At 42.2% G+C, this 60,948-nt stretch overlaps 1 protein-coding gene across 1 annotated transcript; it reads right to left on the bottom strand.

The window, feature by feature from the left end:
- Window positions 1-555: 555 nt before the first annotated feature.
- Window positions 556-34,472, bottom strand: ptpn4a (protein tyrosine phosphatase non-receptor type 4a; the record flags this gene model as incomplete). Its single annotated transcript, XM_079230853.1, has 26 exons — window positions 556-1,459; window positions 1,564-1,699; window positions 1,795-1,943; window positions 3,398-3,526; window positions 4,067-4,213; window positions 5,235-5,296; window positions 5,928-6,018; window positions 6,413-6,579; window positions 7,771-7,927; window positions 8,560-8,616; window positions 8,783-8,866; window positions 9,378-9,537; window positions 13,172-13,336; window positions 14,180-14,314; window positions 14,419-14,487; window positions 15,486-15,658; window positions 16,593-16,656; window positions 20,460-20,548; window positions 21,304-21,391; window positions 21,977-22,097; window positions 24,753-24,805; window positions 25,088-25,132; window positions 26,438-26,516; window positions 27,018-27,060; window positions 27,428-27,535; window positions 34,335-34,472. 26 exons carry the CDS (start codon window positions 34,470-34,472, stop codon window positions 1,061-1,063), a joined length of 3,108 nt encoding a protein of 1,035 aa, XP_079086979.1. The 3' UTR covers window positions 556-1,060.
- Window positions 34,473-60,948: the final 26,476 nt, after the last annotated feature.

Here is a 60,948-nt window from a genome sequence, read left to right as displayed (position 1 = left end):
AGAAATGAACTGACCTCAGCCTTGTTTCTTAGCTAGATTGTAACTCGGTCTACCGGGGCCTCTCTTTGTGACACCGGAGAATTTGTTCCGAATAGTCGATCCGATGGTGAAAGTTGGACTCTTCCCATCGTTATGTCTTTCAGAGGGAGGTCTGACTGTTGAAAGAGAGGCGCCCAGCAAACACCGAGGATTGTAAACCGGTTACCTTCTTCACCACGCCAAAAAAAAAAACGATGGCCGCTTCAGAGCTCAAAAACACAGCACAAAGCAGGATGAAGAGTCCAACTCGCCACAGCATCGAACAAGAGGTGAGACACAAAGTGCTTTCAGCTGTCAGTCTGTGCTGTCAGAAACTTAGACGAGAAAGCTGAGAAAGATAAAAAACCAAGTACAATAAATTAAAATCAGTTCTTTTTTTTTTCTCCACGAAAAAGCAAAAGAAATAAAGAAGTAGTTAGAAGAGGAATCGCACTACTTTATACTACCTAGGATTTAATCAGGAAAGCATGAAGCTCTAGATTCATACACACAAACATACAAGTTTTTTTTTTTTGTTCAGTGGACAGGGTTTGACACAAACTAAAAACACAATAAATACTCTTTCTGAGGAACAAAAGATAAGGTATATATCTTTATCAGCTAAAAGGACACTAAAAAAAGGCAGGTCCGTCTGGCAGACTCGCTCAGAAGGGGACAGGGCGACCCTTCGGGGAAATGAAACAACTTTCCATCCACGAGCAGCCCCTCCCCTCCGTACTTATGGCACTACAGCAATTCCCCATCCACATTTTATTCTCTCGTACGTTTAACTTTTCATTCTTTCCATTCGCTTTTCATGACTTTTTTTTCTTTGCCCCTGAACATACAATATCCACTAATGGTACCTATTCAACACAGCTGGGTTTCTTTTTTTATTCTAGCTTGTCCATGACTGTCACGTATGTTCGTTTGTGTGTCTTTTTTTTCCGTTTTTGTCAGCATAAAGTGCAACAGTGCTTTTTGTTCTCTCCTCCGGCCCACCTGGCCTCTTCCTGACCACATGACGAGCAAAGGTCAAAAGTCACGGGTTAGCAGGGTCAGGGTTCACGCTGGTCTCGCTGATGGCGCTCGCAGCACTTGCGGCGCTTGCGATGCTTGCGGCGCTTGCGACGCTTGGCTCCTCCACTTCCTCCTCATATTCCTCCTCCTCCTCCCCCTCTTCTGTCACTTCCCCCACATCAAGCACCTCCACCTCTTCGTCGTCATCGTCCTCTTCATCCAGACCTCCCTCCAGCAGCTCCACCACAGACGCCTCCCCCTCGTCCAGCGCCGCCGTCTCGGCCGCTTCTCCCCCCTTCTGCTGCTCCTCCCTCTCCTCCTCCACGTTCTCTCTCAGCTGGTAGACGACGGTCATGAACGGTTTGACCAGGCCCTCCTCGAAGACCTTCAGGATGGCCTCGCACACAAATCGGTACTGGCTCTAAAGGAGCGAGAGAGCAAGCGAGAGAGAAGAGAGAGAGATTGTGGCTGATGGCTTACAGAGGATGAGAGCAGCTAGACAGACAAGGGGATGCGTCTACATACAGGTGTTTGTATCATCATGGCCCTCTGGTCTCTCATGGTCCTGACGATATCTAGCGGATACACTGGCTGACCACACTCCATTAGACACAACGCCGTCTCCATGGTGATCAGAACCCCTGTCCGACCAATCCCAGCACTGCAAATAACACAGACCAGAGAGAATCGCAGTGGAAATGAGTTGACTTTGCCATGGAACCACACACACACGGGTTAATGGGTCCCCCTCTGTACCTGCAGTGCACCACCATCGGCTGGTCCTGTCCGGCGCGTTTGGTCCGAACCAGAGACACGAAGTCCAGGAAGTCAGTGGAGTCGTCCGGCACGCCGTGGTCCGGCCACGCCAGGTACTGAATCTGGGTGAGCTCTCTCTGCTGCTCACTCTGAACACACACACACACACACACACACACACACACACACACACACACACACACACACACACACACACACACACACACACACACACACACACACACACACACACAGATAGAGAGCGATGGAGGGAAAAGAAGAAGACAAATTACTTCACACCATCTTTTCAATGTGCTGCCTTGCAGAAATGTTTCTTTATTATTGGAAACATGACCCAAGCGTTCAAAGTAATAAATGATTCTCAGATATCACTCATCCGCAGAACAGGTTATTTGATGTTTTTCACGTGGGCGACCTCCTAGCATGTTTCATTGAGCTCTGAGTCTCTGGGGAAGACCCACAGCCCCCAGTGTGTGTAGTGATGGCCTTTAAACGCGTTATGAAACGTGTGAATAACAAACGCTGGTTTTATTTCCTCTCCTCCACTGGACCGCTTGGTGATTCATGTTGTTCTTTTCCCATCTTATCAATTGCCAGATATTGAAGACAATATTTACTATTGCTTCACTGCAAAATGTAAATCTTTATGTTGCTGCAATAAATCAACGATGAATAAATATAGGTCACACTTTTGTTCCTTCAAAAAGGGAAAGAAATGTGCACTTAGTGAACAGAACAAAAAGAGTGAGATGAAGACATTCACACACAGAAGCGACAGCCGATAACTACTGACCGCCGTTTCACGTGCGACTCGGAGCCCCCGTGTTCCTCTTTTGGACTGCCTCGCTTCATCGCCATGGTAACACATCTATCTCCATAGCAACAATCACAGGCAGAGGAGAATGCTAATTGCCTCCTACAGCGATTTATCCCTCAAAAGGTCACGATGCACGGCGGGCTCCACACATAACTAATCAGGAGTAATAATAAATTACGTGGCACGGTAACATTTAAGGAAGACTTTGAGCACCAAAAGGCTGCAATGTGAAAATAAGACAAACTTACATTCTCCGTTTCTGTTTTTTTTTTTTTAACTACCGCCGTCCCACTCTCTCTGTTCCTCTCTCTCTCTCTCTATTTCGGCAGCGATGTGACTGACTTGGGCGGTTGGGTTGGCATGGTAACCAGATCCCGATACGTGGCCCGCATGCAGCAGCGGGAGACGGAAAAAGAACAGCCCACACTGGTCACCATGGCAACACACCTCCTCAGGGATCCTCAGCAGGCTCATCCTCGCCGAGACTCCCTTGTTCCTCCGATTTGGTCCTCATTGTTCTTTCCTGTTTGGCACTTCTTTCTCTTTTGTGCGTGCGTGTGTGTGTGTGTGTGTGTGCGTGCGTGTGCGTGCGTTCCTGACTTAGGTTACGTCGATGACACATTTCAGACCAGGTAATTTGGACTAAAGCTGATTTCTGGGTCAGTGGTTCGGGTCAGGGATACAGGTACTCTCCAGGAAATTAATATAAGTCCATGCGATGACCCTAAAACTGACCTAAAAGTAAACGTGTGTGTGTGTGGCTACCTGAGTGTGTGTGAGAGTCATCTCCCGGACCAGGAAGGCAGTGTTGCCTTCTTCATTGTGGCACGTTACTGTAAAGTCTCCGTAGGTGGCGCTGCTGTCTGGATTGGGCCAGTACTGGTGACACTTCACCTGTGAACACAGACACAAGTATTCTGTTTACAACTGAGCAGTTAGTATACTGAACATGTCACTGCTGTTATTCTCAGCTTTGGGGTCAGAGGTCATGCTCTGCGACAGAAGAGACTCCACTAAGAAAGCCATCTTCACTATTATATAATATATATAGTCTTACTCTGCATATCTGTTCGATACATCTGGAATCATTAAAAACCTGCAATGGTATGAATGGATCTATTTTTCACTAATTTTACTTACTTTGTGTTTTGAATGAATAATGTTCAAATTAACAAAAGACACACTTTTCACAAAAGCAGTGTGTTGTAAAAGATGAAATATTTTTGACAGAAGAATAAAGACCATAAAGATGCCATCTGCACGTGCATTTCATTATCCAACAGCTACAAATGGGGAACTTTTTATCAGGCTCGCAAAATTCAAAGCAATAACACGTGGACAGTAAAGGTTTTTCTTTTTAATGGTTTCCCCGACAACATGCAGCAGACCATGTGTGCTTTCCAGTCCTGGTCTTTGAAGAACGCCTCTACGTACCCGTCCTCTCTCGACCTGCGTAGTCAACATGACCACCATAGAAGAGCCCTGCTCCCAAGTCATTTGCCAGAAGTCGGGGCAGGTGTTGGGCAGGGGGCCCTGGCATGCTATGTAGCGGTTTATAAGACTCGAGGCTGGAATCTCCATCTGCAGAGAGAGAGAGAGACCCACAGACATGGAGATTCAGAGATATTCGGTTGCAAGGATTTCACTTTACAGTTTTTAAGCAGTGCAGAGAGCTAAATGTTCTCAGGTTGCTCAAAAAAAAGGTAGAACCAAAAATGTAATCAAGACATGCTCTTCAATACTTTAACGTGAGTCACTTACAAGGTCAGACTGTGTGACATTGTAGTGACACTAAAACTGTAATTGAATGCCATCCCATAATGCCAGAAATCAAGCAGCACATGTTTCAATAAACGGATAGATATAAAATAAGCGTGTCTTGTTCTGACTTCTAAAGAGCACTGTCGTACATTTCTCATAATATTTGTAATTTCTTGTTGACATAAAAAAAAGATTGTTCTCTGCTTAAAGGATGAATGTCCAAACAGAAATAGAAATGAAATGAGAACAACAACAGAAGGTCTGGCACTGTCAGATTGGTGCCAGATAGTATGTGTTGCATCCAATAAATGATGACATGGATGAGAAAATGTATTCGTGGACGTAAAGCGTTGATGAGACAAGTGAGAAGTGGGGGCTCACAATGATCATTAATTAAGCCATAGAGAAAAACAATCATTCAACTGAAACACACGTTTAAAAAAATCTTTCTTTGATGGTAAATGTGAGAAAAGTTTGCTTCTCCCGTATCATTACAGTTTGCTGTGCTTTTGCATCTGTGAAGGTCGTACCGTGTTCAATACAGTCATTACAGGACGTTTACGGACAAAGACCCAAGAGTGACTTCCAAAAATGCATCACCTAAAGATAAATCTGAAAGGGGCTTAAATCAATAACATCCATGAGCTGCTGATAGCTTAAATGGCTGACTTGAAAAAAAAAGCGTGGAAAACATGAACCCACAATGTTATTGGCTCGTAAAGCTCATGTGGTTAATTCATTCACCAGTACCACCAACACGTGTTTTGATGGTTAGCCAGACAGACCACCCACCACGTCTCACAGAGATATTGATGGAGAGATAAAAGAGAAACAAACTCACATTGATGTAATTTGCATTGATGTAGTCATCTGTGCTTTTCAGAATGACCCGCGTGGCATCATCTGCAGACGGGGAGAAGGACAATAAAGGGGAGTAAGACTACAGACAAACAATTGACAAACGTTGAAAGAACATATTTTCTAGGAGGGAAAAACATGGAAGAGAGAGAGAGCGAGATAGAGAGCAAGAGAGAAAGAGCGAGAGAGCGAGAGAGCAAGCGAGAGAGTGAGAGCAAAAGAGAGAGCGAGAGAGCGAGAGAGAGAGAGAGCAAGACAGAGAGCAAGAGAGAGAGAGAGCAAGAGAAAGCGAGAGAGAGCGAGCAAGAGAGAGAGCGGGAGAGAGCAAGAGAGAGCAAGAGAAAGCGAGAGAGACAGCAAGAGAGAGAGAGCAATAGAGAGCGAGAGCAAAAGAGAGCAAGAGAGAGAGCGAGAGAGAGAGCGGGAGAGAGCAAGAGAAAGCGAGAGACAGCGAGAGAGAGAGAGAGAGAGAGAGCAAGCAATAGAGAGCGAGAGCAAAAGAGAGCAAAAGAGAGCAAGAGAGAGAGCAAGAGAGAGAGAGAGAACAAGAGAAAGCGAGAGAGAGCAAGAGAGAGAGAGAGAGCAAGAGAGCGAGCGAGCATCAGGAAAGGAACAATGTCAGTTCATATTTAAACACACAAGCCAACAGAAATAGACGGCCGTGTGCATCACGTACAGGGAGAGATGTCTCTGTAGCGATTTTTGGAAACGTTCTGAGGTAATTTGGCACACAGCATGGTCATCCCGGGCCTCTTCCTGTACAGTTGCTGTAACAAAAGGAACACAAATTCATATTAAAAAGTTGTAACCCTCCAAATATTTGTTTGCAACGTTCGTACACAAACTTCTATGACCATTAAAATGTATGAAAATACTTTACAAGCACATGTGTTTGTGTGCATGAGCGACTTGCGTACAACATATTTGGGTTCATTTATGTGTGTGTGTTTGCATCTAACGTTCCTCTCCAGTAAAAGCACGACGCAGAGCTTAAACAGGAAGCTGTTAAGTGGTTATGATAAAAGACAGAATGTTACGGGAATGTGAAGGAGGAAAGAAATGTGTGACAAATGCTTGTAACCATTTTACAAGTTGTCTCTGTAAGCACGTGTATGCACAGTATCCATATATGTGAGTTTATTATTTATACTTTCTCCGTACATCAAACTGAGCGAGTATGGCTCCGCTGCTCAGGCCTTCCTTCAGAATGACCATGGAGTCCCTCAAAGCATGCTGGTCTAGCTGGGTGGGGTCCTGAGGGGACTTCTCAGGGATATACTGAAAATCTGGCTCCGAGTCCACCTTCTCCTCCACCACGTCATAGATGGCTGAACGGGACAGAGAAGACACATGTCACAGTTTATAGACGCACAGCTGTTTATCGAGGTTGAGGCCCGGAGGAGTCGATTCATAAATACATAATGAAGAAAGAAAGCATGCGAGATAAAGACTTCAAGCCGCAACCAAAACACTGAACGATAGGAATATATAGTTCATCTATCTGCAAATATCTATATGCCTACATTTAAGAAACAGCAAAAAAATTATAATGTGAATTGACAGGCATTTAATACTTTGATGCAATCTTATATCTACCCTCATGTAGGAGAGGATAGAATCCATAAAACCCTCTTTGACCCAGTTAAAATACCAAGAATTGCCATCATCTTGAAAAGCTCCCCTGCTGCTTCACTGATGCCGATTAAAGGGAAATGATTTGCCATGTTTCTGCACTGTGAATATATATATATATATATATATATATATATATATATATATATATATGACTGTGGTGTAACTTCACACATCTCTAAAAGAGTGAGATTGAGCGGTCCAGAAAAGACCAGAAGAAGAATCAAGGCTGGTGACCAGATGTAGACGTTAATCCTTGAGAGGCGGCTGCAGCTGTTATACTTTTCCTGGTTTACAAAGTGGCGATTCATGCATCACTACATTAAAATGTAGTGATGTGTAGTTGCACCACATGTTCAGATTAGCGTTTACTAAATGTTCACACCCAGTAACTGCCAGATGTACACTGCCATTGGAAAGTTTTAAGTCTCCCCCAACATAAGCTAGATAGGGTCCAGTCAGCTGGCTGGATAACGCATCCAACAGTCATAAAAACTGTGGGGATTTAAACTAAATGGAAGTTTGAATCATTTAATTATTATTCTTTCGGGGGCAAAAACACTTTCACAAGTAAATAATACATTTGGTGTCTAAATTATTATTGTTGAAAAAACATCAATTTAACTTCTGATTCAAAACTTGTGATGTAGTTGGCGGCCATAAATATCAGTTATATGCTAGTTATGTTACAGCTTGTGATGCTCCAATGACTTCCTGTTTACACTGTTGATTGCTTTGATTGGACAGCGCTAGAGATGTTTCCTAGCAACGATTAACCCGAGGTCTTTAGGAGCGACAATGTCAGTCAGAGTTCACCAAAGTTAAACTCTATGCAACGCTAAGATGCAAAAATGACACAGTAGCTCCAACCAATGGGGACAACTCACCATTTGGTCTGACCAATAGGATGAGCTCTCCAGAATGGCTCTCACAGCTGGCTTTGATGAACATGACCACCTGGTCGTGGGTGTGGTCAGAGATGTCCCGCCCGTTAATTAAGACCACCTGGTCGCCCTCGTTAAGGCGAGGCACACACAGGTCGGCCTGAAGGGGGGACAAAGAGGGCAAAGGAGGAGAAGAAGAAAAGAAGAATGGATGATGAGAATGCTGAGATAGCATCATGAGTAGTGTAGTGACTGGTTTAGTTGGATCAAATTGGACTAATAGAGGAGAAACGGTCTTAAAATATGAGAACGCTATAGTCGTGAGTGAGTGCTTTTCAACGCCAAAAAGGCAGATGACCACAGGTTGCCCCTTATTTTAAAAATGCACTGTTGTGTTCCCTGAAAAAGGAATAATTAACAGCCTCTCGTCTACGAGACCGGTCTCTGGAGAGCTGCAGCCGAGGAACGCCCCGACGCGGCTGCAATCAGACTCTATGCTCCAGTAAGCTCTCAGCGCGGTCTCTGATTGGCCAGTTGTGGAGCTCATCAACTTTGAAGACTTGGGGACAAATTTTCGATTTGCCATCAATTTTCTAAATCCACACAGTTGTTTTCTCGCCTCACACAATTTCAGAAGTTAATTAAGTGATGCAATGGCACACAAAAATTGTAAAACAATTGCATTGTGGGATACAACAAGCAAGGCAGACTGGTCTGAGGATCTTTTCACGAATCAGTTTGACATTTTTGGACTAATACCACACTGTTCCTATAGTATGCCTGTTGACTTACTGATGTTCCAGGAGCCACTCGAGACACAATGATGGGCATCTTCTGGTCAGCTCCTCCCTGGACACACAGACAGACACACACAAGTTAGCTGCGAGAAACCTTTGAGAGTTAACAGTTTAAGCCAGGTTTATGGAATTGGTCACAATAATGGTGATGAACCAAGGACCAAAACAAGAGAGAGGGACAAAGAATAGAACATTTTCCAACTACCATCAGCGCTCACCTTGACATTGAAGCCAAAGCGTCCATGTTCGTCCGGTTTCATCTTAATCAGGACCAGATTGTCATGAGGAACAACTCCATTTAGCTGCAGAATTGGACACAGATGAATAACATTCACATACTACTTTCCTCCAGACATCCACCTTATTCTACTGTTGCATTAAGAGTAAATCTGCACTCAACTGGAATGCCAGCTGCACATCTTTAAGATAAGATCGAGATTTAGAGTGGCACAAAAAAAAAAATGCTTTTGGCCACTAGGGGGCAGAAATAAAAACATCAAAACATTGCACGATTTTTTTTTTCAGAATACAGAACCTCTTAAATTGAAGGCAGCTACGGTTGTAATTCATTTTCATTGCTAATGATGTTCCTGAATGAAAAATATGCTTAGAACCTCAAAATGCAAATCAATGTAAAAAAAAAAAAAAAATCTATTCAATAAAACCGCCTGAGGACATGCGTTAAAACTTGTGCAACACATTTTGACAAAGACACATAGGAAGACTACTGGGTTGAGTATTTCAATAAAATGCTTTATGTAACTGGGCATATTAAACATGTAAAGCGTGTTAGTCTTGTTTTGACATACTGACCGTGGTCTTATCGGCGTTGACGGGGACGTCGTACATCTCATTCAGGTGGTTGTCCAGGAGGCTCTGCTGGGAGTGGGCCTGGATGATCTGGCTCAAGGTCTTCCTGCTCAGCTGCTTGGGGGGCAGAGCTGGAGGCAGGCCATCGAGTCCCTCTGGAGACCTGAGATAGGCAAAGACGGAGGGAGGGAGAGGGAGAGAGGAAAGTGTGAATGCTGAAAGATTTTAATGAAACGAAAAGGGGAAACATGTTCCAGCTGTGGTGACGATTCTCTTTTGCATCACTATTGTACATGCTCGCACTTGTATCCAGCAAAAGAGCAAAACAATACTTAATCATAACTGTCAAACCACACAACGTGCTGTTCGGCAGAATAACTGCTGATGAAACCACAACGTTGCATTTTAAATATGGTGGGAAAACAAAAAGACAAAAAACACGCCGGGACAGAAAAAGACAAAACTAATGGTCGAGCTAAAGACTATGCCGTTTGTTAACGAGGTGAGCGCTTTAGTGGAAAAAGAAAAGGAGACAATGGTAGAAAAACAGATAAAGGGGAGAGAGAGAGAGAGAAACAGATTGCAAGAGACAGAGAGGCTTAATAGCACTGTGTTAGTCACAATGCATTAACCTCAATAAAAGGGCTGCGAGAGGAAGGAAAACACCCCCCTCCATCATCCAGACAGTAAAAGGCAGTCAGTGTGTACGAAGAAACAACACACGCAGCCAGGTAAGGCTTTCAAGCAGCATCGTGGCTCACTGTGGGGGGTAAAAGCAAGTCATTTGATTCCGAGTCTGTGAATGTGAGTGTGCGCGCGCTTGCGTGTGTGTGTGTGTGTGTGTGCACTCTAGGGGGCGAGAGCGCCAGTCAAAGAGCATTGCCTTTGTTTTGGCTGCTGCTACTGGTGCCACTTTGTGTCTTAAACACACACACGGATGTATTATGGGTCAAACCCAGGTCAGGCTCTCAGGAGGAGGGCAGCGCACAGCAGGCCTGAGCCGAGACGGAGCGTCCTCCTGCCTCACTTTTCTCAACACGACACAGACGAGTGAAATGGATATGAAAGTATCTTCATTCTCACAATGACGCCGAGGCCCTGGGATAAAGATATTTAACCCTTTTTCTCCACCGGACATAACTGAGCCCTGCTTTTTAGTTTTCCTTCTGTCAAATGCTTTGAAGGTGACTGAATCTTAAATGTCTCCTTTTGCTTTGAAAGCCTCACAGAGGAAGTGTTACATTTCATAAACAAAAACAATGAAGAGATGTTCATCAACAACCTTTTCTTCCACGTCTTAAGACGACGAGACTAAAATGTAGTTTAAAAAATAAAAACTATCTCCTCCTCACTGTAATATTTGACATTTTCTCATTTGAAATAAGTTGAACTAAAATGGACAAAATAATTTGTTTTGGCAAGACTAGATTACCGACAATTTTAATAATGATAAATGATCTGATGACTAAAACAGAACATTTGACACAAGACTAAGACGAGATAAAAAAAAAAAAGCTGAAAAAATGATGAGAACATTTTGTCACACGTAAAAACTAAAAGTTGATTCAAATATTATGACATGTTGTCGACTAAACCGGACTGAAACAATTTAAGTCTAAGACTAAAGACTATGAAGACCAAAAAGGAGTAAAAAGTGATTTTAGTCTCAAGATTAGGATGAAGACCGAGTCGAGCTGTCAGAATGAACATCGGACAGAGGAATGCACCAACATGCTGTCAAGCAGTTGCATTCAAAACCAGAAAAGACACCAAAAAATACATTTAAAAACACTTTCAGAGTTGTTTTTTTTAACAAAAATGAATTGAATCTGTGAAGAAACACGTCTGATCAGCAAATACTAAGCAAGTTATCGCGACGCACTATGCAGTTGCATGCAATGTTTTGGTACAATATATGATATAACTGTCCCTTTTTGTTCCCCGACACCGTCAAGAAAATATAAATACTGCATTTTGAAAAGCGTCACAGTAATGTGCCGTGGTTTAGCCGAGCGGATACTTTTAACTCTACCCACTAAAAACAGAACATTATAGAGAGTGTCAGAGGGTTTGTTGTATTGCTGATGTGTTCAACTGACACAGCGTATAACTGTGGCCTGTGGGACAGAAACCAGATTCTAATTTAGTTTTTATTGGAGGAAAATCTTGGGAGGAACATTGGGGAATTTTGGATTATGGGCCCGAGCGAAGAGGCAGACGTGAAAACGGGATTGAAAATACACGGTTATCGTAAATGCTTCTTTAAGTTTAGGGATGCATGATTCTCCCCAAAGAAGGCCGACTAACGTATTTGGGGCAAAGCGGCGTTTATTATTTATTAGATTTAGAACTAATAGCTCCCAAAAAAACAAATTGAATCAAGGGTAGGGACCAAATCTTCAATGGGGGTTGGCCGAGGAGAAGTCAAGGCATCATGTAAACAGCTCAGTTTAATCTCACTCGTAGCATCAATAGGCGGATTGTGGTTATGTTCAATAACAACGTGCATTCACGAGGAGGAGGATCGTCACATGGCTTTGGAAAATGTTGATACTTTTGCGTGCAAATTACATTAAAAAAAAAGATATATCAAGCACATCCGTCAACAAACTGAAAAACAAAAGATGTTCAAAAGTCTGACTCATCTTAAAAGTGAAAGTTTATTATTTAACAGAACTTTTAGGAAATATGTTAAACTCACTGTGGCTATCACAAAGGACAAATCAAAGCTAATTCAATTATATGAATGGATAATGTGTGCTGTCTGAGGAAGAGCGAGCAGGTGATTATGTCATCGTTTGGCTCTGTAACAGAGGGATGAGCCAACAACTCGGGGTGTGTTTAGCTTGGTAGGCAGCGGAACTACCACTGTAATGCTACTTAACCGCTCTGATTTCCAGCTGAGAAATGTTCCAATCAACACACACACACACACACACACACACACACACACACACACACACACACACACACACACAGTGGCAATGGGAAAAGCATGTCGTATCTACAGCACATATGTGCATCTTACATTCGTGGCTCATTTCCTGCTCCGTATTGCAAAATAATCCACCAGGGCAATCAAACATAATGAGATGATATTTTAAGAATGTACACATTTTTAGGTTCATACTTTTATTTTGGGGTTTCTACTGGAACATGTGTATGTGCTTTAAAGTTAATAAAACACATAACTTTTCTCATACTGCCTGAATCTACGTGTTTTCTTTCTTTCTCTAAAATCCCTCCAAGTCACTCATAACTCACTTTGCTTTTACTCATAGGCTTTTAGGCAAACAGAAATGTGGAACTTCATACGTTCTGCAGATATTTTATAACGTGTGAGCACAATAAGGGCACGCCGAAAACAAACACACATTAATTCCTAGTTCAGCCCCGTCTAACCTCTCCGCCCTGCTCCCCGCTATAAACACATTTTACAGGCTGGTTTTCAAAGGGTTCATCTTTCAATGGGGCCAGATAAGTGACACTGGGAGAGGGTGTGAACTGTTTGGAGAAGCCACAGGCACAGACAGACATTTAAAAACCAGTCAACTCAGCAGTACAGTCAGACAGAGTGGCACTAACACTGATGAATAAAATGTAACGTCGAAATTAAAAAAGGGGGGGTGTTTTATTTATGAGGAAGTAAATTTAAATGTATTTCCCTGCCACAAAGTCAAAGTTTTTTTTGTTTGTTTTTTTTATCCCAAAGACAAACAGCTTGAAAGAAAGGGGGCAAAAGAAAAAGAACACAGGGGGAAAATGAAAACAATGGTGACAAACGAATTGAGACTTACGGTGTGGAGTCCAAGCTGATGCTGTTGGCCTGCGTGGACGACGCCGACCTGTGATTGGAGGAGGAGAAGACAGGCAGGCTGGGTGAAGCGTGGATCACATGATCGACCAGGTGGCCAACCGACGAAGGGCGTAGTCGCGTGCCCTCCTGTACAAACAGCGAGTTCCTGAGGAGCAAAACACACACAAAAGACACACAAAGACACACTGCGTTAAAGGGCTGAGAAAACAACCTTAAATCAGTTTGGGCACAGACCAAAATGTGTCCATCTCTTCGGCTATTAAACAATGAAGTAACAGAACGCTTGTTGTATTTTTCATTCCGATATTTTTGTGTGTCTTCTATGCAAGTTGCTTTTTACTGTGACAAACTAATTTCCCCTTGGGGATGAATAAAAAAAAAATATATATATATATATATATATATATATATCATACTTTTTTATTTTGATTAGACAAAGGACTTGTGAGGCTAAATGATGTCTTTGTTTGGATACTGAAACGTACTATTGGCTCAAGAATCAAAACGTTTCCAACGATACTTGATTAATAAAAACTGCAGGAATAGGCGGGAACTTGTGCAATGTTTTCTTGATATGTTTTGGGAGGAATAACAATAATCAAGTTAGAGGTCAGAGGTCATGCTTGGCTTCAGAGATTTGCTCAAGGACACAATAGAGTCAAGAAATGACTCCCTAGTCTCTTCTGCAGCTGGCAGACATGGCTGTCCACTAAACAAAGAGGTCAACTTTTCAGAGCTGGTTTCATAATAAACATGAACTACAGACTACGTTAACTACAAATGACAATATTAAAATGTTTATAGAAACATGAATACACAAATCAAGTGGTTTTAAAACTATACTTGGCTTCCCTTATAACTCAGTGAACTTAATTTGTGTAATAAAATTCTTGTAAAACAGTAATTTTAAATATTCCCCACCCAATTTAAATACTATTTACATTTCCACTGCCACAGAAGTGAAGTGAAGCCTGAAACTTGGACTCACTGATTGGGCGTCCCGGGTGGTGAGCGAGTGGGCAGGCTCTGGGTCTCCAGTCTCTCGTCTGATAGGCTGTTCCTGCTGACTGACTCCCAGTCGGTTCCGCCCACCAGCTTCCTGGCCAATGGCTTGCTGGGCGATCTGCGAAGACCGAGACATTCATTTGGATGTGTCAAAAATAAAAACAATAATAATAAAACAAGTTCCTGTAGTTCATTGAACTAACCAAGAACGCTGTCTATTACCTGGCAAATACTCGGTCCTTGACCCCTTTGTCCTTTCCATACTGCACAGACTGCACCTCCGTCCGCCCGCTGGAGGCAGAAACAACAACAACAACTGTCAGTGGACTGTCTTGGAAAATGTAACTTTAACTGGAGTGAGAAAAACTGACAATCTTCAACTCTTGGGTTTTAGCAAGGTGAAAAACAAAAACTGATATACAGAGTTGACTTTTATGAAACCTTACAGACTAGTCAATATAACACCAGCATTAGCAATTGAGCATAGTCTGCCAGTCAGTAACAAGTGCAACAGATTCAACATGGATAATTCATCATATGATACACTGTTAATAACACAAATTCTCAATTCAAAAAGGTGTATCATGCTGCAAAGTCAGTCAATAATCCAAAGAGCAAAAGCACACAGACACACCATCAAGCCAAACATCAGAGCAAAGCTTGCTGAGGTTGCATCACTGCCGCTCAATAATGCATCACAAGACCTCAAACGCTCCGTTCACCTCGCACTCATCTCATAGAAAAGGGAAATAACCAATGAAGTGAAACTAAGTTGTCATAAAAGCACATACAGTGATTTCATCTTTAACACTATTTCAGTGTAAAATTGCCCAATATTTATAGAACATCGCCAATGTGAAAGTAGTTTGATAGAGAGGTGCACATGGACGCCATTAATAATTAAGTTGTGGTTTTCTGGGGGAAGACAACATGAGAGGCACTGGCCGTCCACTGTTTCAGCCTCTGAACCCAAACGGGAAACAACTGCATCAACCTCCAAACAAACATACACTTCTGTTGACGTTTACTGAGAGTCAGACAGAGTGAAATGTAGACAAAGCATCCACAAGTCTGGTCCATGTATTTGTGTGTCTGAATAAGTGTGTCCATGTCAATCTGTCAAAGGCTGGCTGTCAGAGTAAAACTTTTCAGAAACTCACTGTCTCACTCTGTGGATATATATATATATATATATATATATATATATATATATATATATATATATATATATATATATATATATATATATATATATGCGCGTGTGTGTGTGTGTGTCATCTTGTTCTCACCAGTATCTGAACTTCGAGCCCAGGGTGAAGTAGTGAGCAAAGAAGTTCTTCTGTGGTGGGATGGGCCGATCCAGCCTGAAGAAGGTGTGGTGCTCCACACAGGCCTTCCACAAGTTTTTACAGGCCCGATAGTTCACCATGTTGAAGCCCAGCAGCGTTTCCCGGGTCTCAGTCTGTGTGCAGGGAGGGAAAGGAAACGGTGAGTGGGCCTTTGAATAAGAGTTTGGCATTCAGCATGTGATGTGACCAGAATTGAGTTGATCCGAGTCCAACCGTCAGAATAATGAGTCTTTTTGCTAAGAATTTCAACTGTATATCCATTACTTTTAGCTAACTACTACAACCATTTCCTTTACCTTTCAGTGTGTTAGGGTGTTTGCAGCTGACTCAATGTGAGAATATATTTTCCAAATCAAAGAATAACAAAGTCACGACTGTTTGTTGTCCTGGCTCCTCAATGGTGGAATGAGCTCAGGACAGCAGAAAGTCTCTACATCTTCCGCCGCAAACTAAAAACACGTATTTTTTTCGACTATACCTTGAATAAAGAAAGTAGCACCGTAGTAGCACTTTAGTAGCACTTACTGATAGCACTTTGTAGTTTAACTTTCTTAGAGAAATCTTACTCTCTTGATTCTTGTTGTTCTGAGTTTGTACGCATGGTTGAATGCACTAATTGTAAGTCGCTTTGGATAAAAGTGTCAGCTAAATGAAATGTAATGTAATAACTTCCAACTATTTAACGCTAATCTGTTGAAAATGTCTGTACAAACGAATGAATAAGGAAAGATCCACGTGTCATTCAAGGGATACAGGACACAGTGGGGGGTGAGAGTCAACGAGGTCACAGACAGCAGGGGGTTAATCTGATACTGATTACAGACGCATGCAGACAGCTCAGATAACATCTACAGTATACACACACATCTAACATTCAGTAGACACACACACACACAGCGTAAACTCCATCTCCTCAAACGTCACAATTGTGGGAGTGACGTGGTGGTTAAGAAGTGTGTGTGTGTGTGTGTGTGTGTGTGTGTGTGTGTGTGTGTGTGTGTGTGTGTGTGTGTGTGTGTGTGTGTGTGTGTGTGTGTGTGTGCCTACCGCCTCTCTTCTTAGCTGGATGAAAAACTGCTTGCACTTGAAGGATATTTTCACTATTTTCAACCTGGAAGCAGGAAAAGACAAAGTTAGTGTCCACAGGTATTGAGCCAATCAGATGTATTGGGACACGTTACACTTTTGATGAACGTCAGTCATTGTGCTTCAGACAGTCCTTAGTGCCCCCCAATACAACACAGTAACAATCCTGAACTAAATGACCACGGTATAAAATGTTAATTGATCATTTTGTAAATTAAAAAATTCAATTCAAATCACTTCAATTTCTTGAAATACATATGTATTATAATTGTGTATTAGGGTTATGTATTACTTTTCTTTTAGTGTAACGTAGATGAAAAATATTGTTTGGTCATTTCAATAACCAATTAAAAATTGAATAACAAAATCTACTAATATTGTGCAGAAGAAAAGACGTTGAGTGATTAAGTGTTTAATGTTTTACATTATGATCTTTTTAATTTCATTGGGTTTGCTGAAAGGTGCTCCTCCTGATGGCCATGACCAGCTATTGTGATAATATTCAATGGTTTCTGCACAAATATAATCATTAATACAATTTCTTTGCCTCATTGAATTGTCCTGGCCCTTGTTAGTTGAATATAATCAATTCCCACCGTGTTGAAATGCAATCGTGTGGCACAGAAGAAAGGAGCACTGTTTCTTGCCCGACTACTTGTCATATTGTCTGAGTAAGAAAAGAAACCAAATGCACTGAAAGCAAAACAAAGAACGGCTTTATATTCCTCGCAGCTTTCAGGTTGATATAAACAGTCATTTGTCACAGCACTGGGATTCTTCCTCCTCAACATCTAATTATCCCTTTCCATCATCTTAAAGTTGGGGATATTATCTGCCTGGCATTACATCATCCTTTGAAGCTTTAGTGAAAGATTAAAATCCCATACTTGTTTTATGGCTGAATAGAACGGTTGCTATTTCTGGAAGTGAACAAACAATATCCTGTACAGTTCCATCATTCTTGTCCACACTCGTCGCCATTATTAAAGACGTTTTTCTGTCATTATTTTTCAAGGTAGCGAGCTGGGTGTGCAGGAAGATGACATTGACGTTCCTTATCCCGCCTACAAAGCTCTAATTGGTCGACTGCATCTCAAACATGCAGACACAGCCGTCAATAAGCCAAACACCGTTAAACCCGTTTAAATCAAAGATCTGGAACCACATCAGGCATAGTTGGTCTCTTTTGAAACCTTTGGGTTAGAAACTGGAATATAAAACAAAGTTTCTGAGAGTCTGAACAATGTTCGGACGCACAGCATAACATATCCGTGGTATTTGAGAGGTTTAAGTAAAAACAACTTAACATTTGACCAATGCACAAGTTGAATCTTAGCCACCAGATTCTAAGCAATATGCAGGCGAGTTAAAATATTCATAGCTGGCAACGTCAATGGAAGTACTGCATTCCAAACTTTCAGGAATCAACAAATAGAATTGAAAAGCACACTTCTCCATGAATCGCCTATTCGTCAAGTAAGGCGACCCATGAGTCACATCCCAACTGTTCATTTAACCTCCGACCCCGTGGCTGGAGTGGGAGTGTATGACCGCGCTGGAGTCTCGACGGTTCAACGATGCCAATGTTTTCCCACTGATCTGCGTACTATGTAGTCATGCGTCTAAAGAGGCCGAAGCGGTATGAAATAATGCTGGAATCAGAAGACCACACGCGCGCAACCGCAGTACGATGTCTGCTGATGAGCAGCAGCGGAGTAACATAATCCCTTCCGAGAGCTCTGTTGCTGCAGTGACTCATCGCTCGCTGCTAAATATATTTTACATACTTACTCACACACTCTCGCATGGACAAACACACATACACACACGCATGCTTAGGCAGAGTGTGAGTCACCCCCCATCTAAGTGTGGCTCATCTGTCAGGCTGCTGTGAGCAGAAATAGGAAAGAGGCAAAAACGTCTCTCTCACTTGACCCTTTCCTTACTGTATCTTACGGTTCCATTTATTATACGCAAGGGGGAATGATGACACGTCGAGAGGAGAGACACCAGGAGGTGTGACGGCACGTAAGACGGTGTAGGAATAGTGAGCCTTTGTTTCAGAGAAGATGGAGGAAGAAAAAACATGAAGAGAGAGAAGAAGAACCAGTGAGCGTAGGTTTGAGAGACACTGTGGCCTATTGTGTCGCTCTCTCTTTCTCACACATGGTAGTGGACAGCTGTTGTGGACACCACTGTTGGCCTCTAAATTTAGCTCAGCTGACTGGATACAAAGACACACACGCATGCAAACTGTTTTTTTTTTCTCCACTTAGGAGGACTTTGCATTGGTTTACATTCATTCCATGGAGACAAATCCAAAACCCCAAAACAAGTATTTTTGGACCCAGATGGGACGCGAGTCACCGGATTTTAGGACTTCAGTTCCCCGCAATGTCAGTAACACAAAACCCTTCATTCCCCAAACCCTTGGTGAGCGCACACTCAAACGTCTTACTGTATGAGACGTTCACTGATGCTCACACACGCATACATACCAGCTGCTATGTGCATTTGGTCAGGGTGTGTGTGCGTGTGTTAAGCCTACACACAAGTGAATTATCTTCTGGAGTTACAGGGATTTGAGTTGTTACTATCCCACCCCCGGCACCCATTAACATTTAGCCTCCCACAATGCTGCAGCAGAGGATGGGAGATTTCCAAGAATCGATGCTTTGGAGAGAACGAGAGCTAGAGACATAGGGTGATGAGAGTAAGTGAATTAGAGAGGTAAAAGGAAATAAAAAGAGGACAACGAGAGAGCAGATTGGATGCCTGTAATATTTCCAGGAAACCTAGTTCAACACGGAGCCCCTCCCCCTAGAAATATCTGCTGGAATCATCTGCATAATTCCAGCAAAGATCAACTCGGGCTTAAACGTTTACATGCGATGACAATAATCACTGTGTGTGTGAGGTTACCAAAATATTACACAGCACATTTTCCCAGTAAAAAGGCTTCCTGGAGGCAGTTCAAGTGAAGTTGGCAGATGTTTGAGGGACAGAGAGGTTCGTGACAAGAACATCCACAGTTTGATTCCCACAGCTCAGGGGAAACCTGGCTGGGGAAATGACAGATGTGCTCTCTCTGCGTCCACAGAACGCAAGTCAGCAAACTGTTACAGAGGAGCTGCCAATAGTGACGGAAATATCAATGGAGAAAGCTTTTTGTTGTCTTCTGTTTTTCATCCACAGCTCTACTCGTTCACATCTGAGAGCTGCCAGGAGAGTTGTTTTTACAGCTACTCTGCTTGTCGGCTTCCAGCAGGTGTAACTGAAGCTGTTGAACTTCTGACCACGAGCTTCTCTCATGTCTCGCACTTACTTGCTTGTACGTTTTATGTTTCATCTCTTTTGGTAAATATGTTTCCCCTTCAACCAGAAACTTCTGGTGGAAATTGTGTGTTAAAAATCTGATCGCGCATCAACAGCTCTCCCACTGCACCGGCATCCCACAGGGTTCAGTACTTGGTTTCCCCCTCGGAGATCCATTCGGTTTCCATGGTCTCATCTTCCACGGCTGCTGCCGATGATGATGATCCACTGAATCCATCACCACAGCCACTTACTCCAAAACTGCCTCACTGAAAGTGAATCATGGAGGACAAGCCAACTTCCAATCTGGTCCTAAAGTTCTCACCGAAACCACCCACAATCATTAAAGATGTCACATTTCTGCTGTTGTGACATCATATTCACGACCGACAATGTCACTCCGCTCCCACACAATGACAACCTTGACCTCTCATTGGAGCACCATGCAGTTCCCACCTGGACACTCAATGGCACGTGTTCATTTATGTTTTCGTGTGCGTGTTTGTCACTCACCATGGGAAATAGTTGATCCGTACCCTGTTCTTGTAAATCACGACTCCGGCGGACATCACCCCGAGAAGAATCTCTGTGTTGCTCTGGTCCTGAAGAGGGGAGAGCAGGGCGTGTGAAGTGTGAGTGTGTGTTGGTAGTGAAGCAGAGCCGAGCAGAGACACAACAGGAGTACGACATAGAAAAGAGAGGCTTTCTCTCTGCTATGAAACAGACCGGCCTCTGGGTGCACCTGCCTCAAACTAAGAGGAGAGGTTAATGAGACTGAGAGAAACCCACAGAGACGGAAATCTGAATCTGTGCGGGACAAGAACAGAGTCCAGACTTTAGTCCCGATTGATTATCTAATTAAGAAATGTTATTTTATACGCTGGACATCCTGCATGTGCAACGTGATACTGAGGATGACAGAGTGCTGAAACATTTGTCTTGTGCTGCTTTATGAAAACAAAAGTGATTATGTTAAAGCTTTGATCAATAATCATAAGTTGCATATCCTGGAAAACCAGTCTGGAGACTTTTTTTTTTTCCTCATGATTGTTTCTCGCTGGTGATTCCAGGAATCGTTTACATTGTTCTTTCTTAATGAATCCATTGCTCCATTCTATGGACTTTAAGTTTATATTACGCCTGAGGTATATACAATAACACATGCTTACCTTTTACTCCTATAGAAAAAATATTATATAGAAAGTAAGCAAATGATGCAAAGCCATGCTTATCTAATTGCACTCATGTTTCTTTAATCTCACAGGCTAAAAAACTGCAACACAGAGACTCAAAGCGTGATACACGGCAACACACCTCAACAGACTGGAGTGTAAACACAGAATAACACCTTACTTACCCTTGCATAGTGCAGCTCTATCCCGTAGAGCTCCAGCGAGCGTGCTGTGTTCAGATAATTAAACTCTGACTGGGCAGGAGATAGACCACTGAGAGCGAGAGAGAAAGGGACGGGTACAAAGACAGATGGGACGGGAGGTTGTGATGATGACAGGGTAGGAAGAAACAGAGAGAGTGTGTGTGGTAAAGAGGCATATGGAGAAGGAGAGAGAGAAAGAGAAGGGCACAAAAAGGAACAAAAGAAATGGCCGATCAGAGTCACGACAGGGAAAAGGTCAGATAAACTGTGGCATGTGTTGTTTACTGCACAATATGCACTATAATACAACAAATTGCATGTTGAATTAGAAAAAAAAAATGAAAGGAAAACACTTGTTTATTGAACTGAATACAAAAGGCACCAATAAAAGAAGATTTTAAAGTGCAGATGTCTACTGCTACTCTTTTAACCAACTAAAAAAAAATCCCTGAGTGCAATAACACAGTTGTTGACATTGCGATAAGTACAAATACAAAAAGACTTTCTGTGCAGCTCTACTCTTGACAGAGTGATCTCTCCGAGGCCTGGAATCCAAAATTCATTTTTGAGTTGAACCTGTCAAACCCTGTGAGTTTTGACATGCATTTGAACGTGTGGGATCACTAATACACTGGTGTACGTCGGGCCGGCCTACCTGTGCTGCTGGTGGTGTTTGGCGACCTCTTTGTGGAAGTCTTGCGGCGGGTTGGGCATGAAGCAGAATTCCGACAGGTAGCCCGCCGTATGCTCCGTCTCACTGTAGTCCCCCAGCTCCGCTACAGAAGAAGAGATTGATTAAACGTCAACGCTGTCATCGCTCGCAGAGGAGGAACGACGCGGCTAATGAGACGACAGGGGTGATGAGGAGGTTTACACTCGACGGGCACAGGTACGCTTTCCTTCAGAAAAATCTCTGTGACAGAGTTGGAATGAATTACATTTTTTTTGTATTATGATTATATTGTATGCTGTGCGGGATAGAATTAGCCTTTGCACCAACACATGTACCATTTTCTGTGCTTGATCTGAAAGCTTACTTGTGGCAGATGTGCAAAAATATATTTTCATTGCCAATAGGGCCGATTAAAGAAAGGCACTCCGCCAATGGCCATAACCATCGTCATTGGCAAACGTCTTAACATCTGCATGCATTGGCTGATTATTAAAATAACTAAAAACAAATCTTTATTTTAAATGTCTCTCACTTTTCAATTGTTCTGCCATCTTATTTACGTCTGTTTACACAGGAAGGCAATAGAACAATCACACTCACAAATGGTGAAACAATTTTTTTATAATGAATATTCACACCATCTACAAAATTCTTACAACCCCTGACAAACCTTTTTTATTAAAAGAGCATGTACTATCATTATTATTAAATGTGCAGTTGTAGACATATGTTTGTCCTTGCAGATTTTCCACAGAGCCAACAGGCAATGCGACTCTTTTATAGAGTCATCCTAACGGAGCAGACTTCAATGTGTGAACATATACTGAGCCGATCCAACACATGATATCCTCAACACAGGCCAAAGAGATGGTAAGACTGTGTGAATACATACTAGTATCTTAAACAGGTCAAAAACTAAATGGCACTGAATGAATGCCTTGCATGAAGCAGACGCCCAGAGGCATTTATACGTGGCTCAAAATAACAAAAAGACAGCAGGATCAAAAACACAGCTGTTTTCTTTCCCTCAAAGACGAAGAAAGAAGTGATTGTTATAACAGCCAGAAAGATAAAGAGTGAAATGAATCTCAGATCTTGAAAAGCTTTCAGAGCCCTCAGAGAGAAGGAGCTCAAAGTGAATCTCCAAAGCCAGTAGCTCACTTGTGGTTACAGCTCCAAAAGCATCAATTTAAATCAAGTAGTCCCTGGACTAACCTACTAGCCGGTAGCTTAAACATATTGAGCAACGAATCGATTCGAGCTCACCCGCTTATTGATGTGCACACGGCTCCGGGGAGAAATTGATGTACAGTCAATAGCTCATGTTTTAGAATAGTTGGCCAACGTTTGGTTTTACCTTTACGCTGCCGCTATTACTTTAACAAGGTTCAACGTTCACACAAACGATGCTCAAAGACGAGCCGACAACCTGATCTCTCTTTAGATATTCATCCACTGATGTGAAATCCATACCAGCTCGAGCTCAGGCGCCCTTATAATGACGCTACTGATCAACGAGGCACAAACGAGACATTCAACTCTCCGTTTGTGATGATGGATTAACATGCATTGTGGGTAATTTAGTCCAAGTGTGTATGCGCGCATGTGCGTGTGTGACAGAAAACCTGATTGTATCCAACATCCACCACTGTCAATATGAATACATTAACAAAAGCAAAACTATGAAACTCAGCATTTAATATGAAGGTTTGGTAATGCGACATTTGTATATGAAAGGCTACATTACACGAGCTAGCACCATTAAATCAAACAAACAAAAATTTGATATTTCAAGATTCTTTTTAAACCTTTTTTCTGAGGAAAGGGTTGCTATGGTTTTCAGACAGTATTTGGTCAAAATTAAACAAGACTCTATGTCTGCTGGGTGGGATTTGTGGTGTTTTGAGAATGTGAGCTTTAATGTGGGATTTAGAATGATCTGCGCCGGCACTTGGGCCAAGCTAACTGAATTAGCAGCATAGCAGCTGCTTCAAGCCGTTTTTCCCCAAAGCAAACATTTATCTTCATAATCCGGGCTGGCACTGAGCAGAGTGACAACATGGACCCGGCAACAGAGCGTGCGTGTGTCTGCGTGGGTAAAAGCAGTAGTGTCATGATGGTGACGGCGGTCTCGGCCAAATCTCTTCTCTGACCTATATACACTGCAGCAGTGCAAGTTCCCCACAAAATATGCCAGAGGGGTGGAGAGACAGAAAGCGGAGGGGAGGGGCGAGAGAGCGAGAGAGAAGGGGGTGAGTGTGAAGAAGAAAAAAAAGTGGGGGATAAGCAGAAAGGGATGAGACAGACTAAACAGAGATAAAAGAAAGAAACAGACAGAGGGCAAAACAGGCTGCATGAAAACAATGAGCAGCAGTAAAAGAGAAAGAGCGAGTGACACAGACGGCCCAGTGTGTCATTATTCTGATGACAGAGGCCCAGTCAGCCTTTAACACAAACGCTCAATCACAACAGCACATTTCCATGCGCCACTGTACCATATTTCACCAGTAAGAAGGATTTTGTTATTACTAAACCCGACTGTAAAAGAAAACATTGCATGTTTACATCACTGCAAATACTATCCAATAACACCACACTTGAATCTTTATTGAATCATAATGGCTTCAGAGCACTAGCAATAAATGCACTGGAGCAACCACAGCCATTACATTTAACAGAGAGTGGAGCTAAAGAGAGGCCTAATGAATTGCCTTCCCACCGTTATGGAGAGTGGATGCATCATGGGAGCGCTACTTACATTGAACGGAATAGGACGCCAGCAGTGCGGCGGTGGTGTGTGGACAGGGCAACCTGGAAACCACAGCAACACAAGTAGTGGATCAACACACAAGATAATCGTGGTAATATAAAAAAAAAGAGAGATAAAAGCAGCATTTTCACAACTATGTTAGATGTGCAAGAGCTTGTGTGTGCGTATGTTTGTGTGTATTAGCTCATATTTCCTGCAGGCATGCAACTCTTGGCAGAATTTAGACCCACTAACGCACTCCATCACAACCAATGCTAATGCGAGGACAATACTTCTATAACGGCGACTCTTTACAGACATTTTAAACACAACTGAAGACTTACCTTCCAGTTACTATATCCTGCTTGATCTGAAGATAATATTGGTACCTGAGGGGGGGGAACAACACAGTGCATTAAGAAAAGAGACCCGTGCACCGTTACCTCTGTTTGACTTGTATACAATATTACATGAAGACCAGCAGCCCGCTGATCACATTATAATTGTTCCTGTTGTGTAAAATGAATGGAACCCCCTCAGCGGCCCTTTATCAGTCGCGTTTAGAGCAGCGTCGCCGTGTGCTTCGATGTCATAAACACAGCATGACAAAGCTGTCAGGAGTGTGTTTTTGTCGTGACTTGAGCCCCTCCCCGTATTCACAGTTACAAGCTGTATAAAAAGTGTCGATAAGGCAGAGAGAGCGAGGCCACGGCTGAGAGGCTGAAATAAACACCAGGCGGGGAAAAAGGCGATATGGCGCTGCGACGCCTCCTCTGCATGTTGTTTATGCAGAGCGCAGTGTTGCAGGCCTTATGTTTGCAGAAGTGTGGGTTGGAGTCCACACATCACGGGTTCTGATTTTCTTTAATGAGTCTGGATCAGCGGGAGAATGAAGCTCTGGTCCTGGAAATCTGTTTGCAATGATTAGATCCCAAAAGCTCTTTTCACAACTATTTTATATTATTACCTTGTTTACTTAAGATTCCAAGAATAGAAATACCTTTACATTTTATATCTATACAATATGTTCTTCTGGCTTGATGAGCTTTGGGACATTATGTACCCAATTTGTATCCTTATGTAGCACTTAGAGGACACTGAACCAATCTCAGTAAACCTGTTCAATTCCACTCAACAACTTGTATTTGTTCTCTTCTCTTGCTGATTGAGAGTCGACAAATAGTAAAAGTCACCGTTCTCTATTTCTGAATAAAACGACTTCACGGCATGCGTCTCATATTTTGACGAGGTCCGTCACTATATTGATGTTATCGTACACTTTATGGACGTGATCTCGTCCATTCTTTAATGGCCTTGTTATCGTTCATTGTATTTACATATGTAAACAAACGTACATACGTTAAAATGTAACCAATATTTTAGCCAACATTATGCCAGAATAGAGTCAGAATGAAAAGTATTATATTTATTGTTTTGGTTGTATCGTTATATTTGTTTATTTTTAAAGGGTGCACTTGCAATATTGTGCCATTATGTTGTCATTATATAAGTGCCATTAAAAGGGTCTAAAAATGACAATAACATTGTTTATTGCAATTACTTCTGGGACAATGCATCGTCCAACAAAAAGCAGTCATTGTGACCCAATTCACCCGCATCAGAAACTGGATGTGATATAAAGTGATATGACGGTCACTAGAATATAATGGTCTGTACAAATAAAACACCCTTACCGTGTGTATTCTTCCTGAAGTTTACTGGGGTCTGTCACAAAGAATTTGACCCTGAAGCTCAAGCTATAGGGAGAGCCTCCTGCAAGAAATGATGACGAAGAGTTAGAGGGGAAAACACAATGCAGCAGTAAGGGAATTGTACACTTTTATACTGGACTTAACCACTCAAAGCGTAAAATATTCAAGCCTGTATTTCTACAAAAACAACATACTAGCTCCATGTGTGTACAATATTATATGCTGTGGTTATTCCTCAATGAATCAATCACTCAGCACAAAAGCTGAGTTGAAACTCGGTTCAATCGTCGCTCGAGGAGGACCGCGTTTCACACGAGGGCTACTTCTTAATTCCTCTCCATGTTACAAATTCTATTACTCATTATCAAAAAACAGAGCCGAGTTGAAATGAAGTTTAATAATTGCTTACAGCGGATTGAGAATTTTAAATCACAGTGTAAGGCAGGAGCCTTTTGCTGGTGGTGGAGTGTGGATTTTTAACCTGCACGGGGGTTTTCTGTTCACTCCTGAAATTGACCTGGACTTGTTAGTTAAAGTGGCATATTGTGTGGGTTTCACCTACTTTTCAACTGTTTCCTGACGGGCTTGCTGGGATCGAGCCAGCGCTGTAAAATATTGATAGAGAGACACTTAGAGACACCTTCCACTGTATGGTTACACAGCCTAAATTATTTACCACAGGGCGCACGCACACACGCACACACACACACACACACACACACACACACACACACACACACACACACACACACACACACACACACACACACACACACGACGGAAGTACTCAAACACTGTTCACGTGGACACAGACACTTCAATACACTACACACTCTGACATGCAGTAAATGTACATTCTAGAAAGAAATTCAAAGTCATCACGGCTGTGTGTAAATAACTGAGACTGATACACAGCTAGAGTTCTCTTGTAGCCACAGACACACACACACAGATTAAAAACATCCTACTGACCGGCGAATCTAAGGAGTCATCAGCCAAGTGCAGGCCAAAGTAGTCTCTCTCAGTCAGCTCCAGGTGCTTAAAGACAGCATCCAGCAACACCTGGCCATGATCCGACTTCTTCAGAGAGGGAGAGAAAACACCGTAAGTTGAAATTCGTTACACAATGTCCAGATCAATCAAATCCTCGCCTCTTTGTTGCTCGACGGTGAAAGGTCACAGTGGAAACAGACATCTAAATAATTTAAAGGCTACAGAAATATTTCACAGATTTAAGATCCTGCCCGCTTATCTTTGTTCTCTACTGACGGCAAAAGCCATGAGCAGCTGCGACCAGGTGGGAACATCATTGCTAGAACCTAGAACCTTTTGGACCCTCGTTTTATACTAGTTTATATAGTTACAGAGTTTATATAATAAGCATAAGAAAATATTTTTAAAACAGGATGAAGGCTTATTTGACTGATTTAACCGACCTTAGACTGAATGAAAATGATTTTATTGATGCAATATGCTTTAAGTCTGTCGTCTCTTTTATATGATTTTAATGGTTTTATTTTGTTGTTATGCTGCTTTCTTGGTCAGAACCTCTTCAAAAAAAATGATTAAACATCTCAATGGGATTATTCTGGTTAAAGAAATGAATCCATGTTAAGCCTGATTTAATATCCTTCTATCCACGTGGGGAGGAACGTGAATAAGAAATTAAGTTGATGAGTGGCTTTAGGCTATTGTGGCATATTTATCTATTTGGCTACATGGTTTGCTCAGTGACTGTGTAACACCATCTGACATCAAGTTACACAGCCCGAAAAAATAAACATACAAAACATAGTTAGCATGACATTTTTACATAAAAAATGTACATACAGAGACGAGTGGACTTCTAAAAGCTACTAACATATGGATACAAATCCATATGTCAGTGGCCACATCCACCAGCTGTCTTAAAGTAACAGTAACAGTAACATTTGGTGACTTGGCATCTGATCGTAATATATAATATTACAGTCGCACTAAAACACTAGAGATCCATGAGAAGTCAACATCCTCACAGGAACACGGGAGCTGAATGTAAAAACCGTCGCACAGAAGTGAAGATTCATTGTTAAACTCTCACACATCAACTTTTTTGCTGCCTTTAGCTAACTGTGATCAATAGACACAGACGCGATGCATGGGCAGCCGTTTGATGAAAAACTGACACGAGATTAGAAAGCAGCGGATACAGAACAGTCGGACTGTTTAGGAAGTAGGAACACTTGGCGCTGAGAAAAACCAAAGCACCGCGGCGAGAGAGTTAAGACAGAACAGTGAAACCACTGTCTGTCTGTGGTCAAGCTGAAACACGGAGAAGAGGAACATTCAGGGCGAGAGACTGAAAGCTCAGGGAGGTGGTTAAATCAGTAAATCAATGACCATGTGCTTTAACACGGTTAAGTAATCTTTAAGTTCTGCTTTCAAAAGGTATAAGACAGGAAGTGCTCAGTGCTGCTTCATGCTTTCGGTTCTTCACTTAATAACTGGTAATGATAATAATAAGTCTTACACTCGAATTAATGACTATTATGTACATTATTTTTCACTTTAGAAACAGTAGATTGTTGTTGAATCAGTGGGTAAAATGTTATAGTAACGGTTGGAGCAGAGGCTTGACAACAACCGAGGCTGTAAAAAAATGTTGTTTTTAATTCCCAGACCCGCTGAGAAAAACAGGAAAGAGGGAAAAGATGGATGAAAGGCTGAAAGAGGGTGGGGAATCATTTATGAAACAGATTATTAATATCACATCGTTTCACGAGAGAGTAGGACGGGCGAGAGGATAAACTGTGGGACCACAAGTGGAGCAGAAATTCACACCTGATCCTCCCGCGAGTTTGAGGGGGGAAGAGGAGGAGAGGAAGTGTTGGTGTGCAACTCCATCAGAGCTACCATGGGAACACACACACACACACACACACACACTTTACCCTGGTGACACACTTTTACAGCCCAGCATGTGTGCGTGTGGAACGACAGAATGATAGTTGACAGTTGACATGGGAGCCCTCTAGGATCATCGGCAGTCTTTTAGTGCTCTGCGTGTGTGTGTGTGTGTGTGTGTGTGTGTGTGTGTGTGTGTGTGTGTGTGTGTGTGTGTGTGTGTGTGCTCTGCGGGTGTGTGTGTGTGTGTGTGTGCGCTCTGCGTGTGTGATCTACTTCTGTCAAAGCCTTAGTTTGACAGAAGTAGATCACACACACACACACACACACACACAGTTAGAGTGACTCAACCCTTCTTGCTCATTTTTCTACAGCTTTACTATTATTATAATATTTGAATGATTCAAATTGAGTCAAATTAGGAAAATTGTTGAGGAAGAAAAAAAATGCAAGCCTCTTATATGACGTTTCCCCATGTAAGACTACTCATAGACGTGTGTGTGTGAGATACTGCGTGTGTGTGTGTACTGCTTCTCCTTTGTATGAAGCAGCTTTTCAAGTCTAATGTGGGAGCCCTCTGTGCACTTTTTATACTGTGCTCGCAGGAAACCCATCGCCACTCTGTGTGTCTGTTTATATATACACGCGTGTGCGTGCATATGTGTGTGTGTGTGTGTGTGTCTCTCTTTTCTTTTTCTGGTATTCTTAAAGCATGCCAGCCAAATGTGCAATTGGCGCCAGTGCAGGAGCAAACAGAAATCCATTGTTAAAACTCAACGTGCACGTGCAACGTTGCATGTCCACACACACACACATAATGTATGTATATGTGGATATATATATATATACATATATATAAATGTATGTATATGTGTGTATATATGTATGTATGTATGTATGTATGTATGTATGTATGTATGTATATATATATATATATATATATATATATATATATATATATATATATATATATATATATATATATATATATATATATATATATATATATATATATATATATATACATACATACATACACAAATTAGAGCAGCAAGCTCAACACTGGATGGTTTACGGGCTATCACACTCAAAGATAGAAAGAATAACTGAACACAAACCTAAAGAGGAGCCAACAAAGAAAAGGGGGGAGGAGAGAGAGAGAGAGAGAGAGAGAGAGAGAGAGAGAGAGAGAGAGAGAGAGAGAGAGAGAGAGAGAGAGAGAGAGAGAGAGAGAGAGAGAGAGAGAGAGAGATGCGGTTGTGCCACACAAACGCTCTTTGTGTTGATCTTCATCAGTCCAGCAGCACCACTGACTGGAAGAGTGTCCGTGGGCCGGAGAGCGAAGAGCGAGACGTGGTGATTGAGCTCAATCAGAGTGGGAGAGAGATGCTCTGATAAGTCTTTCACCCTGAGGGTCTCTCTAAAGTGTTCGAGGGGAAAAGAGTCCCGAACATCAATCACAACAGAGGGACCTGAAATCCAAAGTGGTGTTTGAGGGAAAAATCACAGTGTTTGTTTTGTTTGGTTACAGCAGGATAACAAAAGCGGCAAAATGTGTCACTTTTATTTCCCCTCCTTGTTCATTTCCTTCCACTGGAAACAGCTGAATGTGCTGCTAGTACGTGTTTGTGTTGAACAATGATGGAAGATCAGGAATGCGGGAGGCTGCTTGTTCAGACAGGAAGAGAACTCCGGGAAGGAGGATCTCTCTCCATCTCTCTCTCCCTCCGGACACATAGACAAACATTTACACAGGTCATACTTTAGTAGTGTGAAGTAGTGTTTATAGTGTGAAATAAAGTGATCGGACGATATTCAGTAAAGATATGATTGCAAGGGATCGGCATTAAAGCTTTTTAAGTCATGGATCCCTGATAATGTTAACGTTGTGAACAACACATTTTGTGTTGAAATCAGCAGGAGGAGCTGGAGGCCAAACAGCTGAAATACAGAGCTTCCATTCAATTAAATGATGATGCGTTCAGGCTCTGTTCATTATTATCATGTCATCTTGCCAAATGTCATTTATGGCAAGACACTTGAATAAATACAGTTGTTTGAGGGTGTTTTTGCGACAATATAAAATAGATATAATGGGACGGACGTGATTTTAAAAAGAGACCTTAACCTCTGACCACCTAATAAGTTCATCCTCAAGCCCAGGTTTGTCCCAAATGTGGAGAAATACCAATGTGTTCCTGAGATGTCACGTTCACAAGAACGGACGTATTGATAGACATTTGTCTCATGGATTAAATCTTCTCTTCAAACTTCCTCGACAAAAACATCATCTTCTTACATTTATTTTTGGGATGTAAAAAGATGTAGAGATGTAATAACTTGAGTAGAGGACATTCAGCCTATTCCGCCCAAACTAATACCCATCTCTGGAGGTAGAAAGAGCTCTATCCCACAGCCACACCTAACAAGCACAAACACAAACAAACAATTTTCATACGAAGTCAAACACATAATTAAAATTAAATACTTTACTACACAGCCGCAGCAGAAGTCTATATTTTGGCTCACTCTGTGCTAACTATTGGAGCATTTAATATTAGGACTGCACTAAAAGAATAATGAGCTAATGAGATGACGGGTCATTGGTCAGCTGAAGGGAAAGTAACATGGAGTGGAAGAAATACGCAGCGAGCTTCTGCAGCGCTGCGCTGGAGAACGCTTCACATGAGCGTAAAGATGTAACGCTGATTGAAGGATTGTCTTCTTTTAGGTAAAGCGTCTTGAACAAAGTGTGGCCTTCAAAGTCCCCGGTTAAAGTTAGGTACTAGCAAAATGATAGTTAAATAAGAAAGAATTGTTCTGCTCTACCACGTAACCTGCATCCTTTGCCTCTTGCTGCTCTTACTTGCTCATTATAAAGAGCCACTTCATTACCACCAAGTAGCTCTTGCAGACGGCTTGAATGCTTATGTGGCGTTTAGTGGTTACTATGGTTACAGCTGCACATTATTTTATTCGGAATAAATCCTGCTTCTGACCCCGCTTTGGTATTAGTAGAGAGATGGGTCAGTAAGTGGGCTGAGCTTCTTTTTTTTAAACTATTTCTCGTCATCTATCGAGCCTTAACGCCACACTAGATGCTGCTTTCAGCCAGAGACTTCCCATCTATAAAGATCATCAGTGTAAGCCCTCATGTGCCACATACACACACACCCCCCTTCCTGCACCACGAGCGCTACGGTTCCCATGACAATAAGTAGCCGCTTCTGGATTTTCACTCTCCGCTAGAATCAAGGCCAGTCGGGCCGGAGAGAGGATCAATAGAAGTATTGTTGCGCTCAGGATGGCTCGTCTTTCCAGGAAGTTAGTGCTGCTGCAGGGTTCTGATCAATGACACTGACAGAGACCAACTCATTCATTCATTCAAGAGGCAGGGAGAGGGGAATGGGAGGGCCTGGAGCAGGAAGCCGAGAGGGAGAGAATAAATGTAAAGAAAGAAAATGGAGGAGCGGTTTTATCAAATAGACCGCGTGGGAAGGCGATCCACAATAATGTCTGAAGTGATTATCCATCGATGAGGAGAACATGATGTATGATGCAAGTTGAAGTTCGCCGAGCGTTCCTCCAAAAATGATACGTTATATACGGTTCACACACTAATTTGTGTGCCATGCCTTTTGGTGGGAACCGCAGAAAAAGCAGAAGAATGTCAGGAAGTGAGGAAAAAACCCAGATTGCAAGCTTGTAACAAAAACATACCAAATTTAACGTGTTCTCTCTTTCGTCATCCACTCTTCTCTAAAAAAGAAACAAAAAAACAACTTTGTTTGTAACCAAGTAAAAAGTGTGCATATTTGTATATTTATCTCTCATGTGTGTATATATACATATATATTTATATATACACACACACACACACACACACACACACATACACACACACACACACATGTTCACATGCACACAGACTTCAACAGCAACAGGATGTGATCCGTTAGAGGGGATGTTATTAGAGGAATTATATTTTCTGACTCACAAAGGGAACTTCCCTCCTCGTCCTGTCAGAAGTCTGATCAAACACACGATGGCAGAGAGAGACATCAAGACAGAGAGGAGCAGAATGAAGTGTTATCACACGAGGCGACAGACGGACGACTGTAACGACGTTCACGAGCCGACTCGTCATCTGGCTTTGGGCAAAACACACACAACACACATTCTGCCCGTCTCGCCCCTCAAGGTGCGACTGCGTGCGACTGAATGATTGTAAAACGAGATGGAGACCGGCCGCCTGATCTGCTACCGATAGAGACCGGCGTGAGAAAAGACATGTAAATCTTTAAGTCTCATCGCCATATTACGGAAATTATTATTTGCTTATTAAATGTCTGCAAAACAGAGAGACACACCAAGGGTTTGAGAGAGGGAGGAAAGCGGCTCAACGTTGTTCTTTTGAGGGGGTTTTGTTCGGGTTATTCTCTGATTATTTGAGGACTCATTTCGAGGTGACAGGTTCTCATCAGCCAGCTGTTCTATTGTATGATAATAACATGACGTCGTTATGAATGAAGATGAACATGAAGCTGAATTTTCTATTGACCATTCCTGTTGGCAATGTAAGTCAAACTTAAAAACGTGAAGATTCTTAACTAAGTTTTGGATTCATAAGGAGCATCTTTATTCTACGGTTTATTGATGATTGACATCAGAGATAATGATATTCCCGGGTCACATTAAATATAAACATGTGTGTCTCTTGGCTGTGTTCAGATTGCACTTGAGAGCTAAGACGTAGGCCTTTTGAAGCGACTAGTGGCTCCCGTTGCTCCCGCGCCCCCCTGGGGAGGTTTGCTTCACAGTGCGAAAGCATCTGTTCTTTTAGAAAAGCAGTATGCATCATGTGAGTTATGCCAAACCTACAGTACATGGGTAACACATAAGTTCTCACATTTTGCAGCATCTTAAATGAACAATTTCAGCCTGTTAAAATCTAAAAGCAAGGTACTGATATACCAGGGAGAGGCGGTATACTCACGCAGACTTTGAACGCCTGGACGGTGTTGTCCAGCAGCAGTATGTTGCACACAACCTGTGTGTGCTGCCTGTCTCGCTCCAGCTCCGTCGCCCGGACATTGTAGGATCTGCCAGCAGGCAAGTGGAAGCGCGCGCTCATCACGCTCCTACCAGGGTCTGCAGCAACCAAACACACAGCGGAGAGGAGCAAACCATGAGTGAGAGAAACAAAAGGGATATAAATGGAGCGGCGTTATATCGATGCTTGTAATGTACACATACTTAGTGACAACTTAGGCAAGCGAGAGTGATGAAAACGCCCTTTGGAAATGACTCAATCTGTCTAATAAAGAACACAAAAAGCCAGCATGTACAGTACAGCATAATGTATTTTTCTCCACTCCGCCTCAGAGGAGGCAGCCACGCAGCGAGGCAAGCCTGTACAAGCACGACGAGGCAGCGAAGACTGACTGCTTCATGAGAAAAGAATGTCAATGAGTAGGCAAGCAGGGGATGTGGAAACTATACAGCCGCGCAGCACTAAATCACTCATGAGCTACTATAAAATTCAATGAGAAGAAAAAGAGGAGAAAAAAGCAAAAGAGCTCAAAAAAACGTGTGCAATCCTCCTCCGTGTTTCATGATGTAAAAAATGTGACTGTGTGGGATATTCAATAGAAGGGAATATTGCACGTGGAAAGTCAGCAAAACCCACAATCAGGGTATGTGAACCTTCACGTGACACGTATGTAACTGCATTGTTATAACAACTTCCCACTTGTGACCATCTATTCAGAAGGAGTTTGATCGACACTTCACTGTCGTCATTTTCTCATCAACAGGTCTGTCTGGAGTGGCCGAGGTTGCCCCGTCTGCTCATCAGCGGGAATAAATAACAATAATTCAATCTGAAGCTGCTCCATTTACAACAAACCAAAGCCCCTTATTACTGAGGCCACGTCTGACTGCTTTCCTTGTCTCCGTGGATTGCAAACTGGTCGCATGTGGCTCACATCCAAGTTTACTCAGATAATACACCAACAAAAAGGCCTCTTTTACTCTGCAGTATATCTTTACTCTGCAGCAGAAGATTGAGCAATGATATAACTCTTTACCCCAAAATGTATGAATTTGAATAACAGCTTATGTACTTTTTTTTTGCATTATTGGTGGTGGAATATACTGTGTGCAAACATTAAATATGATGCTTTATTTTTTTTTTGACATATTTGATCTATTACTTCAAGGTATAATTCAACATTTTGGTGACAAAGCTCCAGGAAGTCACTGCGCCTGGCCAGGAAACGCATAACCCACCACAACACCCCGTTGTTTTTACACTTTGTTTCTTGGTTAAACAAAGGATTATATAAATAGTGAATTAGTGAGCTTTAGAGTCGCTGGTAGTCTGACTATGTTTCCTCTGGACAAAGTCAGACTAGCAGAGATTCGTGTTAAAAAATGTTTGGGCTAAGCTAAGCTAACAGTAGCTTTACATTTAGCGTGCAGATATATAAATATGTACATTCTCAGTCTTCTCATTCAGCTCTCAGCAAGAAAGCAAATACGCTCATTTCCCTAAACTTTATACTATTCTTTTATAATAATTCTTATAGGCTACAGTTCTATTTAGGATTAAGAATTTAATCCAGAATAATAAAATGTACTACAGCTAAAATGCTTTTACAATATTGACTAACATGCTCTGATCCGAGTGTTTCACATGCCAGCTCTTTCGGTTTTTCTGTTGTCGCAGCAGTGTTTTCAGTTTTCTTTCATTTTGTCGGGTAACATATGCCGCTGCAGTGGGATCTGTGTCCTCTGTCCGCCTCCTGCTTCTTCTTTTTTTATTCTTTGGTGATCTGTCCTGACAGGAGACATAATAACCTCACAAGGGTCACGGCCCCGTCATCAAGAGCGGCTGTATTTGTAACGGTGGCTCTGTGTGTGTGTGTGTGTGTGTGTGTGTGTGTGTGTGTGTGTGTGTGTGTGTGTGTGTGTACATAGTATATGTGGATGGTCCTCTGCATGTCTGAGCTGCCTGTCACTACACATCAGTACAAACCCCTGTGACCACTGGCAGATGGTGTGCACACTACACATACAAATGTATAGTTGAGGAGGCCACCACCAACAGCAGCAACACCTTTAACAGGGGTTTTAATAAGCGCATCATTTATTGTGTGTGTTGTGTGATTGTGTCTTAAACATGTTATGCTCACTCGGCAAAATATGAAGGGGGAATTCTCAAGAAAATCAGAAAGAGGAACAACACAATTCTGCCGCAGGCTCATATGATTTGGGGGAAACAGAGTACATCCATGATGGATATTTATGTATCTTTGAGAATATCTCTGTAAGATTAACGCTCATAATTCTTAAATATTGGGGTTGACACTCAACTGGTTTTACACATCAGGATAAGTTTCATGACTGAGGGGAATACTTCTTAGCCCGTGAAAACACTTCTATAATCTGTTCCTCTGGCTACATCCGAAAGAAAACCCCCCTAATGATGTCACGAGGTGCTTGGAGACGACGATTGTTTTACTGGAAAGCTTTCTCTCAGCATTATCGCACCTCTGCTGACATCAAGATCTCCCCCCACTCATGTCAGAGGAAATTGTGACACTGATATGGAATACAGCATTAACCTACACAGGAAAAGAGCAGAGGCGTTACGTCACGCCGCATAGATAATGAGACACGCTGTTGTTCAATGTTGTCGTTTTGGAACTACACTTTGGATCACGCCACGAGATGCATCCGTCTGTCTGATTCAGATCAGCAGGTGTCGATGCTTACCACCTCTATTGGCACCTTACTGGGCGAAACCCTGGGGGGAGGAGTTTAAAAGACGCACACATTTAGGAGGCTCTCACAAAGAGATGTTGAGCCACATGACAGGAAGTGTAGGATCCCATAGCTGACAGCTAGCAGGTGAAATCCAACCGGGCGTGATGGTGGTCGCCCTGAGATAAATGTTTTCTGACGGTCAACCGTCGTGTGTGTGTGTGTACGGGCGCAAGCAAAGGCTCATACTGACGGGAGGGAAACGGAGCAAGTGGACCAGCGAGATGAGCAGTGAAGAGCGTCGAGATCAAGCCATGCAGAAGGAAGCAGGGAAGGAAGGAAGAAAGGAAGGGAGGGAGGAGGGACGCTATCACTGGCTCACACTGTGGAACAGCTACAGGCTAAACAGATGATGAGGTCTGACACACAGACTCTCTCTCCACAGGATTCCCTGCTCTCTTCCTGTTCTAACATTTCCCTGCCATCCAGCTGAAGACAATTTAAAGACCGCGGACAACAGGACTGGATCATCTCTGTGGTACAATTGCCCCCCCAAAATAAAACCTCTGTACGTGACTTTAAATCATCTGAATGCTAAAAGAATATGTTGAAGCACAACCATAAATATTGTCAAGGTTTTCCATACATCTAAAAGCTAACACTACGTGTCGCTCAGCCCTATCGTCTGCTTTGGTGTAATGTCTGTGCTGATCCTCCACATCACGATGCCATTGAGACTCTCAGTTTGGCTGCATTTTGTTTTCAATCCATTACATTGTCCTTTGCGCCTGTCCCGCTCTACTGTATTCTTCACTATCCTATCGTATCATTGTTGTGTTCTATCACAAATGTTCTATCGTTTTCTGCTCTGCTGCGTTTCTTTTCAGTTTTGCTCTGCTGAGCTGGACAGGACAGCCACACTCCCCTGAGAGAAGCCTCCGGAACTCCGGAAGCACGCTACCATTATTGCTTCCTGTAGTCAGCAGAGCTTACAAACAGCCGCGTGTGTGTGCGTGTGTGTGTGTGTGTGTGTGTGTGTGTGTGTGTGTGTGTGTGTGTGTGTGTGTGTGTGTGTGTGTGTGCGTGCGTGTGTGTCTTGACCCCTAAAGCTTCCCTCAGTGGTGGGCTCCTCTGGCTCGCTCAGCTTATTGCAAACACAGACGGTCCTGGAGCCTTGCCGTCTGTACACAGGAACACGAACACACGAACACACACACACACACACACACACACACGCAAATATGTCTGAGTTGGATCTAACATCCAACTCAGGTTGTGTGTAGCTCCACTGAATCCGGATATGCTTGCACACACTAACACAGAAGTACACCAAAAAAAGGTTATCGAAACATTTCCGACTGAACTATTTGTTATTTTTACCAACAGAATAAAAGTCTTCCAAGGAAAATACTTCATGACAGGCAACTTATTTTCCCAGTTCATATATTGAACGACTAATGAACCCCGTACATGTCTATTTATACCCCTAATTTTCTTCCAAAAAACCCCCAAAAGACATGCTATGTTTAACATTTCTGTTCCTTTGTGTTGCTTTAAAAACAACTGAAATAAGAGGCTCAGAGTTAAGGATCCCAAAGGACTTATACATCATCGCTCCGCAGCATTTCATAAAGCGGAAACTAGGCCACAGACAAACAGGTGGTCAATTACAGATGTGTGCCAGTGTGAGTGCGCCTGTGTGCGTGTGTGTGTGTGTGTGTAGACAGCTTGGGAACGCTGTGGGTTTTTCATAATAAATGATTGAAAAAAAAGAAACTACTGGAAAGGATCATAGATCTTTCTCTCATTCTGCACATGACATTTCAAAAAAGGAACATATGAATGAAAAATGCAATTTTCCAAAAAACTAAGAGGCACAGGAAGGCCATGATCTCGTCTTAACCTGGGTGAAAAATAAGACTTCCTGTTTCACTTCTTTTGTTTTTTGCACCCACAAACCCTCTTTCTATCTCTCCTTCGTCAGACCTCTACACCCACCCTCATTGAACTACACCCAGTTTGTTGCACCCTTTCCCTCCCAATGTTTGGTGTTGCACCCTGTTTTCCTCCACCTACATTCCTCCTCCTCCCTCCTCCGACCACCCCGCATGATCCCTTTAATACTACTTATTTTATGTAGGCCAACAACAGCAGACAGAGTGCTGTTTCATGTCTGTGCTCGTGCGTGTGTGTGCTCGTGCGTGTGTGTGTGTGTGTGTGTGTGTGTGTGTGTGTGTGTGTGTGTGTGTGTGTGTGTGTGTGTGTGTGTGTGTGTGTGTGTGTGTGTGTGTGCGTGTGGCTGACAGATTCAAACAAAGCTTTTAAAATGTGTCTGTGTGGGGGAGGTGGGGTGCCAGGGAAGTTGCAGATTAAGGAATGTGGGCAGCGATTGACCTCTGACCTCCTTCAGGGATTGCCCTGTGCAGACCTGGCTGATGGTGAAGTCATACAGTGCAGCTTGTATCTGTTTGCAGAAGTCTCTGAGTGGACTTGATTTTTCTCAGAAAAAGTATTTTGTGCTGACCAGCACATGCATGAAAACAGAACAGAGCAGTACAGAACGTACTCAAACTTTGCATTGCATTCGTACCAGTCAAGCTACTTTCGAGCCAATTGTTCAAGTTTAAATGTATTTGTTCGTGGCCCCAGTTTACATTTTGACCCAATTCACAATATTCCTATTCAAACAATTAAAAAGTGAATAAATCCCCTCATATTATCTTGAATAGGTATACCAGATATTTTGAAGATATATACGATTGATGTTCCACAAACTGTGTTTCATGCATGCGTAATTGAAAACAGACAAACGTGTTGAATCTTAATAAATGAGAATGGACTCTCATCAGTAAAACAAACAGAACGTACGCTAGCCTTTCTTTGATTCAATTATATAAATTGACAACAATTATCAGAAAAAAAAATACAAATATGCATCCCTAACGGGGCTCAAAGGTGTACCGCAGATCTAAATGTTAAATACCACGGACGGAATTATGCAACCCTCCTGTGGGTCCCGACCCGGTCTTTGGGAATAACTGGATTTGAAAGTGCAGTTCAAGTTTGTGTAAATAACTGAATTACTGATTATTATGACAGTAGACTATCAAGTCACAAGTCACAATTCAAAGATAGAGTTGGAAACGTCTGCAAACCTCTGCTTGAACTTGAACACTGAATCCTTATGGAATAAGCCTCTTCAAGTGCATGAATGAAAAGCCCGAGTCAGCCGGTCCAACCGCATCGATTAGAGAAACTAGACGGTCCGATTCAGTCCTCAGCTGCTTACAGTCCCATATTTATTTCAACGTAATAAAGAAGTGACTACGGTGAAAAGAAAAGCAGTAACTTTCAGTGTTCTTTCATGAGATGAAGCTGATTAACAACAAGAAACGTTCTAGAGAGTGTTTCTTTATCCTCAAACAAGGCCTTTGACACACCGCTTTTTGATTGCTAAAAATGTATAATTTCAGTTGGATGAAAAAATAATAATGTAGAGAATGAAAACTAAGTTGGTATGCTCTATTTGTACTGTAGTGCATTTGTTCTGATAAAACAAGTCCAACACAACGTCACACACATATTTTAGTTGCAGTTGTTGTTGAATGTTGTAGTTAGTTGCTACCCTGGTATTACTGTCCAATCAATGTCATGTTTGTTATGAAAATGGATAACGAAAGAAGTCTGAATGACGTCGTTTGTATTTTTCTGGACACTAGGCGGTTTCAGACCTCAGTGAAAGATTGGAATGTATTACGTTTTTTCATTTAAAATTAACGTTTTGACGTCGCACAACTTTTCCAACCAGGCCACATTCTCTGTATCGTAATTTTATTTTAATTAAATCTTAAACTTGTGCGACAGTTGATTCATACGCTGGTGAAGGTGGTAAACTTGTTGCCAACTAGAAATGTTAGATTGTCACCTCGACTGTATAACACGGTTGATCCATTAGGTTCCCTGTGGTGTTTACAGAGGGCCAACACAAGTAAACAGTAAACATTATCCAACTGAATGACACAAGGGTCAAACCCGGTGAGTCAATCAGTAAGCCGAAAGGTTAAAGGATGTAGAGGGAGGCAAAATGGATTGCAACATGTTATTTCAGTGGAAATACCACTCATTTCCCATAAAGTTCTGGGTGTTTTTGCTCTAATATATTAGGAAAAACATCATATAAATATACACACACACACACACACACACACACACACACACACACACACACACACACACACACACATCAACTACAGGAGCGTAAAGCAGCGATTCATTATGTTATTGGTTACAGCTGTGTGTGACAAGGCAGCATGTATCTTGTGAAAAAGGTCAACGCGAAGATTGATTGCGGCCTCAGGAGAAACGCTCCAGTAGAATGACACTTTTTTTTTTTAACCCTACCAGTGCATCCTAATTTTATAAAATTCTAGGAAGTAAAAAAACGGTGCCGCGAGTCGAAAGAAAAAGAGAGAAACCTTCTCCTGACAACGGCTTTCCATTGTCCTTGTTTTCCCACCTTCTCCTCCTCCTGGATTTAACTGTCGGTACGGCCTGTGGGAGGCCATTATGCAAATTATAGTCATCAGTGGCAGGCAGAAGCCATCGACAACCACACACACTTACACGTACTTACACACATACACAACAGAGCCATTCATAAAAACGTTAACACCTGTCACAGAGATTCCCACTGAATCAAAGATACAGATAACGGAGATTTTCAGAAGCGGCTCCTTCTAGCTCATTCTGGTCCAGTAGTACTGCTTGACTCCTTTAGATGGATCGCACATGTCCTCTCACCTCCCACCACCATCATCATCGTATCCACATCTTCCTCTACTCGCCTCTCTCCTAGCCCTCATTAGTGTCGATGTTCTTTGATTCTCCACTCAAACCTGATCTCCTATAAGTGGTCTTCCACCTTTTTCTCCTTCACACCTGCTTGTTAGTTAGTTTTCACCTTTCTTCTTGTTATGTCCCCTCGAGTTATTTATACCTTTCTTTGCTCGAGTTGCGCCCCCCTCACCCTCCCTCATGACCTTGCTAACATGCATTTCCTGTAGAGGAGCCAAATTACTGCACACAGATATTTATTCTGCCCTCAAACAGCTTCGTAACATTCCTTCTTTCTATCGAGTCCCTGAGCAGATCGTCCTTGAATCAGGAAGGAAACAAAAACCCTGTGCTGGATATTCTAAGAAAGGACAAGTTATATCAAGCTTCTACAACTATTTACGTGACTCACCACTGTAGAGAGAGTGGTTGCAAACGGCTACAGGTGGAGAGATAACTCCTTTCCCCCTCTGTAAAAGCGTTCCTGCCCTCTGGCTGGAAGCACATTCCTCTGATCAATGTGACTTCCACAAAGAAACGCTAACCGCCGGCAACAGCAATTGTTCAAGCAGCCGAGGATATTTCATTAGATGGTTTACGTCGACAGCATTTACAGTTCTTACGGTTGTGGTTCTCAATCTACAAGATGACGACATTCAGCTCACATTTAAATTACGGTAAAGGCGGTGGAAGCTAAATATTTCATCAAAAGATTTTCAAATAATTCATCTAGAAGTAGATTAAGACGCTAACAAACCTGCTGCGTGCTCATGAATACACTCGGGAATGTCACATGTTCACTAGGGTGCTCGGTGACCGTCTATCACGTCAATCTTATAATATTAAAAAAAAGAAAAGAGTGCGGCTGTGGAAACCTTTGTCTCTGATTACATCAACAGCATTATGATCATAACTGCTGGAAGCGCCACAGTAACCACCGTGAACACACGCCCAGGTTTGTTTCCCCTCAGGCCATGAAAACACACAAGTTGGCTTCACTTCATGTTTTGAATTTTCATACAGCACAAATGTCACCGGGGTGGCTGGCTGGCTGGAAGTGGTGGAGAAAACCCACATTTTAAGGGTTTCACGCTCTCAGCTATCACGGCAAGTAACAACTTGCTGCTCCTCTGTAAATGTGTGAGCACAAAATCTACAAAATGTAATAAAATATAAGTTTCTTGTCACCAGCAGCAGCATCATGAGACAACCAACGTTAACGTTTACAATGATTCATTCACGGGGATCAAGTTGTGCGGTGCAACGAGAGTCAACCGACTGTCTGCAGCACAGAGCTGGTTGAATCATTGATTACATTCACAGCTCACCGTCTCCCGTTTTCTGTTTCTCACAAAGCTTTATTCTACCACACAGGTAAGAAACCTGTAACCACTCATGCAGGCAGCCAGCCGCGTGCTGCTCTTCACGTGTGAGATGACGATCTAGACCCGTTACTGGGCTTTTATACTACTTTCATTAACTTAATTAGCCCTCAACAAGAATTTGCAAGGTAACCTAAGTGTCAACTTTACCTGAATTCATGGATCAGGAAAAGACTAAATGTCAGAATGGATTATTTTAAACATAATGGGCTACTTAATCTACCACAACTGCAAAGAAGTGGGAGAAAATGTATAGGAATTTCAAATGAAAAAGGTAAACTGAACACACAGATTGGAAACATGAGGGGTGGGACAGCGTTACCTCATTTATACAACAAGAGGCCCTCTCCACAGTAATGCGCGCGCGCACACACACACACACACACACACACACACACACACAGAGAGAGAGTGAGAGAGAAAAAAACAGCAAGCAGAGAAACAGAGATTCCGGTTTGATTAAAGCAGCACATTCCCCTGATTTTTCCTTTTCTGCTGACGCCGGCACCTTTCAATGTTACCAGGGGTCGTGTTTTCAGCACACTGCAAATTTCCACCCGCATCCACCTCAACCCTGTACATTCCTGCCCCACCAGCAGGGAGGCCAGGTGTGTCTCTCTCTCTCACACACACACACACACACGTGAATTATGGCCATTATTTCTAGTAACATGGATGTAGACCTTTGACCATTTCTGGTCAACTACAGCGACTAGTTGAGAGGTAATGCAAGATGAATCAAGGAGAATCAAACTTTAACATTTGCCCTCTTTCACCACAGTGCATGGTGCTATTCTCCCGATAAAAGATTTATCCGGGAGGTATAAATTATTTAACCACCGCTCTCAGCGACTGTGTGTTTAACGGCGTGTAGGATCAATACAAGCAGTAAATTAATCAGCCTTTCATCACCGGAGTGTAAAAGCTCCCTTGACGCACCATAAAGAACAAACAAGGCACACGTGTGCACAAGGACATACACATTGATGTGTGTGGGAGCGCTGATCTCGGCTCTTTTGCATCTTAATTGTTTAAACTCACATATTACAAGCTATTTACATGCCCAAGTCTCCACAGCACAGTCCGCTGGAAATAAATCAGCATTTGGTTTGAAATTATGATATTTCAATACATTTTTGCAGGTTCATCATGTATTTTAACTTAAAGCAGTTTCACAGGAAAATACTTTCTTGAGTACTTTGTCAAACTAGGTCAAGTATGAGTTATTTTCTTATGCAGTTGTTGAGTCAGGCGTCAACAATCCAAACATTAAGAATAACAAAAGGAGTTACGCAGCTTTAAGCACTCGGACGCCGATCATGTGAAAGCAGCTCTAGCTTTGGCCTGAATGTGCCACACAGGTTTTACGGTGAAAGAACCAATTGTCATGAAGTGTGAAACTTTTCTAACGCACCCTCCTGCCTAATCCGGTGGCAACGTCATCGATTTTTGGGGTTGAAGAAGACAGAATTACTTGATTTTAGACAAATAACTACTGTTTAAATAAACAGTGCAGCCTCGGACCAGAACAAATTGTTAGAATAATATTAACATAATGATTAATAGAAAAATACTGTCAACCAGAGTTACTGTACAATATGATTTAATCGGATATGAATCAGAATCACGATTTTGGCTGCATATAAATAAGGCACTTCCTAACCGAGCAGACAACCCCCCTGCTGCCTGAGAAAAACGTCCCTGAATGCTGAGGCTGCAGTCCAGGGCAGAAGAGTTCAAAAGTTAGTTCGTTTTTGTTTTGACACTGAATCCAGGTGAATGAGAACCTTTGTTTGGTCTTATTTAGATCCAAGGATTGGTTCATTAGCATGAATGTAGCACAGCATGACAATGACAGCAGTGGTCTGTTGATTTAATTTGGGCTCCAAAAGTTTGGGTACAATTTTACTTTGCTTCTCAGAAATGCACTCTGAAAAAGGACATGTCTTATTTTGGTGCGAAGACTTGCAAATTAGCACGTGCATGGAAGTGAAAGCAGATAAATAAGCACGATCTCAAAATAGATAAAGAAGATAATTGCAACCATCCTTTTGGCATGATTTTTTGTCAACATTGAAGTAACAAAATATGTCGGCCGTCTCTTAAGGATCGCATCATGTGACAAAGTCATGATGAATACATGATATACTTAATCCCCTGCACCCTCAGGATAACCCTGGATTCCTATTCTTAGAAGCTAGAGATGTTCGGGCCGTGGTACTCGAACACTAAACCAATCAGAAATCGTCTCATCAAATTTCAGCCCATCTCGTTCATTACCCGTCTCGCCTAACTTTACTCGAGCCCGTTTTCAAAGAAGCCTTGGATATTCTATTCTTTTGCTTTGCAGAGAAATAGAATTAGACCGGGGCTGACATTTAAAATGAGATATCAGCAGCGAGTTGTTAGGGACAGAGTACTAGGAAAAGGCTTTTTTTTCCCATCCGCCTAATCCTTAGAGGTACAACATTCATTTTCCAGGAAACTCTGGAGCTTTACCGAAATGTGTCCATATCATCAATACTGTACACTCTGCAAATTAACTTACTCAGGCACTGAAAATAGAAGCCAGATTAATTTTTAACATTTTAAAAAATTGTTTTCATAGTCAACCTGTAGGCCTATTTATACTACAGACATGTACTAAAACTAAATAAATGATTAAGAGAGAACAATGCAATAGGATATACAAATGACACAATATGCAAACACAGAAACCAACAGAAGGAAAAAGAGGCGCTTTAATTCCCTTCCTGGACGCATGCACAGGATTCCTACCTCTGGCTCGAAATGTACATTGACTTATGTTAATGAGACACATGCAAAAACACATTTGCATTATTACGCAACTGCCTAACCCCGTCCTTCATCCAAGTATCAATTGAAAAGCAGAGTAAAACCCACAATGTCTAGCAACGCTGTTCGAGAACAAATCGCTTCAAACTTTGGTAATTCACAACCAAAAATACAAACGTAAATACACTTCAGTGTACATGTACATCAGTACAAGATGCTAACACACACTCGGCCTCAAACAAACTCCTGCGCAACATCTGCTGCTTTAAAACATCTGAAAATGAATTGTCCAGGTGTCTTCAGCACAAATGTTCACTTCTGATAGAAACACTGTGTGTGCGCGTCCAAGAATGGGACATTCTGCAGCCTTATAATCTGCTCAATTTTGCTTCTAAAAAGGAATTCTGCATGATGCATAATTCAGGAAACTTGCAGCTCTGCGTCCGTTGTACACCGTGCCACACCACTCTCTTCCTCTTTGATATGTTGTGATGATGGCCGTCTTTTTTAAGTCAAAATGACTTCAACGGTAATCTCTCAATGACATGATCGTCTGCTTGTGACTTAATTCAGAAAAACCCCACCGTTCAATGTACGGCTGCTGCAGCTCAGGGCGCGTTCGGTCTACCACCGGTTTTGACCGGCGGCGGTTCAAACCTTGACGTTTCTGATGGTGGGGTGTCATTTTTAAATTTAAATGTGCTGCGAGAAAAAGTGTGTGGTTCGCAGTACTGCGAATACTCAAGACAGAAGACCTATGAACTATCCAAACATAAAAATCAATAACCTTAATAACCTTAAGGTGGATTAACTGCAAACTATAAACCACAAAGCTAAACAGCCGCGGGCCCTGCTGCAACACAGAAAACTCAAAAGGGGAAGATTTCAAGAGTGGAGCTGATGATTAAGCAGTTTGATTGAATGTATTATATAGCTCATGTAACACGAAGCATGTGTGTGGGAGAGGTGTTAGGGGATATCTCTGCACCGCTGGTTGTATGGAGAGGTGAAGATGAAGAGATGGATGTGGGTGGAACACATTGTGGTTGGTAAACAGGGCCAAAACAGGAAAGCGTGGGCCCTCCTGACAATCACCTCACCGCCTGTACGATGCTTCCTGTTGAAAATAATGTAAGCTGCTGGTGAAAAAAAAAAAGACTTGAGACGATAATCAGTTGCTTTTGTGCAGGTCCTGAGGTATGAAGGCAGAAACCCTTAATCCCCTTCAAGGCTACAGTTTGCTTCATACAAAATACCAAGGTGCATGCTCAGGTGCTAAACTCAAACAGCGGATGCAAACCTGCCAGCATTACCAGGCTTTTTAAGTATATTTATGCTGGCATCACTCGGCACAGTGCAACGTCATCAAAGTCCTGACACAGAGGGACTGTCTCATAGATGGATTAACTTTTATACAGTCATGATGCAGCTTACCAAACTATAACTCCAACTTGCCTACCTGTGCACGTCTCCTCTTAAGGAGCATGTGGTTAAATATAAAAAAAATAACATTATTAACAATGCCTTTGTTGTTACATGTTCAAAACATAGCTAAACATCAAGGCCCTGCCTTTCCACACGAGCACATTTGCATGTACAAATACTTTATTAAAATCTAGAGTTTTAGCTAATTGCTATTAGGGTGATTCTGTGTATTCTGTAGCATTTAGTATGTTTAAATTGCATTGGTAATGTACATGGATGACATGTTTTTCAAAGCTTTCTAAGGTTACATATGTAGGCCAGTACAGTTTATGTGTTTGTGGTAGTGTTACCAAGCAGATGGCATTTCCTCTGCAGCGTTGGCCTGATATACAACAACCTCAAACCGAGTTTCACCAACACACAGTGTTTGATTTCGACTGTTCTGCATTAATCAGATTTTAAAAAAGAAGATTAGTGCAACCCCAGACCCAAGTGTGGGCTGAAATGAACCAATGAAACAGATTTAACTTCAGAGTAATGCTGTCATATAGTAGTATGTAGTATATTAGTACTGTTGCAGAGAATATAAATGTTAAGATAATTGACTTGGGCATTAAGCACAAGAAACAAACAGATGCACAATGACTTTGCATGGCTTCATTGGTGATGCTGTAATGTTTGGCTGTGGAGTAACTTGTATTTGTGTTTTTAGGTCTAATAGTTAGTTTCCTATTTTTTCATTTCCCTAAGTATGTAAACTACTAAAATACACCACAATATTTGTCAGATTTTAATTATCTGGACTCCAATGTCCAAAAATCAATGGACAAGTTTGGACAGTTAAAGTTACAATTGAAGTACTAGATGAACAAATACTCGCTCTCAACACAATCTAGACTCTTTGTGAAATCACTCTTAATGCTTTTGTTTTGTCACCTTACAAAAGCCTCACATTCACTTCTAAACCAGCACACAAAGCTATATCATGTCTTTTTATGTTTCTCTAGAACTGCATTATAGTTGTTGTTGTTGTCATACTTAAAAGTACTTTTGTTGCTTTCAGATAGGCATGACAAACAATTTATTGACTCCTCTAAAAATCAATACACTGCAATTGTATTGAAACCCAACTGATGGGGTCCCAAAATATTTTATATCCTCAGCTGTAGTATCAGAAACTGGCCCTCAAATGGCCTGAAAAACAAACTATAAAGTAAAATGCTTGCCACTGCTTTCAGTACTAGCTTAGCTAGTGTTAATAAGTTGCTAGGTTAATGCTTGAGCAAGAGGTGCTAAAATATGCAGAGATTCATAGTCCTGTAATTAATGTGTCATAGATTAAAGTGTCCGAGAAATGTCATGTATTGTGCTCTTGCTGGTAGCTTCCATGCTGGCAAATAGGTTGAGAGAGTGAGTCAGCCAGAGCCAGCCCCCTGCCTCATGCTGAAATCAGAGAAACCACAAGAATGTAACAGCTTCTGTTATTATCCCTCCCTGCTGCCTCGCTGCCTGATAGCCTGCCCCAGAAAATTGCAGCAAGGCAGCCTCTCTTTCTCTCTCTCTCTCTCTCTCTCTCACACACACACACCATCCTGTTCTCAGGTTCTCATTTCTGACACACAGATTCTCTCAGGGTATGGTTGTCCATTTTGCACGCTTTCTTTCTGCACACACAGATACCGAGGCCCTGAATAAGCGCATACACACACACACACACACACACACACACACACACACGGCTGTCAGAGACGTAGCAACATCTAGACCCAGGCCCACAGGGAAAAATACAAGCTGATACAAAACACAACAATCCAACAGACAAAAATAAAATGGATCAATAAATGGAAAAGATTGACTGTCCAATGTTGAGATTACACAACTTATTTCCCATAACTTTGTCTAAAGCAACGTACAACAAGTTCATTTACAAGACCTTCTTGCGTCAAAATGATGCTTCAGATAGTGGCATATGTGATATATTTACGAGTAGGGCTGCAACAACGAATCGATAAAAATCGATTATCAAAAGTGTTGGCAACGAATTTCATTATCGATTCGTTGTGTCGCGCGATTATTACGCCAGGCAATAAGTCGCGGAGAAGAAAAAAAAAAAGAGCGGAGCAGAGCAACTGGCCGGCCAGCGTTTCTGAGATTGGAGTGAGACACGAGAAAAGCTGAGGTTGTGATGTTCTCAAAAATAGAAGATCTTTGACAAGTCGAGTCTTGGCCAATCAGCGTCTTCATGTTCCTCAAACTTGTTTTTAATGGAAGCTAGTCAGCTTGCTATCACGTTAGCTAACGTGTTTGGGTTGTGTATTGTCGTTAAAGTTACGTTATGTTCCGTTACAGTTCAGTCTTGCTTGTAAAAAAACGTAACGTGATGAAACATGCCTTCACCCCCCAGTCTAGTTCAGTTCATGTTGTCACTCGTTAACGTTAAACCGGCACACCGGCGGATCTGGCTGTAGGTTTTTTTTTTTTTTTTTACTCAAAGTAGAATGAAGCAAATCACGTAGTTAGGCTTAGCCAACAACGTGACGTCGTGGTCATAAGAGACCCAGAATGAAAGAGTTTAAGGAAGAGGACGCTCTATATGGAGCAGTACAGCTTCCCTCTGTCCCAGTATTTCATACGCATTGATAAAGCAGGGTATGTGAATGCAGCCTCTGGAGGGATCAATTACAGTAAAAAAGGGCTCACATTTGGCAGATGTAAAGCATAGATGTGTATGTTTTTAGTGTTAGTCCATTTTGTTGTTTTAATTAACAGCTCAGGGATGTTCAAGGAGCAACCTGTTTGTGCACTTTCTGAAGATGTTTTGCACTGTCACTTCTGTTTTTGAATAAAGGGTTGGAAATGAACGCTTTTTTGATAAAACATTTTATCCGATTCATCGAAAAAATAATCAACCGATTAATCGATTATTAAAATAATCGTTAGTTGCAGCCCTATTTACGAGTTAAAGAAGGCTGAACAGACAGGGCCAGAAGTTGTTGTAGCAACAAGCTAACTTTAGCTATAGGTCAAACTAATTTCATCTATAGCTACAAGCTCAATCCATCTTATGCAATTGCCATCTCCATCTGGGTCCCCACACCAATTAGATACTCAGAGTGTAACGTTACATCACTTGTTTCATCAAGATTCCTTTGCATTGATATATTGGATTGTTGATCACTGAATTGATATATTGATCCAAATTGCTGTATTATTATGCCCCTATGAGCTACAGTCATGTTTAGCTAAACATTAGCTTGCTACGGTTCGCTGACTTGTTATGCTATAGTTCATGTCGGACGATTGACGTTAGCTTGCCATGGTGAGCTGACTCTTCATGCCATAGTTAACAATGGAGTACGATTGTTAGCTTGCTATGGTTAGCTGACTTTTCATGCTAGCGCAGCAGTGCCAGTTGCAACATAGCTCTACTGTGGTGGTCAGTCTTGCTTCTTGCATTCAAACCTCCACTGAAGCCCTGTCGTTTGTTCTGAGGGCCAACCATTCGTAGGCTAAACCCCTTGCAACAAAATAATCTGTCATCCGTTTTCAAGAGATGCTTTTTTGGTATTCAAAGGGCAGGTCTGTCATAGGTTCCGTAATGGTTCTATTCCAACATACATTTGACTAATATACCTTCTAGTTGCAGTGTTTCTATACATGGTTGTTAAATGTAACTAAAGGATCATCCCTATCCTCAGGCTTTGAGTTAGAGCACAGGGACGTGTGTGTGTGTGTGTGTGTGTGTGTGTGTGTGTGTGTGTGTGTGTGTGTGTGTGTGTGTGTGTGTGTGTGTGTGTGTGTGTGTGTGTGTGTGTGTGTGTGTGTGTGTGTGTGTGTGTGTGTGTGTGTGTGTGTGTGTGTGTGTGTGTGTGTGTGTGTGTTATTCAGAGTGATCCAAGCTCTCGTGAGCGGACACACCCTCTAAAAAAAGCATGCCCATCAGCATTTGTAACCAGATATATCTACGCATGTTGTCAATCATTTCCCTCTTGCTTTTTCCAACCGCATCATCTCACATGCACAGTGACGACACTCTAAAACTAAAACAAAGAAGATTTTGGAGAGACTGAAATTACAAACCCTTGGTCTTGAACCAGCTGGTCCTGTAGACTAGAATTCAAGACCAGTAAGGGTAAAAAAAGAAAGGAGAGAAGGACGGATAGATAGAAAACCAGCCCTCAAGGGGAGAAATTGGAAGGAGAAATAAAAACAGCAGCACTAATGTCCTGTGTTTTTAGACTGCTCTTTATGTTCTTGTTTGGGTTGGATATGGAATCCCTTTGCGCTTCCTCCACACATCTCCAAGCAAAACAGGCAGCGGATACAACAGGGTTATACCACGTAAACTGTTGATGTTCCAGAAACAAGCTTGTCAAATGTCACAGAAAAATGTCTGCAAGTCTGAAAAAGAGGGCAGAAAACTAAGGGTTTAGAAACATGGTAACCATGCTGCTGCTAATTTGCCTATTTCTACAACCTCTGAGGTCACCACTTTATAGAGACATGATTGCAAGTAATTGCATTAAGTTGCAATCCCAACTGTTCACATCTCAACCGGAGATTAAAAAAAAAAAAACAATGACGCTTTGCTCATTCTCATTAGGGCAGAAAAAGAAGCGCATCCATTTTTGTCTCTGACCCACCGTCCTTAAGCAACTGTGTCCTTTGACCTCCTAAGGTATTCAAGGCTCTTTAAGCGGCTGTTTGCAAGGCAGACCTGAGGATCTGAAACTCTCTCTCACACTCACACACACACACACACACACACACACACACACACACACACACACACACACACACACACACACACACACACACACACACACACACACACACACACACAGCTCAGGTTGCACAAGCAGCAGGTTATAAAAGGCCACATGGCAATAGGTCTACAACTCTTTGCTGAGAAAATCAGAACACACCTTTAGGAAATGGCATGTGTATGTGTAAATGTACATAGAAGGACATGTGTTGCTGTGTGCATTTTGGGGGATAGTGGGTAAGGATGTTAGCGAAGGAAAGGACAAGCCAAAACACGCACTGGAGCATAACTCTTGAGTAAAGAGTACGGAGCCAGCTGTACTCACATACCTGAGGAGGGTAAATGTGGGGGTGGGGCTGCAGTGGAAAGGAGTCCTCCCTTTCAGATGAGAGATGTTCAGGTATAATCATCCAGTGGTTATTCTATAACAATGAGACACGGAGCAGTGATGGCCTGGAAAGGACTGATCTCATGATCTTGCCCCCATTTCGACTCCAGCCTTTGTAATGCCGGCAGTTTGCATCTGAATGACTTGCATTGTGCATTACTTTTAACTGTCCGACTCAATTTATAGTATGTATTTCTGAGCTACTCGCTAACATACTTGAGCCGAAGGGAGCATTTTGCTAAGAAAATCCCAAACAACACAAATTGATGTCATATCGTTCCACTGGGTTGCAAAGTTGTATCCGGGTACACAGATCGAGCACACTTGACATCAGTTGCATTTCATTGATGACACTTGCACACACCTTTGAGCACTGTAACACACACCTCGTGACTGCTGTCCTCTTTACGTAAATTGAACCCTGTTGTATCGGATGCGACAACTTTAGCTGATGTTCGATTAGATGATGTTCAACGACTAACAGCCGCACCAACTGCCACGGTTTTGACGGATCAGGAACCAGCAATACCTAAAAACTGGTTCTTGGTAACAATCCCCAAATGTCTACAGACATTTGGATGGATGAGCTGAGAGTCTGACACGAGCACTTCTGCGTGTCGCGGAAAAGAAGGGAGCACTAAGATTACATTTGGTTTATTTGATAATTAACACTTTCAGGTCAAGCCACACATGTTCCTTTAGGATTAAAATATATAACATTTGAAATTCTAACTGCACTGAGAGTTATTAATGAAGCCAAAACATCTACTACTGCTTCGTATATTCCATCCACACATTGATGCCACAATCATTTCCCATTCCTCCATTTACCCGAAGGCCCTTTCTGCGTCTATCCATGTCATGTCCAGTAATAATCAATGATCATGTTAATCTTTTATGTTGCGCTGTCTTAATCCAACCTCTGCAACGCCAGCTAAATCTATCTCACATGGCCCCTGAACTATATAATCTAGCGAGCTTTATCTCTTGGCTCTGCTGGTATAATCTAGCATTTTTCAGAAACTAGGTTAGAACACACGAGTGACTTATAACAGGGCCGACACCGATGATGAATTGCAACAAATATCTATAACCTCTACCTATGTTGCCAGCCAAGGCCTAAAGGCTTGTGGGGCTAGTGGAGTAAAACAGCAACCTCTCCTACTAAAGCAGAATGTTTTGTTTTATAGATGAAGGTCCGAGAAAAGAATTAAGATTGACAACGACACTCCACACTTGGATATCAAGAGATTAAAAACTAGAGAGATTTCCCAGAAAGAAGAGTTAATTTGAATGTGATGTGCTCTACAAACCTGCAACAATTTGTCAGCGACAGAAATGTGGGCTTAATGGAGATTTGTTAGAGCCATTACAGCAATATGGGATCTGCTGCACTTAATAATAAGGGTGTCAAAACTACAATCAGATATTGTGCACAAATGTCGAGTCACAAATCTCTCTGCTATTGTCTGAATACTGTAAACTTGAATGTAACTGGTGGTTTCAAAGCATATAATTATGTGTGTGTGTGTGTGTGTGTGTGTGTGTGTGTGTGTGTGTGTGTGTGTAGTAGGGGGTCTGTCTCTAGCTCCTCTCTTTGGCTGGATAACATGCTGTTTCAGCTAATCAAACCATTATTACTGCCCACTAACAGAGAACACCATTACCATAATGTGCAGTTTCATCTGATTAGTTATGCATGATCCAGATACGCCAACACTGGGCAGAGAGAGAGAAAGGGGGGAGAAAGGGAGGGAACGGAAGAGGTGACCCTGATCTGATAAAAACATACATCTAACATGAAATCTTAAAACATACACAGAAATTACACATTCGTCCCGGTGTTCACAGGAAACAAATCATTATTTCTAGTCTGGGCTTAAAACTTACAAACGTATGCAAATATAAGAAAGAGTGTTCTCTAATTTCTGAATGATATTCAGACTGCAATGCTTAAGAAAGGCTGGGCCAAATTCAATGCATCGTCTTTCATTAAAATCATATATTGAGACATCGGAATATTCAATGACATCGTCTAAATTAATAATACGAATATACCAACTAAAATTTCTCAGAAAATCTGATTATTTTGCACTTGAGTTCTTCATTAAATGAGAAAATACTCAGTACTTCTCATCTGTGAAGCATTCAATTCACACAAGAGTGTAGAAAACAGCGTGGTCATTTCATAAACACTATTTATTTTTGACCAGAAAACATGCTATATGGTGATATACATCTCTATCGAGATGGGAAATGACTGATATTGTCACAGAACATTTTGGCCCAGAAGCAACCACGTCATGCGATTATTCTTTACCGCCAATCAAAACGTACATGTCACTATTAAAATGGCCTTCATTTTGGGAGCCTGAATCTGTCAAGGTACCTTTGCCCTGGCATTCTGTAGCTGTGGTATCTTACACAGAATAAACACAGCTGTGTTTGGGGCTTGGGAGATGATATTCGCTAAAGAGTCATGCCATATCCGCCCCAGCAACAGACCGCTAACTAGCTGCCTTTCTGAAAGCTATCTGGCTGGATATTTGTGTGAACGGACGGCTGTTTGGCTGGTTCCCTTCAGGACTGCCAGTCAGACTGAAAGAACTGCAGCTCAGGACGATGCTGACGACGATGATCGGAGGGTGCTACCAGCATGTGCCGGGTTTGGCAAATTGAGCCATTATTTACCAAATTAGGCATATTTGTAAATATATAGCGACTATTTTTCCTCAACGACTTAATGGCAGTAACTTCCCTTCATTAAATTACTGGTGCAAGACGCACAACATTTAAGGAGGTGGCAAAAAAAAATAAAAAATCACCAGTAACTTGGCAACAGTCGGGTCGGTGTGCAGCCGCTGTTAACTGCAAGTGGCCAAACTCTGTCTATCAATGGCTCCGCTTACTGCGCTTCCCAACTGCAAATAGGACTGTGAGCTTTCCAAAGGGTTATAATAGAATGAGCAGGCAGCTGGTCCTCTTGGTTAAACATGAACAGGCTGCTCTTTGACAGGGCTGTCACCAACAGTCAGCATAGGTCACAGCCAGCCTGGTCTCACTCAAATAAAGAGGAGGATCTTATCGGGGATCTTAAAAGGTAAGTACCACTCAATTTGAAAATTCACAAGTGTGAGCTTAATAACCAAGTTATGAACGTGTGTGTGGTGGAAATAAGCTACTTGGAAGCTCTACATTGACAAAAAAGAAAACCTACATTATGATGACACAAGTGAAAGTGAATTAACTGGGTTTTTTTCACAGCTCTTCTGGCAATGGATCCGAGCCTACTAATGTAAGATACGCAAATGTGAGCATCTTTGAAGTCTGATAATATATCTGGCCTGCAGCCCCCAGCCAGTCGTCTTCTTACCAACACTGTCAGTTAGCACCAATACTAAGCTGTCAGCACTACTGAGCCATACTGAAAGGGAGGGTGTGTCTTTCCAACGCTGTGACTAACCAGACGTAAGGTGTCAGAATAAGATAGAGAGAAAGGGGATGAGTGAAAAAACTCAAAGCAAAGAGCTGGGACGCTGGCGCGAAAGGAAGTAGTGTCGGAAAGACAGAAGGTCAGAGAGATAGAAACTGAAGCTCCGGGCGCATTAAAGACGACATCCACCTGGACTGGCACAATTAGGAGGTAAAATGGAATTATTAGTATTCTCCAGCTAAACAGTGACTTGTTGTTTGATCTTCAGGCACATGATGTCCAACGTTCTAACGCTCTGTGCTCCTCCGAGCCCATCCCACAGTGTATACACATCTCAGCCCTTCAAGCAGACAAGAACAATGGTCGACCTTTGACTACTTCGCTATGTGGGCCGGTTTACGATGTTTAACCGAAGACCGCCATCTTTATGCATCTTCTCTATAGGCACCAGTAATATCTGGGGAAACAAATCTGTAGAAATGAACACAAGCGAATGTATTGAAGATGTAGGGCTTGCAGTTAAACTGAATTATTCAACAATATTCCTCACTTAATAGCTCCTTCGTTTTCCAGTATTAAACAAAAATGTAATATCATCAGGAACTTGAAAAAGGTCCAATCATTTTAACGTTTGTTGTCAAGCTAGAGGCAATGTTGACCAACAGTTTTCATACTGTTGGTCAACATTACAGTTGGCCTGTGTGCTATAACAAGAGCAAGGCTTTGGGATCCGATGATGCTAAATCCCAATTTGCTCCCATGGGATCCTCCTGCCCCTTGCTACCAGGTGCAGATTACCCCCATTAACCCTGCCACACCTGTGCCTCCTCTGTCTTCCAGTATCCATCTCCTTCCCTCACTACTTCCCCTCACTTTTTGCCATCTGTTCTCTCTCCATGTTTCTCACACACACAGACACACACACACACACACACACACACACACACACACACACACACACACACACACACACACACACACACACACATCTGCTGTACACCATGGGGATGGTAGATTCAGGTGCGCAGCTCGAGGAAACCAGGGCCTTTGCCACAGGCAATTTAATCCTCACCAGCTGAGTCCATCCACTCCTAAAACTCAAGGATTCTTTGGGTTAGGAGAGAGCAAAAGTAAAGTGGCTTGATTGAGGATTCTCCTCAACACACCATTTAGGAAATTATTATGTGCATGTAAATAAAAATGGTTGCACTGCACAAAATTCCCGAAAAGAAACTTTGCTCAGCCTTATATAGTTGTGCTTAAATGACAACAGCACAGCCTCCAATACTACTTTCGATATCAGAGATGGGATGTGCGGGATTGAGCCTTAAAAAAGGAACCCGGATGCCTGACTCTCCCATCTTAACTCTGGCTGAGCTAAAAATCCACTGTTGCAAAAATAATCCTTGCTACCACAGCTTTACTATATAATACGTGGTGTTAATCAACAGCCTATGGTGTCCCAAATAAAAAAAAATAAAAAAAGTGCAACATGACAGGCCTAATTCCTAAAATAAGTAGTTCAGCTTCAAACATCAGACTCAGACAAGGATTAGCAAAGGTATTCAGGTCAATACCAACATTAAGTTAAAGACACCATTTTTGTTTTACTCATCTGCTTAGGTTTTTGTTACTGCAGAAAAGCTAAAAAATCTAATTAAAATGTCTACGGTCTAATGTAAAATTGCACCGGATATACATAGTATGTTGTGGGTTGGGGTGTTCCCCCTTCACAGATCCCAAGAGACCCCCCAACTACAGTTTTGGGGGCTTCTGGTTTTATGTAACACTTGGACAACTGAACCCAGCTACTGGATTTCATTCACAATTCCTCCCATTGCTGCCCCCTTCTTGAGATCCCATTCAGAACCAATTGTGACTGTAAAAAACCTACGACTCTTGCAGTTAAAATAGAAGGGGACGAGAGGGCCACAGAGGGAGAGACAAACCGGACAGAGTAGGGCCCATATGATCTCGGCAGAGGCAGCAGACTGGCAAGCAGCGAGCAGCAGAGGAACCGACTGCGACCCAAAAGATGTGGCAGGGATGGTGGGGGATTACGTCATCGACAGAAAGGAGGACGGGCTCATCACAGCAAAACCCCTCACATCTATTACTTAACACCACATAGTTAGGGGTGAGTCCTTTCCAACCATTTACTACTAATACAACATTAAAAAAGCAATTTTTGATGCACAGTGGACAACAACAACAAAAAGCAGGCTCGCAATAAGCAGCTTATCCATACATGGTGGGGGGTGGGGGGCTCGTGTGACATTTCTAGAATGTGACACGTACATGAGAGCAGTTGTGACAAACGGTTGTTCACCAAACATTACTAATGAATGGCAGAAAAAAACGACATACATGCTTTAATCGACGGACTCGCTGCATCTGTCAATAACAGGCGAATAACTCAATACCCACAAATGAATCAAAGGAATGTCATCTTAAAACGTAACTGACGCCGCAGCGCTTCCATTGAACGCCAACTGGACTCTGTCATTAAAGGGCTTATTGTACACTGGATAATGAATGAACTATTAACGCTCGGTTTTTTTTAATGAATACAAATCTCATGTAAATACCGACTTTACAATAAGGTTAACCGAAGTATGCATTAATTCAACGCACTAATTGCACACCCAAACTGTTTCGCATCTGCCTTAAAGTAAAGCTGCAAATATATTGAATGGGCTGAGGAAGAGCTAGCTAAAGGAGCGAGCTACACAGCAGTTGGGTGTTAAAGGTTATGAAATAAAAAACGTGTATTGCGGCTCTATATTTATCCATGTGAGGTCTCACCCACTCCGACACACGTGTGGGAACACAACGGGCCGGTTTAGGGAAGCGTTACCCGGGTGTTAATTCGCATTATTTGCGTTTTAGCTGCGCGGGGAGCCAACTTGGATAAAAGTGACAGCGCTAAGCTAGTTAGCCCAGATAGCTAGCTGAGCTAACGTCAGTTGGCCGTTGCTAACGCCAGTTGGCTGTTACAAACGAGGTCTTTCTTACCGTCATAAACTGCTCCAGGGGCGTCCAGTTTTTAAGGGATATAAGTGTTGCCGTATGAGGAAATGTTTTGAGTAGGGGCGATATAGCCCGAACATCCAAGATCAGTTCACCCGCTGCCGATGAAACCCGAGCATCATCACTATCACCGTCTTCATCAGTACTCGGAGTCCAGCGCCGTGCTCACACAAGTCCATCCAGCGGAGCGGGGCCTCCTCCGGGCTCGACCATGCGACTGGCTCGGCGACGACGGATAATCCACAAGACAGGAGCCCCCGCAGTAAGCATTGGCTAGACGCGGCGACGGGCAGTCATTTCAGGTCGACAGAATGAAACATATATTCCCACGCATGCGTAACAAATACAGGAGGACGTGCTCGGCGAAACGGTCACGCGTGGAAAAAAAATCTCCAAATCACCAAATAGGAAATATGTTGCGTTTTTTGACTTTTCCTAGCGCGCAAGCCTAGTCCGTTGTTGTCAGCGTCCCCTGGTCTCTCTGCAGCTGCTCTGCCTGCCTGCCTTGCAGTACAGCAGCGATCAGCATAGCGACGTAATGGCGCAAACCGAGCGCAGAGGGGCGGGGCCTCCCGGCGGGAGGCGCGCTGTTTGTTTTTTAGCACACCCAGGTGGGGCGTCTCCAAAATATAACCTGAAATATTCCCACATTTAGTTGTATTGTATTTGAGGAACACAATGCCAGCTCTGTTGCAGCTCATGTAAAATATATTGCAGAATGTATTCATATTTCACTTTCACATTCATGTAAACAAAGTAAAATATTACCAAAGTTGTAGGCAGTTATTTGCTACTGCACATACAGTACCTGCCAGCTGATTAGTAGACAATTTATTGCTGTATTGACTATGCGGTTTGCATATATATTCTGATATGTTTTGTAAAATCCTTGAATATATTGTAACGCTCTATATATATATATATATATTGCATATATGTCACACTCTTAAAAAATCTAATAATACAGAATTTGATTTCCTTTTTTTTTTTAAAGGCCACCAGAAGATAAAATATATTAGAAAATATATTAGAATACATTTTCTCAACTATCTTTTGTAGTGTTGGCAGGAATGTATGTAAGTCATAGTATGCCTGATACTGTAATGTACATACACACACACACACACACACACACACACACACACACACACACACACACACACACACACACACACACACACACACACACAAATTTGATCTTCATTTGGATTTGTTTTTAACTTGAATTTACATTTTTTTTTAAAGAGCCACGTCCTCTTCGGGAGTCTTAATGTCAGCCCGAATATCATTGTGTAACTCTCGAAATGAATGCAATAATGAAAGTGACGTTCAACCCTTTTCTTCTCGTTCTCATTCACTTCAAGTCCAAGCCTGTCCATTCAGACCAAATGAATGTGTAGCCCTGTCATTCATGAGGCGCTGTAAAAGAGAGTAACAAGTAGTGAGAGTGGTGATGTGGGCTGTACTGACCTCAAGTGGCTTGAAAAAGAAACAGCCTACAATACAACTAACAATGGACCATTGTACAGTCACTCTGTTTGGCACACAATGAAGTGAGCAGATGAAGCGAAGTGGGGAGAACGAGACAATAGCCCCAGTGTTGTTGATGTGCATATCCCAAGAGCCACTCTATAGTCGGGGAACTGATGGAGGAAACCTAAAGAAAAACATTCCTAATCAACTATGAATTCCTTGATTTTTTTTTCAACTGTGTTGTCAATATGGTATTATAAGGGGGTTATTTTGAAATGAAATATAAATATATTTAGTTCAATTATTGAAGATTTCTTG

The sequence above is a fragment of the Taurulus bubalis genome, assembly GCF_910589615.1.
Source record: "Taurulus bubalis genome assembly, chromosome: 15".
Lineage (NCBI taxonomy): Eukaryota > Metazoa > Chordata > Actinopteri > Perciformes > Cottidae > Taurulus > Taurulus bubalis.
Note: the sequence above shows the minus strand (reverse complement) of the source record. Positions and strands in the feature narration are given on the sequence as shown.